Here is a 72,089-nt window from a genome sequence, read left to right as displayed (position 1 = left end):
AATGGTCAAGTAGAAGTAACCAATCGCATTATTTGCAAGATTTAAACTAAAATGGTTGCTTCTCACTGGAGATTTGGGATGAATGTATGTATGAGGCATTATGGGCCTATAGAACCACTTATAAAGTGACAATGCAAAATACACCCTTCAATTTAGTTTATGGAACTAATGCTATTTTTCCAATTGAACAAGAGTTGCCTACTCTATGAAACGCCCTCTCGTTATGATTAGGTGAGACTAAATCATTGAAGCAACGGATTTTACACTTGGTGAGGTTAGTTGAGGAAAGACTGTTAGCTTTATATAGCTTAAAAGCAATGTAGAAATGTTGTAAAGCTTGGCATGATCAGAATATCAAAATACGAGAGTTTAAAGAAGACGATTTAGTTTTATTATATGATTGTCATTATTACAAATTTCTTAGGAAGCTAAAAATTTATTTGTTAGGACCTTTTAAGGTTGTTAAAGTTTATGATAATGGTTCTCTTAATGTGCAGGATATTAAAGCTGAAAATGAGAATTTTTAGAGTTAATGGCCTCCGTCTTAGACATTTTGTGACTTAGTTTAGTTAGATATAGTTAGGTAAGTGATTAGAATGACCCCTTAACTAACCTATATTCGGGTTTCTTTTCTCTTTTGGGGTTTTTAATGGGATGCATGTATGGCTTTTCTGTGGATGGATGCACTTTGCCCTCATCTTGATGCTGATAGTTCTGATCCTATTCATGTTGGGCCTTATAGTATTCCGCATTTTCAAATGCATGATATGTTCTTATATGCGCCAAGAGGAGAGGCCTGTTGTGGTTCTTCTTTGTGATCATTTTTTGTTTGCAATACCATCCACCATTTGGTTGTAGACAGTGTTGTCAACAGTATCTTTTCGTGCATACTTAGCTTCTGTGTTGGCAATGTCACACATATTTTCGATGTTATGGTCCCACTGCCGTGCAGGATGCTATAGGCTACACTTATCAATGCCATGATTATGATACTGTATTCTCGCCTGAGCATGGTGTTGTTCAATCTAGGGAGGGTAGAGAGTAGCAAGAATTGTTATGATATCAAGTTGTTGTTTATTGTTTTACTCCATCATATCACGATGATCAAGTGAATTGTCCCTATTGGGATTATATCTGTTTGTATATGGATGCAACCGAGGGCTATTCTTCAGGATGTTTACCAATGGAACCTATGCCCTATTATGATGATGCAACTGCAGCTCCGCTTCAGGATGTGATGGAGGTTATTAGTGATACACTTGATAGCCGATCTATGACCTCTGATGTGTCTACGTTGGAGGCTATTTATGAGCATGGTTTAGTTGATAGGCTTGACTTAGATGGTGTGGATGATTTTGGATTAGGGTTATTGTTTGCAATAGAATATCTTAGGGAGTTTGAAGATTTTAGTTTAGATATTTTGTTTTCTTAGAGTCTTTTGAGTTTTTTACTTTATTCTACATATTTGAAAAAACATACAAAACAAATATTCCTTTGAAAGAAAGAAAGAAATTTTTTTTGGTTTATTGATACCTTTACATTTTAGGTTTTAGCGCACTTAGTTTAGTTAGTCTTCACATGGTTAGATAGTTAGTTGCACGCACGGTTGGGATACTCCTTCAGTGCTAGGAGCTCATTACAATGCAATTTGACTAGATGCCCAATTTTCAAAGGAGTTTCACTCTTTATTGATCTAACATATTAATGGGTTAGTGGTTAGTGGTTGAGTTCTATGCAGGTTTGATGATTGTGGCAATTTCCAAACCACTATGTGATTATCTTCGTAATTATCTCGGAGTTGCAATATCCATATACATAATAGGTTGTTTCATATCTAATCTATCTCTTTATATTTGTTTGAAATAAGGGAAAGTCCAAAATATAACTTGATTGAAATCATTTAGAGTTTTCCAAACGTAACTACCTACAGAAGAAACACAAATCTCAATTTTTCAAATTGCACAAATACACCGAAAGATATATATAACCAATTTAGTCTAAATGAGAGTCCACCCATATGGGATGGGGCTTTAGCACCAGGAGTGATTGACATGGGGTGATGTGTATGCACGACATAGTGAATTTCATTGTATGGAAGTCTGCTTGGGAATCCAATAGAGTTTTTCCCTATCTTTTTGTCGCTTTTCTAGGGATACGTGGGGGTAGCTAAATAACAAGGTTCTCTCCCTGAAATTTTGACTAGAAGTAACGTGAACAAGAGATGTTGAGTTGATGAGCATCTTTGCTTATCATTTGCCCAACCAGATTGACTAGTATTATGTGCTAAATTAGATTCCTCGTGTGAAGTTGTTGAGTTGAAATATTTGACCGTTCAATTAAGTGATGCATTCTTAGCCTTCTAGTTGATCCTTTTTTTTAAACACTTAAATTTCAATCCAAATAATAAAATTTTGGAAGAGTCTTTATTCCTCGAAATGCCATAAAGAAAAAAAAGGGGGGGGGGGAGGGGGGGAACCCCTGAGACTGCATGGTTAAAGGAAGAAAAAAAAACCACCAAAAGAAGATAACCATCGCCTCTGAGGTCTTGGTAGACTGTAGGGATTTCCTTGGCGGGTGCCCTGTGTCCGATGCCTTGCATCTCTTTGGGGTGGGACCTTTGGGGAAGGAGAATCAATGTATATACTCTTTTGGCATTGAAAGAAAGCCACTACTATTATAAAAAAACAAATAAACAAAACTCTCGACAATTGGAAGTTAGGGACCATTGATCGGTTGTTCTAGTAGAACATGGAGGGTTAGCAACTAAACCATAGGAGTCCTGTTTGGTGTCATAATATTAGCTTTCTTTGTTTGGGCTCTCTGTTAGGCTTTGACCTTATCTATGAGGCTATTTCGGAAGCAATATTCCTAGTAGGATAGTAATGTGGCATTTTCTTGCCTAGAGGGATTATTGTTGTTTAGTGGCTCTAGAAAGCTTCCTAATTGGTATATTCTATGCACTGGATGAAGCTATGTTATGCACTTAAGTGGGGAGAGTGAGTAAGGGAATGTTAGTATGCACAATTTTTTATATAGCTTAATTGAATTATTTATTTAATATGACACCAATAAATATTTTCCTATCTTTTCAGTGTCTACTAGTTTTCTATGTGCAGTTTTGCAGTTCTTGTAGCTATGCTTGTGAGGACGCTTCGCAATTAAGTGAGGGAGAGTATATTTTTTCTTTTGCGATTGCATAGCAGTGCTCATGGTAGCTGTGTTCGCGTTGCTAGATGTTCGTGATGTAGCTGTACTCATGAGGACACTTTGCAATTAAGTGGGAGAGAATGACAACACCTAGAAACAATGCCTACTATTGCAAAATTTTTAGAAATTTTGTATACAATTGGCACATTATTACCAAATTTTTACATTAATTTAATGCAAATGTGGTGCTCATTGTTGCTATTTTTAGAGGCCGTGTCTCTGCAATTTGGTCAAGAGATGTAGATACAAGGAAGTTCTTGTATGAGAGAAAGGTAGTGCTATAGATGAAATCTGGTAGATTTCCTTAGTGAATCAAAACCATGACCAATCAATGTGCTAGCAATCTTTGAAAGCTCTCCAAAGAAGTATGGAGCCACTTGAAGATGTGATGTTACTTGCACTCATGATATTTCTCTATTCACTGATTGGACTTCAGTTCTTTGGGACAGATCTTGAATATAGGTGTATAAGGCAAATAGATGGTCAAATTGTCCTACCATGTAATATACTATTTACATTTCTCAAATAGAGGACTTAAGTGCCCGAGCAATTTAGTATGCAAGGTTTTGTCATTAGAAGGGTGGAGCCTTGTCATGTATGTTATGGAGACTATTGAGTTCAAATATGTAGTGGCTTATTGTTGGATATTTCTTGGTAAATATTGTGGTTGCTGCAATTAGCGGAGTTTTCCTTCGAGTTTGTCATGATTATCATGCTCTTTTGAAGAAGAATAAAAACAAAAAGAAGTTCAATTTCTATAATGCAATTATCCTAGAGAGAAGTTGATTTGAAACTGCTCACAAATGGTATGGGGGGCAAAGGAAGAGTGGGATTTTTTGCAAAGCATGACATTAAAGCAGGGACCAAATTGACCTAAAAATTACAAAGAATGGTACTAGGGGACTGTGGATTGCCTTGCCAATTTGGGGGCTTACTACTATGTTATATGCGGAAATTGCGTGTTGGCAAAGCTACATTAATTGATGCAAGAACCATCATAATGGTTTTATTAAGGTTTAGAAGGGGGGATCGAAGGAACAATTTGGGTCTATATTGCATTGAGAACATTAACTCACATTTGTGGAAATTTTGTACAGTTTCTAAACCTTGACACTATGTGTCAAATTAGTCTCTTGAGCAAGGGTGGTGAAGGCATTGGGTATTGAGCACTGCATCCATCTAAAGATTAATTTTGTAGTGTGTAAAAAGGGTTTCCACCCAAATGTATATATCTATAAATAGCCTTCATGGCAAGTACACAAGGGAAGGGAAGGAAATGAATTAAAAGAAAATTTGGAAATTAGTTAGAGAAAAAGACGTTGTTGGAGGCCATTGGAGAAAGGAAGGGTCGTGAAGAAGAGGGGGTGCCATGAAAAAAGAGGACATCATCTTCATGAGGCCGTAATGGTGAAGAGGAAAAAAAAACAAGAAAATTAGAAGAGGGAGCATCATCCTGGAAGACTAAGGGAGAAAAAGAGAGAATACTACTATTCCACTAATTTAACTGCTGCAAGGAGCATAAATTATCCTTTATCTTGGAGCCTCACAAAGCTCACAACAACGGCAATCTATCTCCTCATTTATCCTCTTCAATTCGCCACCCTTTCCTAACCCTTCCATTATTAGATATGGCGATAGCATGTTGACTCAATTCTTGGCAATGACAGGATGTTACATAAGCAAGAGGGAGAAAAAAACAAAGATATGTCATCTTCAAGACAAATAGGAGAGAAGAAATTGGAAGAGGAGGGAGATTGGGAGATGGCGCCATCATCTCCTTGAACTCCATCTTCTTGGGCGCCATCCTATAGAGAGAGAGAGAGAGAGAGAGAGAGAGAGAGAAGAGTTTCATGGAGATTATCTACCACATTTTCTCACGGTTTCTCATTGATAATCTCTTATGGATATCAGCTTCATGTTTGATCTACTTTGGTCCTAGTTTTGATGTCCTATCATCACCATCATAGAGTGACGGGCCTATGGTTGATAGAGAGAGAGAGAGGAAGAGAAGATGATGAATGGCGCCATCATTGAAGAGGGGAAGAGACTTTTGAGCCATACCAAAACCAAAAATGAAAATGGACAAGGAAACAAGGAAATTGTAGTTGGAGAGGGCAAGAGGAGAGAATTCAAGCCAATGCCTCTACCATGAAGATTGCCATGCCTTCTCCTCCAATCTCAAATTTGGAGCTTCAATGTACCCCCTTCTTCTGAAGTGATAGGGTAGGAGAATTGTATGCTGCCTTTTCCAATCGCTCTAGTTTGCTCTTGACTCTATGGAAAGATGATGGAGATATTGAATTACTCTCCTCCCCCCTCTTAGTCATCAACATGAAACTATGGAGGCTAACCTCTTAAGTTTGAAATTAATTAAGATTAAGTCTTAAGAGAGTTATAAGTGGCTATTCCCATGGCAACAATGCAATTCGAAAATGAAAACTCAAGGAATCAAAAAATGATGAGCTCGCCATTTGGAACGATTGGATAGACTCCCCTTGGCTGGACTGCAAAGGACATGGCTCCCAAAGACGCAATTATGATTCTCGTACTTTATGTAAGTGCCTTAACTTGTTTAACAGAAAAAAATGATTCAACATAAATATTTCTTTGGTTTATAATTTTTATAAAATATCTTTGAATCCCATTTTCAACTTTGGATAGTTTTTAGAATTTATGTAAGTCGTATTTATATTTCAAAAATAAAAAATAATTAAAATCCTTTAAAATAGCTTAAAATGATATAGATAAATTTTTATAAAATATTTAGTTGAACAATTATGAGATATATTATTTTTTAATAAATTAAATATTTCTTAAAGTATTTTAAAAATTCTCTAGAAATTTTTAAAGATTCCTAATATGTCTTTGAAATAAAAAATATTTATTTTTATAAAAATTACACTTTTTAAAATAAAAACAAGTTTTTGATTCATTAAAATTTAGGATTTGCTATAGAAAACTTGAGAATATAGTTTTGGATGTTTTATGAAATTTTCTTAGGGTTAGAGAAAAATAAAATTAATTGGATGTTATTACTTTGAACATTATTAATATAAAATATGGTGTGTCTAACTTTATGCAAATTAAAAGTTTTGACAAAGTATTAATTTATACCATAACGGACAAGGGAAATGTTTTTCAAAGAAAATTAGAGTTTATGGGTTTGAGGAATGTTAGTTGATTTGATAATAAAAAGAATTAGATAGAATTATTGGGTTTATGCTCTAAAATGAATTCCTTAAGGAAGAAAAAATCCTAGGTTTAGTATTTTAGTGTCCAGTATATGCAAGTTTATTGAGTTCTCGATATTAGATTAGTTGGACTACTATGAACGGGTGTCATAAATATTGAGGAAGGCTAAGATAAATAATAGAATTTAGTTATCTATATCACCTATTCAGTGCAACAACTCCTAGAAGTTGGCTTAACAACCTGGTTAAAAGTAGCTTGGTCTTTGGCCAGTCAAGGTCGAGTGGCGCATCCCTATCATTTCCCATTCTCTTTGAGCCAAGTGCTACTTGGGTCTACTTTGGCTTTGGTATCCCTACGTAAAGTAGAATGTCTAGGGCCCGCAACGCTAGAATGCTATCAAGAGATCTTGACCACTAGGGACCCAAATTTTAGGTAAATCCTAATGGGTTCGGCCACGAGTGCTCCATTGCGAGGTGGACTCAAGAAACCATAGGCAACAAACCCCATAACATTCCATGAGAGTGCCAAGTAATGTTGCTTAGATTCGTCTCTCGATGGACCACTAAGAACATGCCGAGATAGCCGATAGGCAGGCATGTTACACCTTCTTGCAAAAGTGCATAACCCACTACTATAATGCTAGCATCAATGATAACTTTTATTTATTGAGAGAAGTCAGGAAGCTTTAATACTATCATAGTAGTGAGATATGCCTAAGGGTATAATCTTTGATGAATATATGATACCATCTTGTGATCCATAGCTTTCCTTAGATTTTATGGATAATGTGGAAGAGTGGCCAATTCTCGATGTCCTTGACCTTAACTAAATCAATCAAGATTCCTTTAGTCTATAGAATGAAGCCCAGATACTCAATATTTATTTTGAAGAATAGACATTTACTTCTCTCTACATAAAGGTTATTCTCCCTCAACATTTCAAGGAAAATTTGGAGGTGGTTCGGATGGTCTTCTTCTCCTTTGGAATAGGCCAAAGTGTAATCAAAGAATACAAGGATGAATTCATCAAGGTACGGTCTAAAAATGCCATTTACTAATATGTTCAAAATAGCTAGCATATTAGTCAAACCAGAGGACATAATTGTAAATTTAGCATGGCCATCTCTAGTATTAAAAGTAGTCTTTGAGATATCATCTTTTTTAATTTGGATTTATAATAAGATGATCTTAAATCAATTTTTGAAAATAAATATTCTCCTTGAGTTCTATCAAGCAACTCATCAATTTGGTAAATTTGTGGGATGGATAGTTAGTTTTTATGATTACTTGATCCAATATGTGATAATCAATGCAAAGTGTTAGGGTCTTATCTTTTTTCTTTTGAAAAAGCACAGGGGTACTCCTATCAAGAACCAATCTAAACACTATATTGTGGTGGTTTAAAACTTTTGAAATAGAGACATAGGATTGTAATATACTGTATTGGGTTTTTAATCAAACTTCAATACTTGATGTCATTAAGAGTCAACGAGTAGGAGAAGAGCTACTTATTGAGGGATTTGAAAACTAAAGGTTGAATGGCACACATTAGGGGAGTTTTGAGGTCTCGAATATGCCTTTTAGGATGTGGAGAGAGAGTGCTCTAGACCAATAAGAGCAAAGCCTCCGTAACGAAACTTCTATTTTAAAAAAATTAAAAAATTAGTTAACAAAAATATATAAATATAATAATATTAAACATTTCTATTTTTATTATCTATTTTTAGTCTCTCATATTCGTGATTATGACATCTTTTGCATTAATGGCATAGAGTCTCGGCTACTTTTATTTAATGATGTTTCTAGATTAATGATAATGACTGATGTAATCGAAATTCAAATTAGTGAAAAAGCATGGTGCTCAGTTTTTTCCCTCCTTTCTTTTATGCCTCTATTGTTTTTCCCTCCGTTATGGTAGCCTAGTCCTCTCTCTCTCTCTCTCTCTCTCTCTCTCTCTCTCTCTCTCTCAGCATGTCTCTCTCTCTTCTACCATGGATACAGAAATTCGACCTTCAACAAGGCGTCCAAGCTCCCAAATCACATCCACATCAGTGTTTAACTCATTCCAAACTGATGGAAGATGGATTCCTACTATCATTAGCAAAGGTAGTTGGATCACCATGCAACAAGCAAAACGTGGAAAAAGGCAAAGACACGAGAGCTCATTTATCTCTGCTTGGAAGGGCAGAATCCGAGATTTTAAGCTTGGAGCAAATAAGAATAGCATCAAAGAGGTACTAGTGCAACATGTGTTCATGCATAGAGAGCTGTGTTTGAAACCTGGATCTTCAAAGCTTCCAATGCATAGACCAAATTGTAAGAATTTGATTCTTAAAGTTTTTCCTTTATTAAACATGGTTTAGGTTTTTCCATTATAATATTTGTTTGTCTTGTAGATGTCTATCCCTCTAATCTTGAGGAATGGCAACTAGTGGAGTCTATTATTGATGTTATTGATGTTATACATGGTTCAATTGGAGAAGAAATGTATAGAGGCAGAAAGAAGACAGAGCTTGCGGAGAATGGAATATTCTTTATGACCATTCTTATGTTATTCCTATGTGGCGTTGCCAATGGGGATTGATAAACCTCCTTCCTTTGCCAGATTTTTCAAGCTTTGAATGGCCTTTGCCAAGTCCAGCTACTAGTGAGGGCTATAGATGTAAGATATTTTCTGAGATCCAAAAAGCACTAAAATCTAATATCTCAAGTAGGCTAAGCAAAGTTACTTTGTTTATGCCTATTAATATATTTATTGATTTCTTCTCTAATATGGAGATAAGAATAACAAAAACCATGCTTTCAGTGAAGAGACTAACATATGATCATATCATACAATTTGTTGATGAAGGATGGGATACAAGGACAGAAGGAAAAATTATATGTAAGATAGATCAAGACTCTATAGCGTGTAAATATATGATTGCTACTCAAAATTTTATCCTTATCTTTTACTATAGTCGATGGCATTTGGTTGATAGTAGTCTAGTTGCTTTAGACCAAAATCTTAATGATTTCAGCAAAGATCCTATAGTGGATCTTGATATTTGGTTCAACGAGGATATTATTGCAATCTTAAAGATCAGAAAATCATGTACGCTACATCAAGTGAGGATGGATTTACAAAATGAAGACATTGAACTACCATGCTCCTTTGTATTCCAACTTGACAAGAAATGAGTAAGTTTTCACATCATATTATATCTACTTAGATGTATATCAAGATCTCACTTCCTAACTAACAAACATTTGTAATTTATTTTTTGCAGATATCGAAAAGCAGAGAAAATAATATACACTGCAAGGACATTCAAGAAAATATATCTTTACTATCAATATAAAATATATGTACAAATTTTGTAGTAGATGTCTATCTGCCATCTCTATGAGATATATAAGGGCTGAAGGGAAAATTTCTATATATGAAGGCTTACAAGGTGATATGGCAAAGCTATTTCTTTTTTGGAGAACTAATTTCTAGGAGTCCTTTTGCCTTTCTCTGATGTCGTGGGTATAGAAGGTGTGGGTAAAGGTGTTGAAGTTGTGGCTTCACCTTCCGTGGTTATAGGCACTGCATCTTCTTCATGGTGCAAATCCCCACCAATATCTTTTGTTAGTTGTATACAATTGGCCATTATATACTTCAAGAGCTTTGCTCTGACATACCAAACATGCTTAGATGCATAGCAATCCTTTGAAAACTGTCACACATTTATAGAAAAAAGAGTTTTAGTTCATTATTGTTCTTACAATAGCCTATATTTTTATCATCAATGGACTATTTGCAATGAATATCTATCTTAAAATTTAGCATCTTTCATATTACCTTTACATGTTTATCATCATTAAGATAAACAAAGTTAACCATTCTTCTAGCATTTGCAATCAACCTCCAACCCCACAAGAATGGCTATCATCCTGATGAGGACACTGCAACCACCAACTCAAAGTAAAACTATAAAGAGGACGGATGGTAGTTCATAGAATAAACTTAGGTTTCAATTATTTTACATGAAAATATTGATGCCAAGGATTGGGTTGAATTGGATGAGCTATACAAGTCCACAATCATTTTATCACTCTTTAACTAGGTTCAGTACAAACAATCAAGCTACATATCAGCTTTAGATACATATTAAGAATCTTTATGATAAGCAAAGTTTCACATCTCAAATGTATTGGCTAAAATAGTTGATGGACCTTCGCATGAAGGAGGGGACTTCTATGTCTACACATTTAAATGAGTTTCACTCCATCATCAGCCGTCTCGCTTTGCAAGAGAATGATTTTAAGGATCCTAAATCCTATATGTGATCATTCCCTTACATCACATGCATTGACTATAAGAGGTCGATAAGATGGAGATGGCCGTAGTAGAGACTCTTAAAGGTCTCAGTCTAAGCCATGTTGATAGTCTCACAGTAAGTCCCATGAGGGATGTAAGTCTAGTCTTGTCATTATTATGGAAAAGTAGGTCATATTTGGCCACAATGCCATAAAATGCACAAAGACAAATGCAAGGAAAAGGGTAAAGAAAAAGTATAGGAGAAGAATCATGACCACATCATCGTACCTAGTAAGCCTAGCATCAAGATTGAGGAGATTAATGTGATGTAGCCTAATGTATCTGATAAACTTATATTGGTAACCTCTTACTTGGATGCTTTAGAGTTGATTGATGCTTTGTTTGGATATATTTAGTATTGGTTAGTAGATTCAGAGGCTTCCTTTCATGTGACTCCTCATAGAGAGTGGTTTCACTCCTATTGCAATATGACTAGATCTATTTGTTTGGGTAATGAGATTACCTTAGAGATAGTTGGTATTAGTGATGGTGTGGTTCAAGTAGAATGTTCACCTTCATGATGTGTGTCATGTATTGACTCTCATGAAGAGCCTTATCTATACTGACACCTTGGATAATATATGCTATTTTGTCTCTTTTGGTGATTCCTCATGGAAGATTACCTATGGAAATCTTATTTTTGCATGTCATGCTAAGTTTGGTATCCTCTGTCCCTTGCTTATATTTGGTCAATTGACTATGTTTTGGTTGTGGTTACAATTTCACATGTATCTCTTTGGCATCATTGCATTGGGTGCATGTTCTTTAAAGGAATGAAAATGCTTACCAATTTATATTATCTTCTATCCCTAGATTATAAGTGTTTTAAGTCTTGTGATCATTGTCTATATGCCAAAGAGATCCATGCTATGCATAAAAAGTCTGGCATGAAGCGTATGGATGAGACCCTGACTGTTGTCCAATTGTCCTATCAGTTTCACTAGGTGATGTAAAGTACTTTATCATCTTCATTTATGATTACTCATATAAGGTCTATGCTTACCTATTAAGTAGAAATGGGATGTCCTGTCTATCTTTCAACATTGGCTTTCTCTTGTTGAATTAGTCTAGGTATAGGTTGAAATGCTTAAGATTTAATAATGAAAGTGAGCATATCTTGAAAGCTTTTGAGCAGTTTTGTGATGAGCAGAGCATGAAGCATCAATTGAGTGCTCTCTATACCCCTTTCCAAAATGGCATTATCGAATGCATGAACATGATGATTCAAGAGGGATTCTGCATTATGCTTAGCCTAGCAAGCTTATTGCAACACTTTTGGGCTAAGGTAGCTACTACTTTCATACACTTGATTAATAAGTTTGCTTGCATTACTATTGATTGCTAGGTTTTAGGGGAGGTTTGGACTAGAAAACCTCCATTATATACTCATTTACATGTCATCAATTGTGAGTCATTTTTCCATGTTCCCAAAGGATAAGCATAATAAGCTGGATCCTAAACCCATGAAATGCATCTTTCTTAGTTATGGGAATGTAAGTGAGATGGGCTATCACCTATAGGATCTGTAGGCTTTCTGGCTTATCCAAAGCCATGATGTAGTTTTTTATGAGGAAAAGATACATAAGCATCCTGAGCATGTAGTTGAGGTATGCATGGTGATCTTTTAGGAGGATCATCCTGCTCTTGTATAGCTAGCTAGAGAGCTCTAATAGATGCTCCCATGGCCCAAGATTTACTTGTTATGTAGGATAAACCTATTTTGAGATGCTTTACCAAAGTAGATGTTATCTTGTGCTTTACGCCCTCCATGGATTATGTTATGATGACAAATGTAGGTGAGCCTCTTTCTTATGATGAGGCCATGCATAGGGATGATAGTCACTCGTGACAGAGGGCTATGCAATCATAGTTTGACTCTTTACAAACAAACCTTATGTGCGATTTGGTTTCTTTGCCTAGTGGCAAGAAGGCATCTCCATGCAAGTGGACATATAAGTTGAAAAGTATTCTTGGATGCCCTAAGCCTGCTTATAAGGTTAGATTCGTAGCTAAGGGTTTCAAGCAAAAAAATGATAAGACTTCAATGAATTCTTTTCTCCTATGGTCAAAATGATGATCCTACACTTAGTACTAGCACTAGTTTGTCAACTAGATCTAGATCTTTATCACATACATGTAAAGATGACTTTTCTACATGGAGACTTACATGATGAGATTTATATGTAGGAGCCTAAGGGATTTGAGAAAAAAGGTAGGAAACACCTATTGTGTGTTCATAAGCCTATTTGTTGTCCTCTACCTTCTCATATGAAGGTTAGTTAGGTTGATTGTTTGTAGTTAGATGAGCAAAGGGCCAAGATGGCCAAGATCCCTTATGCATCTTCATGGTGGGCAATTTGATATATGCTATGATAGCCACTCATCCTAACATAACATTTTTAGTAGAAGTCATGGCATGCTATATGGATACACCTAGAAAGCAGCATTGGGATGTCATCAAGAGTATCATGAAGTATGGGAAGGGTAGAGTAGATATATGCATATGTTATGGTAGCCAGGGTATAGGAGTCGTGGGATACATTGACTCTAATTATATAGGACATATAGATAATAAGAAGTCCACCTCTGTCTATGTCTTGACCGTTGCTAAAGGTGTTAGTTCTTGGATGACCATGGTGCAAAAATGCACATTCCTCTCTATTATCAAGGCCAAGTATGTTGCAACCACTAAGGCTTGCAAGGAGACTCTATGGTTAAGCCATCTGGTGACAAATCTTGGCATGGTTGATGTAATCTCTACAATGCATTCAAATTATATGAGAACTATTTAGTTGGCCAAGAATCCAATATCCCATGGCATATTTTTCTCATCCTATTGTACTTTATGTATTTTTGTACATGTCACTTTTTTCTCATTGTCTCCTCACTAACACACATTCACCTTTAAGTAGGAGGTTATTGGGGGTAAAGGCACTATTGCCTTGAAATCCATATATTAGTCATGCTAACAGTACTCGCACACATGTACACTACAAGTGGTGGGTGCCCATCACTATCACTTAATTCTTTATTCTTTCAGTGATATTTGAATAAGGGAAGATCGATCACACATTGTGACTATTGGATTTCTCACATCTTGTCTCTTGCTCCTTCCACCATAGCATGGGGAGTTCCCTATAGATGTTATATGGTATCACATGAGTGTAAGGGAGGGGTTTTTTTGGAAGGGGACACTTAAGCTTGTACATTAGAGGTAGACCCCTCTTAATTTTCTATATTGAACTTAAATTTAAGGAGGGGATAGAGGGAAAAAAGAAGGGGGGGATGCATTTGATCACCTCTCTCCATAGATTGGTTTCTCCATGGCATACAATAAACCTTGACAAGTAAGGTTAAAACTCTAAACCCTCACGTAGTAGGGTTATTGAATTAATCAAAGTGTGGGAGGGAGAGAGTTGGCACTCTCCCATGGTTTTGGTAGAGAGATTCAACTCCCCTTCTTCCAAAGAGAGCTTGGTGTCTGCTTGGTGTCATCACTTTAAGTATAAAGGGGTTCAATTCCCCTACTCTCTCTCCTCATGTGTAAGGGGACACTAGGACTCAAAAACATTACGACACATACTTTAATGGTATCCAAGTGTCACTACATAAATCACTTTGTGATATGACCATTTTGATACTTTTAATTGCTTAGATTAATTCTAACTTTTAAAAAGAAAGTTAGTATATGTTCTATGAAGACTTATAATTAAGAAAGGGGATACATAAAAATTCATACATGTATATATCTTAAAAGCTTAATTAGGGGGATATATTAGTCTTACAAGCTTCAAAAATAGGGGTTTTTTTAGAAGTCCTTAGACGCAGGTGACATGTCTTCTTTACTATGAGTGAAGCCCCCGTGCACTATAGCTCTTGCTTCTACTCATGGGCTTCCACTCATGGCTCACTCCTTTCAATTGGTATCAAATTTGAGATCAAGGAGCTCTTCCCCTTCAGTTTTCTTTAGCCCATGAATACCTACGGTAGTCATTGTAGGGTAGCGATGGATCTTTCATCTTGTGGTATACATTGAGCTTTACCTTTTCTACTTTACCATCACTTGAGGCTTGTTCTAGGGCTTCCTTGGGACCTATAAGAGCTCCCCTTTGGTAGACATATTGAACTCTATGAAGCCAAGAACTAGCTCAAAGAATATATATCTAAGTTGATTCATACCAATTGTAATTTTTGTATATATGTTTAAGGAATGTGAGGTTATGAGACGTAGCAAAAGCACCTACATCATGAAAAAGTGCATGGGAGAATTATGTAACAAGAATTCTAGACAAAACTTGGATGTCAAAATTCACTCATGGTCTTGACATGGTAGAGTATCAAGTCATGGCAAGAGACGTGTCTTTCAAGTAAAACTTTACTCTTTTGGTTGACTATTTTCTTACTTTGGGATGGATAAGCTAACTTTCCTTTCCAATTACAGGTACTTTATCACATGATAGAATTTATGCCTAGTGTTCAAGTATCATAGATGGAGGATGCTCAAGAGTGAATGGTTCTGCCTTGATCAAGATACACATGAAACTATAGTTATGGATGTTACTGTCATTTGTATAGAGGGTCGTGAGCCTCAAGTGTTGTAGATGGAGGATGATTGGCCCTTGAGTATAATACACTAGAAAATCACAATATCAATGGAGAACCCACATGTTATTTTATATTTTAAATTACCTCATAGGAAGATTTGAAGCCGAGTTGAGGATACTATTTCCAATGGATAGTGTGTGGTTCCATATATTTTAGAAATTATAGAGTCTTCTTAAAATTCCAACTCCACAAGTTGTAATATTTAACACATCAACTTTTCAAAATTTTAAACTAATGGAGTATTATCACTTTACAAAATCACATACTTGTAATATTTTTGTTATTTTTAAACTTATTTATATTTATGTAATTATATTTAAAACTATTTGAACATGTGTATGTATACATGTACTTTAAATTTTAAGATAAGATACATGCATCCAACTACACACCAGAGGCGAGAAATGCCTACTCTAACTTTGATTATTTTGAATACACATATGCATTTTGTAGATCGAAGTAAGATGCATACATCTAAGCATCCACTCGAGAATAGAGAGGAGGTGCCTCCCTTTCTATGTTAATTAATAGAGTACGTGTATATTCTTGCAATTTACAATGAAAATTTTGAACAAATATAACATTCTTTTATTGACATTTGATACACACACCCACACTTATGTGATGGGGGGAGAGGGGGACTTTTTCTAAATCATAGCTAATATTGTGTGTAATTTCCACATCAATATGTTTATATATGTATGTGAACTTTACAAATATGTTATGTAAAGACATAACTAAACAACATATGTGAACAATCCTTTAATGGTTTAAAATTTAGAATTTTTAAGGTGGAACTACTTTAGTTCTTATTTTATTGTTTCATTTCACACATTCTCTCTTCATCTCTTTATGTCCACTACATCCCTCCTCCTTGTTGCGATGGATGCTCATGTACATTTTGATGGATGGATCCATGAGACTCTTTGCTAGCCAACATGACAAGATCATTGAGGTCTTCTCAAAGAACAACACATATACTATTACTATTGGGTTTTCCCTTCAGACCTTGGAAGACTTTCTGGACTACCATTGCCATCCACACATACTCCATCAAGGAATTTAACATGACTTGGATGCCTTTGGGACAATCATGGTATTTCAAGTAGAAAAAAACCACCAAAAAGTAGTGAATAGATGTTTGGCCCACATGGATCCTTTGCATAGACTATGCACTATTCCCATGGGCAATAGACTGGGTATAGTACCTTTGGAGCTCTAGAGCATGATTGTGCATTGGCGATTTACTCGTATTGGATACACCCATAGAGAAGGAGTAATGAAGATACAACTCTAGAGGTTATTTCTATCACATACAAGGGAGAAGAGTTGATCGAAGAGCCAATAAATATTTAAGAGGAATGTTAGGTGGTGGCAAAGCAAGGGTTGGTTCTCACGGTGCCATTCTCTTCAGAAGATCCACAAGTTGACAAAACCCAATCTTGCCTTCTTAACATAATTGAAGTAGATGGCATGTAGTACTTACTTCTATTGAATGTACTATAGTACTTGGAAATGAAGAAAGAAGAGTTGTTTTTCATCCTACTTAAGAATTTGATGGAAGACCTCATCGATTATTATTATGTGGATGTGCATCCAATGTGATGGTAGAGGCTAGAAGATATGATGGCACAAGCTTAGATATAGTGAGTGCAATCATAGCAACATAAGAGCAAATTACCTTGACTGAAGACGATTAGCATGTGCCAAATGCTAGGTTTGAAGTACTACATCACGATCTATTCAAACCAATGCCCCAACTTTCTACCAAGGAGTTTTTGGATCCCTTTGCCTAGAGAGATTCTTCCCTTGACACATGAGAAAATAAAGACACAAGATGATCGATCTAGAAAAGGTGAGATTTTTAATTATCGTATATTTTTATGCAGCAAAACTTGAATGTAGAGTTCATTGGATCCCCAAAGTCCATCGGTGAAATCTTGGAAAAAAATGATGCATGCAGCTATCCTATCCAAAGTCTAACATCTAGCATCTAGTAGGAAAATGACCCTAGGTGCTAGATAAGGCAACTACATGCATCATTTTTTGCCAAGAGTTCACCGATGTACTCTAAGGTAGGAAAGTGGCCCTAGACACTAGACTTTAGATAAGATAGCTACATGCATTGTTTTTTGCCAAGATTTCACCGATGCACTCTACCATCAACTTTTGTTATATTTTTTAGAGTTGGGTTTAGGACCCAATTTAGACTTGTTCTTGAAGCGATGGAGCCCGTTTTTGGAGCCGAAAAGTGTCCGAGAAGCAGTAAAGAGCCAATTTTCATGAAAAATCAAATGGTGGTGGATGGCCAAGATCGACTTTTCCTAGATGCATTTCGACGTCAGGAATCCAATGCAAGTCTCGATTCGACGAGCAGAGGTCGTTTGACCCCCCATTTAATCCCCGTAAGGGTTGGCATTGTAAAGCACCTACTGGATCTGAGAGCCAAAAAGTGCATGATAGGGCCCAAGTTTATAGATTTCAACATCATGAAGCTAGCCGTCCAGTTGGATCGTGAATCGAAGTCCGTTTGCACCCCCAAACAGGCCGAAAACCCTTCCATAGTAGTGTGAAAGTGGTTTTTTTTAAAGTGGACATTTTATAAATGAAATGAAATGAAGCTCTAAATGAAGAAAACATGCAAAAACATGTCATGATGTAGGGAGGGGCGTTTTTTGATTGACGTCCCATTTTTTGGGGATGTATGTGCCTCTTGGATGCTCAATAGGGAGAGAAGGGAAGATCCCTAATCTATTTAGAGAGGGCAAGATTTTGATGGTAACCACATGCAATATGATGAAGGGAATGAAATTCTGATTTTTAGTATTTCTCTCTCCTCTCTCTCTCTCTCTCCTGCATAGAGGCACTTCATGTGGCAAGAATCAAGAAGAGAATCAGGAGATGGATGCTTATCCGGGAGGCACCGGATTGTTCCAAGAGGCTGAGGAGGCTGAAGGCTGAAGATCTGTGGTGAAATCCATGGTTGGTTGGTCAATACAGAGTCCCAATTAAATATTCAAAAAAATTCAAAGCACAAAAAAATGCGGTATGCTCTATTTTATGAAAGAATTTTGCTTGTTTTTTATCATTCATGGTCTAAATGGTGTGCACATGGGCTGAAATTTTATTTGAATGTTCCTTGCATTATGTTTGAGGGCTGCAATCATTGTTATGCAGAACCTGTATTGAGTTACATCAATTATAAATTTTCAAAACCCAAAAAAACACTAATTTTGATGAAAATTGATAGTTTCTTTGATTTTGAGCGAAAAACAATGAATGGGCATGGGATAAAAAAGGAAAAATGCTGAGTTTTAGTTTCAATAATCACTCATTTAAAAAAAACCAAGAAATACATATTTTTATTAAAAATAAATAGGAAAAATAAGAAAAAATAGAGAAAAATGGGTTTCTTGCATTCGAAAAAAATGAAAAAATAACATCTATGTATGTGAATGTATGACAAGGCTGAAGTATGAGGTTAAGCCTCAGTTTAGCATTGTCCTTTGTGTTAAAGTGTGTATTTATTGATTTTACATACAAAAAATGACATAAAAGAACCTCTACATCTATGCAACGTAGCAAAATTTGAACGGTGAGAGGGAGGATGATGTTATACAATAGTTTAAATGTTGAAATAGTAAAAATGTTGATTGTTCTCTTTATGCATAACATTTAGGATGCAGTTTATTTAAAAATAATGGATCTAACAGCACGAGGGTTAGCCTTGGTGGTAGGTTCCTACAACGCAGCATTGCGTATTAGCGGAAATTCATTAAAATGGCTCTTTTTGCACAACACATAGACTGATTTTAAACTATAATTGTTTGTGCACAATAAGGAATCCACCATTGCATGAATCATATATGCATGGCATCTATTCGTGGCATGCATAGCACTTGATTGAAGTATAAATGACCTACGCTAGAGAGAGTAAGGCACCCAAGCTGTAGGTCTAGATGGTGGGTCCAAGGGGACAAGTAAGTGAGGACTGGTACATTCCTGGAACGATATAATATTGATACCAAGAGTGGAGTCACTTTTGTATGTGTTATATGTGTTAGTGACACATCTTGGGGCTAATCTTCAAGGTGTAGGAGGGTTGCAGTGAGGCCGTGGCAATCAGTCGAGGGGTGCCTCCTATGTTGTTCTACGTGGTGAATTATACCAAAATGTGTAGGGTCTCCCTCTGAGGAGTCTGAGAAGGTTAAAAGTTGGACTAGAAAATACGATACAAACGCAAAGTGTACGTACGATGGCAGGGCAATGTATCCTATAGACGCTCATGACCGCGAGGCCGTGGGGTTGTCTTGTGCATGTTAGAGATCCAGCTTGTGCTATAGCCAGTGCCAGCCCATTTTAGGTCCCATCAGTTTTGATCATTTTAGATCAGTTACTAATCATGTTTTTTGATGTGATTGTGTCATTCAAGACGTAATGTATATGATATACATATGAGTTTGTATCGAGGTAAGGAGGATCTCAACATGCAAATTGATGGAAGGATTCAACTCTAAACGGATACATTGGTAGCTTGTTGCCAACTTCATGGTCTTCCACAAGAAGTGCTCACCACGAGAAGAGGAAACCCTAACCAAGTTTGGACCTTTTCTAGTGATACCTCAGACATCTAGCTTGGAGAAGGTGGTGCTACTGAAGCAATCAAGGCTTCTCTACCTCCATTGTCAAACACCATATTTCGAAGTAAGTAAACCAATTTAATGAGACTAATTCAAACGTTGGCTTTGGTTAGCCTTGTTTTACTTCCATTACTTAGATTTGGAGCTGTAGAATGCAACTTTTCCACCCATCGTAATCTTGTGGCCTATGAATTGTGATATTTCCTTCCTTTACTGATGGGTACTAAAAGAAAATTCCTAGCCTTCTCTTCTCCAAAGCAAGGCTTTTTGGGCAAGTTACTTGATGTTTGTGTAGCCCAATTTCTGATAGAGCACTTGCTTCACATTCCTACACATTGCAATTGCTTCTTTTTCTCGATGTATCCTATAAGCAAAGCAAATATACTCATATACAATGTTCTCCATGATTCTGAAAAAATTATGCAATGAATAAATATGAGCACGATCTAATGGAATGTTGAAGATGGGCTTCCAAGTGGAATCTTACTTATCGCCTCACATTAGTGAAACACTTGTCACCCTTTACTAGTTCTTCTTCTTGTCCTTTCCTTCCACCCCCTCTATTAAGCAATACAAGCATGGATGCTTTGCATTTGCACCATTGGAGATTCCACACATGTATTTTAAAGTTTCAAAGTCCCCAAAAAGATACCATTTCACCAAGTATTTATCATACCCTTCAACTAAGGGCATCTCACCATGTTCGTGTGTGCATAAATAACAACTCTAGCACCTCAAATGTTTCCTCAAGAATCTCAAATGCAACGATGCACCACACATGGCACTCTGAATGGGCACTAAAGTTCCTTGGGTTGTTATTGTCAAATTGTAAAGATTTATTCATCAAAGTTACACTAATTCTTTCGAGCTTTACACCTTTGCAATCTTACTTTCATCTAGTTTTGTGACAAAGTGCAATTTACCATTACATTCCTCAATCAACATATTGTAATACTAAGTGACTTTAAGATTTTCATCTATTGACAAGGAAAACTTCTTTGTTTCTTATGAAAATTGAAATTGAAGACCTTAATAACTTTCTTAGAAGAGCCAAGGTCTCTAGGCTACTGAAGCTTGACAAACATTAAGGCTTTGGCTACTATATTGGAATCTTAAATAACTAAATTATCTTAATTTATCACAATAGATTCTCAAGCTCTCCAACTTTCCAATGATGGCTTTAAAAGTTATTTCCAAAGTCATCGGATCTGAAGTTTTCAACCTAGGAGTGGAGAAGAAAATTTTGGTGGAGAAGGAAGAAGCAATAAGGGTTTTTGGCTATATACTTGGTTACATAGATCTAGAGTTGGATACTTTGGAGTTCTTAGCTCCTATTCACTTTCCCATTCCCAAATATCAATCGTGTTTGTGATTTTCTAGATTAGATCCTGATTGAATGAAATATTGGAATAGATAAGAATTGAGAAGCCATATACCTCCCCCAAGGATAGGTGCTGAATCCCCATACCAAGAGGGGATGTTTTTACCACGGGGGAAGCATGGACCGGCTCCGATGGCGAGAGGTCTCCCAGCACAGGGATCGTATTAAGTAGGAGGTGGAAAGGTGCCAGGGGGGCTCTGGCTAGTAAATCCTTTTTTGCACTTAGGAACTACTTGGTCCCCTGTATGGCCCGAGTTCTACTTGGGACACCTATGAACGCTAGCTATAGGTGGATTTGATCTTGGTGATGTATAGATACGCTGGATGAGGCAGCATGTGACATGTAGATGCATCGGATGAGGCAACACATGAAATTGTAATTTTTCTCCAGTATGGATGGGAAAACATACATTATGGAATATAATCAATAAACTTGTTTTATTCATATTGTATGTCTACGAGTAAATTACGTAAACGAACAACTGTGCATAAAAGGATATTCACGTAATGTGGTAGGTAATTAGATAACTAAGTACTTCCATAGAGGGAAGCGGGTGGATGGATTCCCGACAAATCCAATCCTATGGCAGGGTGGTCTCGGTAAGCCGAGAGGTTTTCCCAAAAACAAATGCTAGGAAGAAACTCTAGGAAGGGCTGATTCGCTAACTTACCTAGGGTTTGGTCTCAGAACCTGAACTATAAATTATCCTAGGGAAAAGGTATGGTGGATGTGCCAGAGCATTGCGAGGGATTTCATAAATCCTTAGTCCACTATTGAAAAAAAATCAGTGTACTTCTTGAACCAAGGGTAATGGTAGTTGCTCCTTTCGAACAAGAAACCTCTCAAAAGACACCTCCGGATGTGAGTTAGTTGTTGATAGGTGACTGTTAGATCAATTAGGGACCTTCAGGTTGGTCCTTCGTGGATAACGGCAGGACGCTTCCCTTGTGGGATAGACCTAGGATTAACCAACCGAAAAAAATCCGATCATTCTGGTTAGAGTACGGATGGCGACGACTGGAAGGTAAACTCTGGGGGGACTACTAAAACGTTACTCATCATGTAATCAAAGGCGAGTACATTACAAGTGGTATCAGAGCAAAAAGAAATATAAAAAAACTTGGTATTGTAGCATGAGACATGAGTTGTTTTTTTCATTAGCCAAGGCAAAAATGTCAAGGTTGAAGCAGAAATATGGATCGTGTCCATGGAAGATTATTTCATTGCGTTGGAATTACCCCAGCTAATCAAACAATGATTGGTAAGTTAAAGCTAATAGGAGGAGCCTGAATTTGATGGAAACAATGGTGTAAAGACCAAGGAATCTCCAAAGCATCTGTTAATTGGGACATATTAAAGGATGCATTGTGAGACCGGTATCTTCTGCCAGCATACCTCACACAAAAGATGAATGAATTCTTTGGTCTAAAGTAACTTGGAATGACACTAGAAGCCTATTACTCAAAGTTTGTAACACTTCTCAAGTATGCACTATCTATGGACATTGTGTAGCAAGTATCCAAGTTTTGACATGGATTAGATGATCCCCTGAACACACGACTTGAAGCAATGCATCCATTCGACCTCCAAGATGCATTGATAAGAGCAAGACCGACTGTACAGGAACTCCAGTCCAAACCAAGAAACGATAAGCCTTGGAATAATAAGTTCCAAAACAGAAATATAACTAGGGGCTATGCAAAAAGAGCCCAAGGTCAATTCCAATCTACTGATAGCAAAAAGGCTAAGATGTCCGCGATGGAGAACTTTACTGGTGGTAATAAAGACACTTTCACGTGCTATTATTGTAATGAATCTAGCCACATCCAAAGGCGATGCCCAAAACTCGGATAGAATGCATGCCAAAGCAAGTTCCGTAACAACCAGAGCCGAACAGCCATAGCTAGAGGAAGAGTTGCCAGCATAACCCTCAAGGAAGTAGAAGACAACGAAGGTCCCACCTTGGAAACCAACATAGAGAGAGCAAGAATTCATGCCTCTCTCAAGGAGAAGGGACCAAATCAACAATTCTCAGTGTTTCAAACACCATCAACCTATAGCGGTAAAGCCTTTAAAATTTTGATCGATTGTGGAAGCACACATTCACTCATATCACCAAGGTGTTCTAGAAAACTGGGCATAGACACAATGCATGCACCTGGGCTGATAGTTGAGTTAGCTAATGGAAAAGACGTTTCCTCAACACAACAAACAAGTAAGGTGGAGTTTAATCTGGGTGGCAATCACACCAACATGAAATTCAAAGTGATGAACCTAGGAACCTATAAGTGCCTGTTAGGAATGGACTAATTAATTCCTAATGACGCTCATATTCATTATGAAAAGGGCCAAGTCACTTTCTTGAATCTTATAGGACAACTAGTGACCACACAAGGTGAAGCAGGAAGACTGAAGATTCAATTAGCAAAAGCTTCTTGAATAGCTAAAGGTTGAAGAAAAGGCTCACCTGTATACCTAATCAAATTAAATAAAACTGAATAGGATAAAGAAGCCGAAGATGAACCGTTGTGGCTTAAGGAATATGCTAACATATTCCCTGAAGGATTAACTAAACTTCCACCACAAAGAGAAGTCGACCACGAAATCAAGCTAGTACCAAGAGCTGCACGAGTTGCAAAATGACCATATTGAATGTCCATTCCAGAAGCCATAGAATTAAAGGAACAACTCAAACAACTATTAGATTAGGGATACATTAGACCCATTAACTCACCCTGGGAAGCTCCTATGTTATTTCAAAAAAAGAAGGCTGGGACTCTTCGTCTTTGCATTGATTATGGAGGCCTAAATCAGGTAACAGTCAAAAATAAGTGTCTGATTCCAAGGATCGACGAACTACTTGATCGACTATGGTCAAGCAAGAAGATATTCCAAAAACTGCCTTTAGCACAAGGTACGGTCATTACGAGTTTATCGTAATGTCATCTGGATTAACCAACACCCCTGCTACCTTTAACAGATTAATGCAAGATATATTCAGACCTTATCTTGATGATTTTGTCCTTGTATGCTTTGACGACATCTTAATGTATTCCAAGGATGAAGAAAGTCACGAGTCACAACTGCAAACAGTTCTTGAGACAATGCAAACTCACAAGCTGTATGCTCAAGAAGCAAATCAAGTATTTAGGGTTTATAGTTTCAGCAGAGGGAATTTCAGTAGATTCGGCCAAGGTCAAGGATGTACAAGACTGGTCGCCTCCAACCAATATAAACAAAGTTTGTAGCTTTTTGGGTTTGGCAGGATGGTATCGGGTCTTTAACAAGAATTATGCCTTAATTGCTACACCACTCACTGACCTACTCAAGAAGTAGGTTGCCATTAAATGGGCCCAAGTTGAACAGTCTAGCTTTGACTGGCTCAAGCTAAGTTTAGTCACAACCCTGATCCTCAAACTATCCAATCTTAGTAAAGAATTCAAAGTGGTGACTAATACGAGCTCTCTTGCTTTGGGATGCGTACTCATGCAGGAAGGACATCCAGTAGCATATTCCTCCAGAAAAATTAAAGACTCATAAGAGAAATTATGCTACTCATGACTTGTAATTACTTGCAATTATCCACGCTCTTAAGTTATGGAGACATTATCTACTCGGGAAGAATTTCTCACTGGTAACCAAACATAAAAGTCTTAAATGGATCTTCACTCAACCAGATCTAAATATGAGACAATGTCAGTGGATCGAAGTCTTGCAAGAGTATGATTTTGAGATCAAGTATAGACTGGGCAAAGAGAATGTAATTGCAGATGCTTTAAACCGCAAATCATTCTCAATGCACTTATCTCAAAAGAACCTCTTAGAGCTCAAACACTAACTACAATGATATCAATGCCTAGCAATCCTATCATTGAGCTAGCCAAGGAGAAGGCAAATAATGATCCCAAATATCAACAAATGCTAAAGAAAATTCAAAATAAAGAACAAGACTCTAAGCTTAAGACAAAGTATCTTAACTTCTCCATTGACAAAGGGCTTGCCTATTTCAGGACAAGATTATGTATTCCTTTAAGTCAAGATCTTAAGAAAAAGATATTGTGGGAAGCTCATGATTCCCCATTTTCATGACATCTTGGCTATGCCAAAACTCTTAATGTAGTTAGGAAAAGCTATCATTGGGAAAATCTCGAAAGTGACGTACTTAAATACATAATCGAATGCTTGAGTTGCCAATGAATAAAAGCGGAACGAGTTAAGCTGCCAGGAAAGCTACGACCACTTGATATTCCTCAGATGAAATGGGAATTCACTAGTATGGATTTTGTAGTTGGATTACCCTCAGTTCAAGGTGGATACAACTTGATCAAGGTAATTGTGGACATGTTGACTAAGGTTACCCACCTTATTTCGTTCAAAACCAGCTACAAAGCCTCAGATATTGCCATGTTATTTGTCAAAGAAATATTTAGACTTTATGGACTACCAAAGAGAATTATCAGTGATCATGATTCTCTATTCATTTCACATTTTTGGAAGGGATTATTTGAAGCTCTCGGTACACAACTTTGTTTTAGTACAGCTTATCACCCTCAAACTGATGGTGGACAGATAGAGCATGTAAACTAGGTCATTGAAGACATACTTAGGGCATATTGTTGCAAAGAACCTAGACGATGGATACAATATCTACCTTTGGTGGAATTTGCTTACAATGCATCCTATCATCAGAGCATCCAAATGACCCCATTTCAATCTCTATATGGGCAAGAATGCCTAACCCCACTAAACTTTTCTGACCCTACCTTGAAGGTTGAATCTTCTAAAAAAATGCTTGAAGAAATGGATGAATAAGCCAAAACCATCAAGCAAGACATACAAGCTGCCAAGGATCGACAGAAAGCCTATACTGACCTAGGGAGAAAAGAGCGAATCTTCCAAGAAGAGGACAAGGTTTTTATCCATGTACGCCCAAAGAGGAGTTCCTTATCCTTGGGAAAATTCAAGAAGCTAAGCCCAAGATACTGTGGACCTTACAAAGTCATAAAGGCTCTTGGACCTAATGCTTATAAGATGCAACTTCCTCAAACCTTAAAGTTCATGATGTATTCCATGTCAGTCTCTTGAAGCCCTATGTACCTAACCCTGATCATATTCTTGATTTTATCAACAAGTTGTAATGCCGAGCCAAGGTTTACTTGAACTTAAACCTGATAAAATCTTGGATGTAAGAGAAAGAATCCTTAGGAATAGGACCCTTAGAGAATATCTCATCCACTGGAAGGATTATCCTAAAGACGATGCTACTTGGGTCGATGAGGTAACCCTTATGAAAGAATACCCCCAATTCCTTTCAAGATTAGGACATCTTGATTTCTCTAAGGAGGGGAAGAATGTAATGCTTCCATTACTTAGTTTATTTTAAGGTGCATATACGTGGTATTTCACGTCCACACATGGGGAAAAAAAAATGTAGAATCTCTACAGGATTTACAAGAAGCAGGACTGGTTTACTAAAATAGTTTGAAATCTCTAGTATCATGTTTATATGGCTTAAATTCCACTTTAGATGGATTCAAATATATGCAGTGACTTATTTTGAAGGGAATAAGTCGTTCAACACAAAAGATAGATAAAAATAACACAATTTACAAACATCATTATTTTCTTCTATTTTTGATAGATTTTTGCAATTCTTCTCCCGCTGACTTGGCGACCAGATGCGTTCTGATTGTTTTAAGTACCCGAACTCTATATTTGGAGTTCATACGATGAAGTTATGATCCAAATAAGTTGCAAGGCAGAAAAAACGAAATCTTTGACATCAATGATGTCATCAAAAACATCAAAAAGCACGTGCCCTCTCTTTATCCACTCCCCTTGCAAAAACTATAAATTGAGGGCTTGGGGATGACCACAGAGAGCAAAAGAGAAATCTTAACGAGGACAAGACGTTGATCGAGAAGGTGACTCTGTCCGGGATATGCTGAAGGTCTCTCATCCTATTCTACTCTGATATGAGAAGAGAAGACACTGAATAACTCTATTCTATTCTATCATACCTCTACTCTCATCTCTATTCTATCATGGCCCCGAAGAAAAAAAGAGTTTAGAAGCAAAAATCACAAATAACCCTAATAACGTGGAAGCAACAATGGGAGTTGTGAGCGCGAGAGTCACTCACGAGCGCGGATGACAACCCTTTACCAACCACAATACCACCGTTTTTTCTAAAAAAATTCTATCCAAATAAGATAAGTCTATTGAGAAATACTGACTTAAGGCCTAGAAACTTGGTTACAAGAACTGGGAAGTTGGAGATCCCAAAATCTAGATGTCCCTAGTTAAATTCTAAGGAAAAGATTTCATTATGTGAAACTCAAGTGTCGATTGCTACTAGAATTAAGCATCACTTGAAAGTTGCATGATTGATTGAAGTCGTAACTCCTTGTAGACATCAATCTTGTTTTCGATCTTCTAGATTAGATCCTGGTTGAATTAAATATTGGAACAAATAAGAATTGAGGAGCCCTATACCTCCCCCAAGGATAGGTGTTAAATCCCCATACCAACAAGTGGGGATGTTTTTACTGCCGCGGAAGCATGGACCGACTCCGATGGCGAGAGGTCTCCCAGTAGGGATCATATTAAGTAGGAAGTGGAAAGGTGCCAGGGGGGCTCTGGCTAGTAAATCCTTTTTTACACCTAGGAACTACTTGGTCCTCTGTATGGCCCGAGTTCTACTTGGGACACCTATGAACGCTAGCTTTAGGTGGATTTGATCTTGGTGATGTGTAGATATGCTAGATGAGGCAGCACATGAAATTATAATTTTTCTCATGTATGGGCGGGAGAACACACATTATGAAATATAATCAATGAACTTGTTTTCTTCTAATTGTATGTTCGTGAGTAAATTACGTAAACGAACAACTCTGCATAAAAGAATATTAATTAATGAATTTGTTTTTATATGTTTCATGTAATGTGGTAGGTAATTAGATAACTAAAAACTTCCATAGAGGGAAGCAGGTGGATGGATTCTCGATGAATCCAGTCCTATGGCAAGGTGGTCTCAGTTAGCCAAGAGGTTTCCCCAAAAACAAACGCTAGGAAGAAACTCTTGGAAGGGCCAATTCACTGACTTACCTAGGGTTTGGTCTCAGAACCTAAACTATAAATTATCTTTGGGAAAAGGTACGATGGCTATGCTAGAGCATTGCGAGGGATTTCATAAATCCCTAGTCCGCTACTAAAAAAAAGTGTTATACTCTATGAACCAAGGGTAATGGCAGTTGCTCCTTCCAGACAAGAAGCCTCTCGAAGGAGACCTTCGAATGTGAGTTGGTTTTTGATAGGTGAGTGTTAGATCAATTAGGAACCTTCAGATCGGTCCTCCATGGGTAATGACAGGACGCTTCCCTTGCGGGGTAGACCTAGGGTTAACCAGCCGGTCAAAATCGGATCATTCTGGTTAGAGTACGGATGGCGACGGCGGTTGGAAGGTAAACTATGGGGACTACTAAAACGTTACTCGTCATGTAATCAAAGGTGGGTACATTACAAAGGAGGCTTTCTTTTGGGATGCTCTTGCAAATAGTAGCTTCAACCAGTTAAAGGGACTCCTTACCTCTATTCCTATCTTAGTATGCCCGGACTTCTCCAAAGAATTTACCATACAGTGTGATGCTAGTGGCCATGGCATTGGGGTTGTTTTGTTACAAGAGCATGGAGTGATTGCCTTTGAGAGCCGTAAGCTTACAGATAAAGAAATCGCCATGAATGTTTATGACCAGGAAATGTTGGTTATCTTGCATGCAATTAAGAAATGGCACCATTACTTATATGGCAACCGATTCAGAGTTCAAAGGGATCACATGGTTTTTAAGTATTTCCTTACTCAGTCCAATCTTACTCCTAAGCAGCTTTGGTGGGTAGCTACACTACAGAATTATGATTTTGACATCACTCATATGAGGGGCAAAGACAATATAGTGGCTGATTAGCTTTCTCATATGTGGGCTTGCAAAGTTTCAGCTATGACTAAATTGTATAATGATTGGATGAAGAATTCAACCATATTTTTCAAAAATTACAGCAAGGTCTTATGGAAGAAAACTCGCATTATCAATTCAAAAATGGCCTTATTTGGTTGAAATGCAATATTATCATTCCTTCTACCTCTTCTTTTGCACAGAAAATTATGGAGGAACTACATTCTTTGCCTTTAGCTGGACATCTAGGAGTTTTCAAGACCTATGACAGGATCAGTAAAAGCTTCTATTGGAAAGGACTGTGGAAAGATGTCAAGGACTTTGTCATGAAGTGTATGCCTTGTCAACAGAATAAGGACATCACCCATAAGCCAGGAAGTTTGTTACAACCACTACCTATTCCTATAGGTAAATGGACTCACATTACTATGGATTTCATCACTAGCTTTCCTAGTACAAGAAGGGATGGAATAGTGTATATGTTGTGATAGATAGACTCACTAAGGCAGCACATTTTATCCCAGTCAAGATCCGGTTTACTACCTCTCAAGTGGCCAGTCAGTTTATGGAGCAAATTTTTAGACTACATGGATTATCACATGTGATTGTTCATGATAGAGACTCAAATTTTATGAGTAACTTTTGGCAGGTGATATTTACATCTATGGGCACTAAATTGGCTAAATCTATGGCCTACCATCCACAAACTGATGGACAGACAGAAAGAGTTAATAAATGGTTGGAGACTTATCTTCGCCATTTCTGCTATGATGTCCAAACTTCATGGGATTCTTGGTTAAACTTGGCTGAGTTTGCTTACAACAACTCTATCCACGCTAGTATTGGAGTTTTTCCCTTCGAGGCTTTGTATGGCTACAAGGTGCTTATTGAGAGTGGAAAAAGACTGAATTTTTTATTGATTTTTGTTGTTTTTGAGGTCTGAATGGTTGATTTTTGATGGATTTAGAGTAATGTATGGTTGTTAATGGAAGTGTTTGAGAGTATTTTGGATGATATTGATTATGTTTTGGAAGTTCATGATGATTTTTAGTAGAAATATGAAGCTCTGTGATGTTTTGATAGATTCTGTTGAGGTTCTGATTGGTTTTGATACCTTCTGTATAGCTTCTGTTTTGTTCTGATTTTCTTCTGTATGAAGCATGGATTGATGATTGATGAAGGTTGAAATCTTTTAAAAGCTTATTGAATAGTTTTTGATAGTTTGGAATGTTTTTAGTATGAGTTATGAGGATTTGCTGTTCTCTGATGACCTTCTGTAACCCTCTGTAAATCTTCTGTAGAGCCTCTGTCTCTGTTCTCTCTGCTCTGTTTCTGTTCTATTATGTTCTGTAGATCTTTTGTAAGTGTTCTGTGGAATGTATGTGTGACTTTGGAAAAGTTTTTTTAACTTTTTGAAAGGATGAATCTAAGTTCAAAAGAGCTAAAACAAATGGAAGAAGCAGCCTGCTGAAGACTGAAGAGAAGATTGGAGTGACAGAGACAGGAGCGTGATATGAAGGGTTACTGTAGTAGCTGTGGTGCCTCTTCAACACAAACATACCTTTTGGGAGGTGTATCCATGACCTAATAAGGATTCTTGAATGTCGTTATTGAGTATTGTAGTGAGGAGATGATGTATTATTGATAGAGAGAGAGAGAGAGAGAGAGAGCCAAAGATAGCAAATTCTATCAAAACGATGTATCTTTTCATGAGAGATCAAGAGAGAAAACTATGAAGACATTGAAGATGAATGCTATGTGATTTATTTCCATTCAAAAATGGTGTATTATTTTATCTTATTTGTTCTATTGATGGATTATGCGAAGATGTTGAAGATTATGGTTGATTCTATCAAATCCGTGGGAGATATCTACTATGATGCTGCGTGAAGATTTGTTGTTTCCTTTGTTTTGGTCATCAAAAGAATGAAATACAAGCTTTTTGATATTACAAGATAGATTTTCTTGTAGTAGAATCCCCTTTTCCTTGGTGTCTCTCTTGGGGCTCCATGTTTTTGGTGTGCAGCTAGGGAAACTTGCCATCAAAGCATTAGAAGAGGCTGAAAATGAAGGAAATGGCATTGCCAAGAAGAGAAGAATTCAATGGATATTTGTAAAGTTCTTTCCTCCATTGAAGAGTTGGAGATTATTATTATCAAAGACACTTTCCACAAGAAGTTTATCCCACATTGGCGGAAATATATTACCATCATGATGCAAGCTCTATGCGATGGACTATTTCCTCTTCCTATTGAAGCAATAGAAACTTGCATCTTGGTGGCAAATTGTTTGGGAACAAACTAAAGAGCAGAAGCAGAGAGAATGACTATCCATGGAAGATTTGGTATTCATTGAGAAGTTTCCAGACATCATCAAGTGGGAGATCCTGAAGAAGCTTCAGGAGTCGTGGTCAGTGGAGGTTCACAGAAACAACAAGGAAAAGAGTTGGAATTTGTTCGTGGATGCTCAACAACAAGATATGTGGGATGCTTGGTCTTCTAAAAAAATATTCTGTTCGTCCAATTTGCAACCCACTGGAAGTTGGTAGACAGAGTGTTTTTCACAACATACACTATTGAAACCATCAGAAGATGGCATTATTATAATGATGGCACAACAATGATCCTAAGAAGAATGAGTTTTGATACTTTCAGAATGGAATATCTCCCCCTCTGTAGTGGTTTGAAAGCCGAATTTAGAGACATTGAAAAGAAGGAAGTAGAGGAGTTATTGGCCAGAGAATCCCCCAGAGACTGAAGCCCTCTCTGGTTCTATTCTGTTGATGAGTACTGAACAATTGGTTGCAATCAAGCCCCTGATGAATGACACAATCAAGAGGCAAGCATTAGAACGAGTCCAGAGGTACGTGAGAAGAGAGAAGACAAGAATCAAGGTTGAGAACGAGCTTGCAGCAGAAGCCTCCTTTGATGCCCTAAAAGAACTCTTTACAGAAGTCCCCATGGCGACTCAAGGTCCCCTTCCTAGTCAGATTCGTCTTGGAAATATTGATGGCAGGCCAGCAAATGTAGTCCCATTGCCAATTTTTAAGGGAGAGTACAATGAAGACCCTGATCTTTATGTAGCGGAATTTATGGTAGCATGTGTGGCTAACAATGCCAGAACCCCTGAGCATTGGTTAGATATATTCCCCGCCACTTTCAAGGGCGCGGCGTTTCAGTGGTATGAGAGACAAGCAACATGAACTTTTGGCACATGGGACGACCTGAAGTTGGCCTTCCTCACTAAAGTCAAGCGTGAAGGTTTTGAAGAGCGCATGAGAGAGGAGTTCATAAACCTAAGTCAGTCCTCTGGAGAAAGAGTAGAAGCTTATGTCTCTCGAATGGAATCCATCCTAAAGAGATGGACTAACCATCATTTGGAAGAAGGTATCCAAAAAGGAGTGTTTCTTAGAGGCCTACAACCAGAAGTTTGCAAGTTCGTGAAATTGAGAAGACCAGTCAATCTGCAAGCTGCAATGGAAGGTGCAAGATTGTATGACGAAGTTGAAGCAATGTTATTAATGACTCCAAGAAGAGTCGTCTTACCTCCTCCCATGCCAGGAATGGTATACCCACCAAATGCAGTCCCAGGGATAGTTCCCTACCCATATCCCCAGATGCAAACAATACCATAATATAGTACACCTAATCCACTGTGGTCACCACAGACGACAGTGTCCCAAATGATGATTCAACCACAACAGTGGCCTCAAACAGTTCCTCCAATGGCGACTCAACAACAGTGGAACCCTACCAACTAGAATCAACAATCCCAAGTCTCAATAGGAGCTCTGAATGAGAACCAGAACAGAGGACCCTCTAGATCAACCCAACCAGTGTATGCAGTAATTACAGAAGCTTCCCAAAACCCTACTACAAGTACTTCAGGAGGTGAAAATATGAAGGGCTACTTATCCAACTCAGTTGCAAGTATCAAGAAAGAGCTTATGGATGTGATTATAGAGCAGCTACAAACGTTGAAGGTGCATACCATCAATATATCCACTCCTGCGGGAGCTGGGAGAGATGTGATGTGTTCTAATACATGGTGCGGAAAATGTCATCAAGCAGGACATTTAGCCACTGAATGTACCCGAAAATCAATCAGTCCTGGAGCCTTTTGTTTCTACTGTTTGAGAAAGAACCATACAGAGGATATTTGCTCTCTGAAAGAGATGCATAAAAGAAGACAAAAAGATGAAAATGCAAGATTCAACTTGCTAGAATCCGAAATGACAACACAAGATATTGGACCAAAGCCTAAGGAGTTTGGCCTCCCTCTCAAAGTTACAGAGGACAACAGTCAGAGATCAGAGATGGAATGTTATAGGTGTGGAGAAAATGGTCATATCTCCTCGAATTGTCCAAACCCTAGACGATCTATGGATTACAAGCCCTTATGCAGCCAATGTAAAGGAGAAGGCCACACTGCAAAGGATTGTCCAAGTCCAGCCCCTGTCAAGGCCAATGCCACTGATAGCCAACAGAAAGCACAAGAGCCTTGCCTCCAATTTGGTAGAGTTGGAAGTTGCCACTATCACATGTGCCAAGAAGAAGGAACCAATTGCCCAAGAAGAGAACAACTTCCTTGTTAAGATTGTGAAGTTCAACCTACCAACAGAGGGACAAAGCAGTACAGGATAGAACAGTGTAGTACAGAGCACTGCAGTGCCATAGAGAGTCACAGAGACAGTCCCAAAAACAGGACCAGAGGAGATAGACGATGCAGAACCACCTCCAAAAATAGAGGAATTGCCGATGATGCCATTGCTAGAAGAAAAAGGAAAGATGAAAATGGGTGTAGCCCTATTCGTGAGCGGGCTGGAGAAGCCCGTGGATCCTATCAAAGAGTATGACTTGGTCAAAGACCTAGACACCTTTAAACTAGACCTAACATTTCGACAATTGTGGTGTTGTCTCCTAGCTGCCAAAAAAATTTCAAAAGCATCTTGACAAGAAGACGTGGACTAAGGATTGCTCCTTCAACAGCGATCAAGACCAATAAGGCCCCGGAGCCTGTAAAGGAAGTAGATGTAGCTAACGCATTCCTAGATCCTAGAATCCCAGAGATTAGTGTATGGATCGAAGGATGCTTTATTTCAGATGCATTGATTGATGGAGGCTCATCAATAAACATAATGACGGATGTGAAAATGAATGACTTAGGGTTGCGAGGAATTAAACCTACACAGTGGCTTATCAGATTGGCAGACCAAAGCAGAATTAAACCATTGGGCATCCTCCCATACGTTAAAACAACCCTTGCAGGAAGAGACTATTGGCTAACATATGTGGTGGTCAAATCAAATTCTTATGGGATCCAATACCCTCTGCTATTGGAAAGATGTTGGCTTTTTGAAGCAAGAGCCAGGACGGACTGGTTCAAAGGAACCCTAACCCTAGGCAGAGGACCCAACAAAGTGGTGTTGAAATTGTACTCCTCCAACAAAGTAACAGATGGTACATCAGAAGACGAAGAGGCTGTTAAGCAGATGTTTCCCAAGAAAACAAAGGCACAGTCGCTAACAATGGGCACTGTAAGCCAACTACCAAGGAAAGCAAAGTCCTTGTCCATGGGAGAATACCTCTTGCCTCAACTCGAGTTGACTTCTGGAATTACCTCTGATAGCGAAATAGAAGCATGGATATACCATTATCCCTATTACATGGAAGAAGCAGAGACAGTAGCAGAGACAGAGCTAGAGACAGAAGCAGAAGCAGAAATATACACAGAGGAGGCAAAAGATCTGTTCTTCTCCTACAGAGCCTCTATAGAAGCAGAGACATAGCCTCCAGAGGAAGAGGATGAAAATGATAAGGAAGAAAACGAATCAGGTTATGAAAGTGCAGATGAAGAAGATTCTCTGATAGCGGATGATCTTGTTGATGGCCCTACAGAGACCTCAAAGGCCGAAGATCTCAGGGTGTTAGATGGAATGACCATGGTTCCATTTGGGTTGACCAATGGACCACAAAGTATGTATAATCTACATAAGCAATGGATCAAAGGCATAAAAATTAAGTTCACCAGTGGCTCCTATTGCCGTGACCATTCATTCTGGAGAAAAGATGATGATGATGCCCCTTGTTAACAAAAGCCAGAGCTATCAAAGCCATGGCTTCTAGAAGGTCCATGCTATGTGACATTCCTAGACGCATCCTTTGAAGATGAATCCCTAAGTCCAGAAGAAATCACCACTCACACAGAAGAAAGCAAAGCTCTGATACCCTTCTAGCAATCTCAACAGACAAATGAGTCATCTGTTCAGAAGGAGGACACTGGTTCTAGTTGAACATCAGATGAGGACACTACTTCCTTGAAAGAGTCATACCTCTATCCAGAAGCAATCCGTGGGACATTTATTCACGAAGTGGAAGGTGAAAGGCAAGTGACATTCCTGGATACTAGCGGTACTAGTCGTCACCTGAAAGTGGGTCTCAATCTTCCAGAAGAAGAACTAGTGGTCATGCGAGATCTATTAAAGGAGAACTTAGATGTGTTTGCTTGATAATACAAACACCTAAAGGGGATTGATCCCACAGTATGCCAACATCACATTGACCTAGAGCCTAATGCTAAGCCTGTAAGGCAGAGACAAAGGCGTATGAATCCTAATTATTCTGCTCTGGTGAAGGCGGAATTATTGAAACTATTTGAAACCGAGTTCATTTATCCCGTGGCTAATAGTGAATGGGTTTCGCCCATTGTGGCAGTACCCAAGAAAAACGTGAAACTTCAAATATGTGTGGACTTTCGAAATCTCAATTCGAAGATGAAGAAGGATCATTTCCCTATCCCTTTTACAGACCAACTATTGGACATAGTGGCAGGCCATGAGCTCTATTCCCTCTTGGATGGATTTAGCGGATATAACCAAGTCCAAATTGCAAAAGAGGACCAATCCAAAACAACCTTCACCACAGAATGGGGGACCTATGCCTATAGAGTGATGCCATTTGGGCTCTGTAATGCTCCTGCCACCTTCCAACAAGTAATGATGGATACCTTACAGAATCATCTTCATGATTTCATTGAGGTGTATCTTGATGACTTTTGTGTCTATAGTTTGATCAGTGAGCACTGGGGACACCTAGATCAATGTTTTGACAAATGTTGAGAGTATGGGATTTCTCTCAACCCCGACAAATGTGTCTTTGGCGTCTCATCAGGAGTTCTTTTGGGCCATATTATCTCTACACAAGAGATTGCAACAAACCCAGGGAAGATTGAGAAGATTTCCGCCTTGACAATACCAACAAACCTCAAGCAATTGAGAGGATTTCTTGGCCATGTGGGCTACTATAGAAGATTTACTGCACATTTTGCAACCAAGGCAGCCCCTCTGCACAAGCTTCTAAGAAAAGATGCAGATTTTCTTTGGATTGATGACTATGAAGGAGCCTTTAATACCCTAAAACAATTCCTTATCAAAGCACCTATCTTACAGCCTCCTGATTGGACGAAGGAGTTTCATCTGCACATAGATGCATCAGTTGAAGGGCTAGGTGCTGTCCTATGTCAAAAGGGCCCCTCTAAATTAGATCAACGAATATATTATGCAAGTCGAAAGGTCACTGATAGGAAATGGAACTACATAGTGATAGAGCTTGAGTGCTTAGCAATGGTGTTTGTACTGGAGAAGTTTCGACACTATCTATTGTCAACGCATTTCAAGCTCTATGTGGATCATGATGCCTTATTTTTCCTAATGGACAAAGCAGATGTTAAAGGATGACTCATGAGATGGTTGCTCCTATTCCAGGAGTTTGATTTTGAAGTGGTCACTAAGCCTAGCCGTTCCCATGTCCTAGCCGATCATCTATCACGGATCTCTCAAACTGCAAGAGAGGAACATGATGATCCCTAGTTGAAATAGTTACTCCTTGGTATGCAGACATAGCCAACCTCCTGGCAACTCAACAGTATCCTCCTGGCATCTCAAGGCATGAGAAGAAGAAGCTTCTGTTATAATCATCCCCCTACACTTTGCTAGGTGGTGCACTATACAAGAGAGGCAAAGATGAAGTATTGTGAAGATGTGTTGCAGGAGATGAAATCGGCATAGTATTGAAAGCATGCCATGACAAACCATGTGGTGGACACTTTGCAGGAGAAGCGATAGCCAAGAAGGCTCTGTTAGCAAGATACTGGTGGCCGACCCTCCACAAGGATGCATATGACTACTGTAAGAGATGTGATACTTGTCGACGAATGGGGAAACCCACCAAAACAAGTGCCATGCCACTGCAACCTATTCTCCCCCTAAAGCCATTCAAGAAGTGGGAGATTGATTTTGTGGGTCCCATTGATCCACCCACCAGACAGAAGAAGAACAGATACATCTTAGGATGTACAGATTATATCACAAAGTGGTGTGAAGCTAAAGCCCTGAAGCGAGACAATAGTAATAGCATAGCCTTATTCATTGTACGAGAATATTATCACCCGTTTTGGTAGTCCCCTCGAGTTGGTAAGTGACACATGTACTCATTTCCTTAAAAAAATCATGGAGGAGTTGACGAAGTTGTATAAGATCCGCCATCGCAAGTCCACTCCTTACTACCCCAGAGCTAACAGCCAAGTTGAAGTCACCAATCACATCATTTGCTCGATCCTGAAAAGAACGATTGCCGCACATTGTCATGACTAGGATGATCGACTTACAGAGGCCCTTTGGGCATACAGAACCTCCCATAAGGCTGCTACAGGACAGACCCCTTTCCAACTAGTGTATGGTACAAAAGCCATCTTCCCTGTTGAATTGGAATTGCCCTCTTTGCGAGTGGCAGTTAAAGAATGCTTGGGAGATGATGAGTCACTGCAATGCTGCCTCTTGCACTTGGAATGCTTGGATGAGATACGGCGGATGGCCCTATAGTGTATGGAAACCACTCAGGCGCGACGCAAGGCCTATCATGACAGTTTCATCAAGCATAAGGAGTTCCAAGAAGGTGATCTTGTCCTGGCCTATGATTCGAGATATGGCAGGTTTCCTAGCAAGCTTCAACAATGGTGGATGGGCCCATACAAGGTACTTGCTGTCAATCCTAATGGCTTTGTTCAAGTGCAAGCTGTCGATGCTTCTGAGGACCCCTTTTTTATAAATGTCTATCGCCTGAAGAAGTACTTCTCTCCCTGGGGATCTTGAAAATCACAATCGACATACCCTCTCCCTTTTGGGCATCACACTATCATTTTCTTCATGCTTCTGATAGCCCTAATGATTCTCCTCATGAGGCGGTCTCGTTCTGCTAGCCCCTCACAAATACATCTCAACCTGACCTTGTTCTCTTCTCGTCTGATCAACGGTGGTGAGGTTGGTCCTGATACATGGTATTTCTACCATTCTCTTTATTAACCAAAAAAATAAAAAAGAAGAAAAGAAAACCAAAAAAAAAAACAAATAAATTGTTATGGGAGAAAAGGAAGAAATTCCCTGTCATAACAAGCCTTGTTCCAAGAAAAGGTGGAAACATCCTTGGGCGAGAAGCTAATTGGGGAAAAGGTGGTAACACCCTGCAGTTCAGGATAGTTGATTCCCCAGCAACACCTTTCCAGCAAGTAATTTGAAGCCACCTCCCTTGGTGCACTATCTCTGCAATATTAGTCTGTCTACCCTTCTAACATACGACCTTTCTTACAAATCATTGAAGTATCAGACTTGTTGGCTGCCTCCCTGGGTACGCCTCATCTTCAATATCCTGATGACAACAATAGTCGATACGATCTTCATCACCAACCCCTCGAGTGATGTGAGATTTCATCCTAACAGGATGGGGACGTGTGTATGGGATGCCCTCTGTATCTATCAGAGTGTGAGACAGAGGATGGGGTGAGTGACCAGTCTTTTCCTTCAAATGAAATGAGAGGTGAGATGTGTGAATGGAGTGTTGCACACACAGGATGGGCCTTTCAATGCACAATGCATGATTTGTTCCTGTGCACTGCACCATAAGGCTCCCTGGCCTTTCTTCTTGCATTATATGCCAGCATAGGGCGGGATGCACAGTTGCACCATCAAATGAGCACAAGGTATACAACCTCTGCACAAGTGACAGCAAGGATTACATCAATGGGTTTCAGGAATGGGCTACTCTCTGCATCTTTCAACAGAGCGTGAGACAGAGGGTGGGCTGAGTGTAACGGATGTTTCTTCAATCAAGTATTGAGAGATGAGGATTGAGGGACGTTACAACCATTGGTATCAGGTACGTTTCTGTTTCCCTATGCACCCATGGGATGGGTCTCTACCATCAGCATAGGACACGTCACTCTGTTCTGTACACGGTGCTGCAAGGCTCCCTGGCCTTCCTGCTTGCACCTATGCCAGACGGGTTGGACGCACTAATGCACCATGAATTGTGCACCCTGGCATACTCCCTCTGCACCATCCCCTTGTTGATTCCTAAACCGGGTGTGAGATTTGGGTTTCCATCAATATTACCTCAAGTGATGTAAGTTATGGAGCGAGTGATTGTTCTTTCATTCCTCTTAAGTGCCCGTGAGTTGAGTGACTATCTTTCATCAATGACACCTCCCCCAACGGACTTCATCAACCAGCTACCTCCCTGGGTGCTACTGTATGGTCCTTGCCATGCTGGCTAAATGCTAGAGTGAGTCATGGTAATTCCTATAGCCGACTCCAACCCTTCTGTAGCAGTGATGGTTCCTTCGACCATACGTAAAATGGACCAAGTCTTTCTAACCCTATTCTTATGATCGCCAGTGTACATTATGTTTTAAGTGTGGGGATGCTAGAGTTCAGTCGGTTGACGAGTCCTAGGTTATGTTGCTACATCTAACCCTGCCTAGTAAGGTCTTAAGTGTGGGGACGCGTCCCTACGCATCTGTTCTGTATATCATCATGGAAATACATCTATCCACCTCCAAATGCAGAAATTCATTTTTTATGCTCTGATGGGGTCCCTTCTCCACTCATCTGTTCTATTTCACCTTGTCCTCGGGGTTGTTCCTTGTCCATTTGCCTTCATCCTTTGTTTTTCCATTTTTCCATGTAAACGCATCCTAGGTTCATTGAGACTCACATCTAACCTTATAGCCTTGTTTGTCCCTTCGAACTGGCTGTTATTTTTTTTATACACCCTTGTTCCGACGACTTACGGTTCATCCGTTATCCCATTTTGAACAGTTTTATATTTTTCCATGTGAATGTATCCTACATTCATTGGAATTGATATCTGATGTCATAACCCAGTTTGCCCTTCGATTGACACACTTTTCCTTTTTACATCCCCTTGTTCCGGCTTACTATTTTTGAGTTATTAAAATTTTAAGCAATTTCCACTAATTTGATATATTTCCATGTGAACACATCCTTCTCACTTCAAAACAGTAACCTAACATACCATCCCTATCCTACGCCTTCCCTTGGACATATTTCCTTTTTACACCCCATCCTTTCGCTGTACGGGTTGTCCGTTATTAATTTTTGTGAGTTTTAGTGTCTTTTTTGTGCGTTGTTTTGCCCTTTTTCCATGTGAACCTGCCCTTTTCTATTCAGAATTCCATTCTGATTGGATACCCTTGTTCGGCCACCCTTCTTGCACAATTCTCCTTTTTTCTCTGCCCTGTTTCACCCTTTGGATTTTTTGTTATTAATTTTCATTGGTGTTTTTTAGCTCCATTTTCTTATTTTTTCCATGTGAACACCTCCTAACCCCATCCAAACTGCGATTTGATGTGGGAACCCTAAAGATTATATGTGTTTGGATATTTTTCCTTTTTATTGTCCTTCATTCCGGTGCACGGATCATTCCATATAAATTTCCGAATCCCTTTTTGGGTACGTTTTTTGGGTTTTTTCCATGTGAACAGATCTTATCTTCATCAAAACTATGTTCTAACATGATAGGCCTGTCCGGCATACCTTTTTGCACATCTTTCCTTTTTTCTGCCTTTCGTTCCGGTGCACGGTTTGGGTTTTATAAATTTTCTGGCTCATTTGCGCCTGTCATGCCTGCGTCACGCGTGACCACCCATTTTTTCTATTTTTAATCATGATGACGCGTCCGTCACGTCCTCCCGCACCCGTGCTACCATCCTACCCCCGTTGCTTCCCGCCACTACAAATTTTTTTGCCCTCGCCCCGCGCTTATGCGCAGGACGAGGGGGTGGGTTTCTTTTACTTATGTCTTTAATTTTATTTATTTATTTATTTTTTAATAAATTAATTCAATTTTCTTTCAAAGCCCCCCCGACGGTTTCCCAACCTTCCCCTCTCTCCTCTCTCTCTCTCTCCTTTTCTTACTCCCTCTCTTCTTTTTCTTCTCTCTCTCCCGACCCCTCCCTCTCTCTCTCCTCTCTCTCTGCTTCTTCTTCTTTCCCTTCTTCTTCTTCTTCTCTCTCCTCCCCTCTTCCTTCTTCTCTTCCCTTCCTCCTCTCCTTCTCTTCTTATTCTCCCTCCCTTCCACTTCTTCTTCTCTCTCCTCCCCTCCTCCTTCTCTTCCCTTCCTCCTCTCCTTCCCTTCTTCTTCTCCCTCCCTTCCACTTCTCCTCCTCTTCTTCCTCCTCCTCTCCTTCCTCCTCCTCCTTCTCTCCCCTCCTCCTCCTTCTTTTCCGTTCCTTCTCTCCTTCCTCCCTCTGCTCCTGCACCTGCTGCCCCTGCCGTTCGCCGCCGCTGCCGTTGCCCCTGCTATTGCCGCCCTTGCCATTGCCGCCGCCACTGTTGCCTGTGCCGTTGCCGCCCATCCTCCTCCACCTCTTCCTCCTCTTCCACCTCCTCCCTCATGTCCTCTCCTCCCCCTCCACCACCCTTCCCACATGCCTGCTATTCCCCCCCCCCCCCCCCCCCCCCCTCCCCTTTTTTTTTTCCATCCCCCCACTTTGACCCTTCCCCTTCTTTTCATTTACCTCCCCCCCCTTCCCCCCCCACCTAAGCCCCTGTATCCCCTCCCTCCCTCTGTCTTTGCCCCTCCGCCCTTGTTCGCCCCCTTCGCGCGCTGCGGTCACCCTTTTGGTGTCGTTGGATATTCATGTGCGTTCACGCGTGAGGACGCGCATCCGCCTTGTTTGGGCAGTTGGGTCTTGCAGCCATTTGTATGCAATCACTGTCATCAGCAGCCGTTCATATGCAGTTATGGGTACTTCAAATCCCAAAATCTCTAAAAACACATTAAAAAAATCAAATATTCATTAAAATTTAATTAAAATCCAAAAGAGTACAGAAAAATTCCCAAAAAATCTCCAATATTTCTGCAAATAATTGAAATATTTTTCAAACTAGAAGTCTAAGAAAAAAAATTGCAAAAAATTAAAAAGTCTTTTTAAAAACATTAAAAATTTAGCCAAAAGTCATTAATATTTGATAAAAATATCGATATAATTTCAAAAAATTCTACAAACTTCATTGTCCCTTTTTTCAATCATTTCTCAATTGAAAATGCTTTCCTAATTTGCAAAGTATTATTTAAAGATAAAACCCTAAATTTTTTTGCCCAAATTCATGCAAAATTCATTTTCAATCTCAACAATGAACTAAAAAATGTGAATTAAATCTGATTACCTTTTTGACACTTGATGCTTATGATTGGTTGTTGAAATTTCATGTTCACCTCCTTTTGAAAAAAAGCCAAAACATATTATTTAAAAAAAAAGAAAAAAAATCATAACCATAAATCCCAATCAATTCAACATCCCAACATATCCATCTTTTTTTTTGGTCATACGTATCATTTGTTTTATTATTTGTAGTCAATATGTTAGTTGTTTTTTTTTTTGTTTTTTTGTACGACATGACAAGTAGTTTTAGTCGACCTTTTGTGCATTGTGTGGAATATTTGTGAATTGCGCCTTTTTTTTTTTTTTTGAGGACGTGGTATCAGACTTTGCAAATAGCCCCACTCATTGTCAAGTTTTTTCTATTTTTTCCTCTCTCACGTTGTACCGTAACACACATGTAATTGTAATAAAATCAACCGACTGTTGCATCCACCAAATAAACAGAATGCACTTCATTACTTTTTAATTTAAAAGAAACCCGACTGTTAATTGTAAAAGGAACCCTGCTGTTGCACGAGCACATGGCACAATAACCCACATAATTTTCTAAAATAAATCCACAGTGCACGTGCATACGCGCTACAGACACAATTTATTTGTAATTAAAATAAACCCCCATCGTCACGCATGCATGCGCTTTGCGCCACATATCACGTAAGTTGTAACAATAAATTGCATTTTTAGAGACACCTAGTCAGTCAAGTCAATCTAAGTAGGGGTTGGGATTACGGAATCGACGCACTATGCATTAATGGTTAATTAATAATGAACTGCAATCTAATTTGTACATGGTTAAAATGAATTCGATAGTGTTCACCCATCCATATTCACTACACCATAGATTTACACAATGTGTTTATGGGGGTTTGGATTTGTTAAGTCCAAGATGTCGATCTTATTCATCTCTCTTTATTATGTTGGTCCAAGTTCTGGATTCTGTTTGAGTCTGGTCATTGTTTGGGGTACAGTGTGTTTGAGTTTTTATTTTTGATTGCTTGATTCCACGAGGTCTTGGGTGCCTGCTTGTTGCATAGCATGAAGCTTTCGGTCGCACGAGTACGTAGGTCATGTCAAAATTTTTCCGTAGGATGTGGATTGTTTGGGGAAGTCTAGTTCAGTCTAGTCTGGCTGTCTTTCCTTTGTTTTGATATTCTTCTAAGTGACGATTTGTCTCAGTTTTACATAAAAAATTTCATCTTTTTCATTGGTTGTGTGTGTGGGTTTTTTGTTGTAGTCTAAATGGCATCTACCTCTATTTCTCCTATTGTCATCCAACATGTGCCATTTCCGGGGCATGGAGGCGGATTGCATTCGCCATGCTGGTCTTCGTCCTTTTGTGGCTTTGAAGTTTTCTCCAGTGGACAACACGATTTGCTACTTCTTCTTGGAATCCTACAAGAACCAGTTTGGCTTGGTTTATAACCGATGCTTTTGCTTATCCATAGCCAATATTAGTGATGGGTTGTGTTTGTCTCTTTCAGTGTCTTTCGTCCCTAGTGGAAATATATGATTGACAGCTGAGGAGATCCTTTCTCTCCTATAGAAAGAAACCTCTACTCCTTTGGTCTCTAGCAAAGTTATCACCAGTTCTGGGGTTTCTATGACTCACATCTCCTCCCCGGTCTGGAAACAACTTTGCCAGTTTCTTCAAGACAGGTTCATGTCAGGGAAGCTTGCCTTCAGAGAGTTCGAAAAGGTCAGGGCAACAATGTCTCCTACGGTGTTTTTCTTTAGAAGATTATCTCCCTTGCACCTCCTCCTGGTGGTGTCCCAGTTCCTCATCCTGCTCCTCTTTCAAAGCAGCCTCCACCTTCTATTCTAACTCCTCCTCCATTACAGCCCAATTCTGATTCAGAGGATGAGCCCCCTGCCAGATGCTCTCGCAATAAAAGAATACGTACTAAAGGGCCCCTTAGTCCTGTTTCTATTTCAGTTTCTGATTCTCCTACACAGGACTCAATTCCTCTTGTTTCTACCAGTTCCCTTCCTTCATTCTTATCATGTCCTAATCTATTTGTAGCACAAAGGGATGAGCAATTTGATAAACAGATCCCTGCTTCCTTACAAACAATGTTAGCTAGACCTTTGCTTCCTCAGCTAGTTTTTGGTATCCAGGCTACATTTTGGAGACTTCACTAACGACTTGTCTTCAGCCCATTTACACAGGGGTGTATACTTCCTTGCAGGACAAAGTGGATTCCCTGACTAGTCAATTGAGTAAGGCTTTGGAGGATCTAGCATTTGAGAAAGCTGCCCTAATGGATATTCACAAACAAATGACTGAAGCTACTATCCTGATGGATTCCCAGAAGGCCACCATTCAGAAGTTAGAAGCTCAAGTAGTTACCTTGGAAGCAGAGAATGCATCTTTGACTAAAGAGAAGAATTTTGCCCTTGAGGAGATGATTGACTTAGCCAGTAGGTTGGGTTACTTGTGAGGGTTAGCTACATTCTTCTCAGGAAACTATTGAGTCACAGAGAAGAAGATGATTGCAGAGCTTACTTAGAAGATTGTTACTCTTTTTGTTCCTCCACCTCCTGTGGTTTCTTCTGTAGTATCTTCCAACGAGAAGCTTGACTAGTTATAGCAAAAGGCAAAGTTGTGTAATGGTTTTTCTGCTAAGGTAGAATGCCTTCAACAACATATGAATTGTGTGCAAGATGATTTTACTAGTTATGCTGAGCTGGTGTCACCCCCACCGTCTTTCTGGATCAAGTATAATCAATAGTGTTTTTCCTTGTATATCTCTTTGAGCAATGTGGATTTAGAACCTCCAGAGGATGGGTGGCAGAATTTGTGGTTTGCAGATTTACTGAAGTTTGTGTTTGACAGATTTGTTGATGAGGTAATTTTGCATGAAGTACAATTGCTATCCTTCATGTATCTTACGGGGCATTTGCAGATTCCTGATGAGGAGGATTTGAATTTGTATGTGGGAGATGTGATCTTACAAGTAGTGATGCATGTGCACTCAGTTGAGCTCTTGCTAGCAGATAGTTTGAAGCATTATCATGAGCAGACATTTTGGTGTAGAGAACATGCTTGCCATCTACCTTTGGAAGATGTTGCTTTGGAACCTCCTCGTCTTAGGGGTGTATTCCACAAATATGATATCCAACCTTTGCAAACTCAAATGTTGCATCATAGTGCTGATCATCCATTATTTACTGATTCTTTTTTCCAAGATCTTGCTTATTGTTTCTCTTTTTATCCATTAGATCCCAGTGATCTTTCGTCTTATTTTCTTATGTCCTATTGTTTTCCGTTATATATTTTCCTCCTCACTTCCAACCCTGACACTATTCCTCTCCTGTCTTTTACTCCTTCTAATTCCCCTCATATTCCTGTTTTTACTTTTTATCCTTTCAATTCCAATCTGATATTATCACCTACCCCTTCTGAACCTCCTCCTGTAGTTCCTCATGTTCCTTCTGTTTTCTCAATAGATTCCCTTCATAAGTTTTTGCTGAATTTTCCATCTCTTCCATCTTCCTTATCTCTTCATTTCCCTTCTTTTTATGATCTATCCTATCCTCCTTTACAATGCTCTCCTCTTATTCCATTCCCCTCTCCTTTCAATTATATTAACCTTCCTCCTCAATTAGTGCTAGATACACCAGGGTATGATAGTGATATACTTCGTCGAAGACAATGGACACTGCATGATTCTGTGATAGGACCAGTGTTTAACTAGCCTTTCATTCCAGGGTCCATGGATACCTCTGCAGCATGTTCGAACTCTTATCTTCATTTGGCTCGGGTGCATGCTCATTCTGAGGATACCTCTGTACATCTTGCAGCTCATTTTTACTGGTACTTTGCTTTTATGGATCAGGAGTCTAATCTCAACACTCACAAGTGTATCCCCTATTTGATCATCAATCCGAATGTGGATGTGACTGCTGCTCAGATGGATATTCTGTATTACTTCACACAAGCTTTCCCTACCAGGTTTCTTATTTGTTGGAAAGGATATGCTGTATACAATTCCTCCAGAACGTGCCTTTGCATTTTGTAGATGAGATTAAAACTCTAGAGCATCTCAAGTCTTGCATGCAATTTAAGAAGAAGTGTCTACATCTTGCTTAGCAGTGGAGTTCTTTTTGGATGTATCAGTTCTTTTTCTTTAATGGAAATCTTTTTCTATGCTCTCCATTTTTTGGGGGCATGTGCCATTCAGATTACATGGTGTTGTGTCTATATGAGTTGTATATGTGGTATGTATATATTGTTTATCTTTGTTGGATGGAGCTGAAGTTGAAGATGGATTGATGAAGAAGATGTTGGAGTACAAGCTAGCAGAAGATGATGCCGATTCAAAGAAAACTCTTATATTGTAGTATTTTCTAGATATACAGGTGATAAGTTGGGATTGTGGTGGAGTGATTGTTGAAGATACTAAAGAATATCAAATTGAGCTCTTTTCTAATTTACTTCTTCTTTTCCTTAGGTCACGAGGACGCTTCCTTTCTAAGTGTGGGGATATGTTGAGAGTGGAAAAAGACTAAATTTTTAATTGATTTTTGTTGTTTTTGAGGTATCAATGGTTGATTTTTGATGGATTTAGAGTGATGTATGGTTGTTAATGGAAGTTTTTGAGAGTGTTTTGGATAATATTAATTATGTTTTGGAAGTTCATGATGATTTTTAGTAGAAATATGAAGCTCTATGATGTTCTGGTAGATCCTGTTGAGGTTCTGATTGGTTCTGATACATTATGTATAGCTTCTGTTTTGTTCTAATTTTCTTCTGTATGAAGCATGGATTAATGATTGATGAAGGTTGAAATCTTTTGAAAGCTTATTGAATAGTTTTTGATAGTTTGGAATGTTTTACTATGAGTTATGAGGATTTTCTATTCTCTGATGACCTTCTGTAACCCTCTATAAATCTTTTGTAGAGCCTCTGTCTCTGTTTTGTCTCTGCTCTATTTTTGTTCTGTTTTGTCTTGTAGATATTCTGTAAGTGTTCTGTGAAATGTATGTGTGACTTTGGGAAACTTTTTAACTTTTAGAAAGGATAAATCTAAGTTTAAAAGAGCTAAAACAAATGGAAGAAGCAGCTGTTGAAGATTGAAGAGAAGACTGGAGTGACAGAGACAAGAGCGAGATATGAAGGGTTACTGTAGTGGCTCTAGTGCCTCCTTGACACAGACATACCTTTTGGGAGGTGTATCCATGACCTAAGAATAATTCTTGAAAGTCATTACTCATAGTGAGGAGATGATGCACTATTGATAGAGAGAGAGAGAGAGAGAGAGCTAGAGATAGCCAATTCTGTCAAAACGGTGTATCTTTTTATGAGAGATCAAGAGAGAAAACTATGAAGACATTGAAGATGAATAATATGTGATTTATTTCCATTCAAAAATGGTGTATTATTTTATGTTCTTTGTTCTATTGATGGATTCTGTGAAGATGTTGAAGATTATGGTTGATTCTATCAAATCCTTGGGAGATATCTACTATGATACTGCGTGAAGATTTGTTGTTTTCTTTGTTTTGGTCATCAAAAGAATGAAATACAAGCTTGTTGATGTTACAAGATAGATTTTCTGGCAGTAGAATCCCCTTTTCCTTGGTGTCTCTCTTGGGGTTCCAGTGCCCTTACCCACAGTCATCTTTAATGAAAGGATCAACCCTCATGGGAAGGAAGAATTGGAAAGAATGCAAACCCTTCTTCGGCAATGTAAGATGAATCTTCAAAAAGATCAAAACCAAATGAAGATGTATGCTGATGAAAAGAGGCGGCCTTTAGAGTTCCAAGAAGAAGAGCTGGTCTTACTTAACATGCCCAAGTCTAGGTACTTTACGTTAAAAGATGGATCTAGTAATAAGCTTGCTCATAGATTTTATGGCCCCTACCGGATCCTAAAGCACATTGGAGACTTGGCATACATATTAGAGCTTCATTCTTCCACAAAGATTCACAGTGTCTTTCATGTTAGTTAGCTCAAGACTTTTTATGGTGATCCAGTGGATATAATTGATGAGCTACCACCTATTGATGAAGAAGGTCTTATTCAGTACATCCCAAAGACTGTTATAGGTCGGCGTGAGAAGAAGCTTCGATCTCGTTCTATCATGGAATATTTAATCAAATGGAGAGGTTTACCACCCGAGGAAGCTTCTTGGAGGCCTGATTCTATATTGGATGAGTTTCCTTTCTTAAGGGATACATTAGTGGGCTGAAGCCGATTGATTATGAAGCTAGTTTTGGTGCAAACAGGATCAGGACAGCATGCTGTTTCAGAACAGTTTTTATCGTACCTAATTTTTGGAATTAAGATATCTACATGGGCTTAAATTAATCTTCAAGAGCTATGTTTTGATATATGGCACGACTCATTTGGATACTTCTACTAGAAGTTATGGTAGATTTGGTCTAGCAGGGTCTTTTTACACATCAAGCTGTCTACTTCATTTTGAGATTATCTGTTGAAGATTTTACGGCTCCATATACTTTTGAAGTATTCCAGATCATGTATATAGATGAGGCCTACTCTTGTTCTTCAATTTTAGTCCATATGTTGGTCATTTTTCATTCATTTTTCCATTTGTAAAGCTGTAAAAACAGAAAAATACTCTATTCTATCTATCCTTTTCTAGTCTTTCAAGTTTGTTTTTTAGGGCAAAATTTTTTGGGAAGGGATGGATTGTAAGAAGCTACGAATAAGGATTTAGTGTAAAAATAATATTGATGTTATGCCATGTCACACTGACATTCGCATAAAAGGAGAGGACATGTAATTTTTCATATCTTTTGACACATTAATACAATTACTATCCTTCTCTCCCATCTTGCTCACAGCTTCTATGGCTTCTTTCTCTTTCCTGTCTTTCTCACTCCAATTCTAGTATTTCTCTCTCCTTGTCACTCTCTGTCTCTCTCTTCTTGTAGTATTTCTCTCTCTTCTACAGTCTTCTCTCTCCTCTTTCTCTCTCTCTAGTTCTCTCTCTAACAAGGGACCACCTCAAATGGCTTGATCGGCTTTTTCTTAGATAGGGAAAGCTCTCATGGGGGACAAGGGAGGTTCTCTCTCTCTCTCTCTCTCTCTCTCTCTCTCTCTCTCTCTCTCTCTTTGTGTCTATCAGCATGCCAAGGCCTATTTCCTTACGATGGGGGGAAAGAAGGAAGTGATGAATCACAGCCCTGGGGGGGAAGGTGGAGAGAATGTGGAGTGGTGGTGGTGGTGCATGGTGGCAGGAGTCTCTAGCCGCCCAGGTGGCCCACGGGGAGGGGGGGGGGATGGTAGGCCATGGCCTCCCCTCATCATCATCATTATCACCATCTTCTCCTTCATCAACGTCATCTCCCTCTTATTCCTCGTCATCATCCACTCCTTCTTGCTCTCCCTGCCACCTGTTCGGTGATGACAGGGAGGGAAGGTGATTTAAAAAATTTCAATTAACTTTAATTGTTTTTAGGGGGGTTCCTATTCAAAGGGGGAGAATATTACATCCTGCCCCCCTTTGAGAACTCGAGATATCCTCATCTCGAAAGAAACTAGGGATTCATTTTGGAACTTGTAGGATAGGATCCATCACATATTTATTGTGACACTTCCTTTTCCACCAAACTCGGGTGCCTTAATCAGCTTAAGAAAGAATCTTTTCTCTTGCATGTCAGCATTCATGGGTGCAGAAGATGCTTGACAATCAAGTCGGACCACTTAAATTATTCTGTTTAGGATATATCTATGAACTATACATTAAGTAATCACATATCATTATGAAGTTTTGCTCTGATACCAACTATAACGTGCTTGCCTATTAGCTGTCCAGGCACATTTTTAGCGCTCCATTGAGAGACGAATCTAAGCGTCACTTCCCCCACTCTCATGGAATGTTACGAGGTTTGTCGCCTAGGGTTTCTCGAGTCCACCTCACAACAGAATGTGTGCGGCCATGAACCCACTAGGATCAACCTGAAATTTGGGTTCCTAGTGATCAAGGTCTCCTGACAGCATTCTAGCATCAGATCTTGGATATCCTACTCTACGTAGAGATACCCAAGCTGAAGCAGCTGCACTTGGTTCAAAGAGAATGGCAAATGAGAGGGATGCGCTGCTCAACCTCTCTACTTGTAGGGTATAGTCCCATTTCGGTCCCCTAAAAAACATGAATCGTGGTTCTAACCTAACAATTTCTAGGGGCCGGAAACCTTGTGAGAAGCCTCCCAGTTCTCTGCGACCACCCTATCGTAGGACAAACCTATCAGGAGTTCGGCCCACCCACTTCTCTCAATAGGCATTCTTTAGTTATTTAATTAGGTCCTACAACAATTATGTGTGACATTTAAAGTCTGCTTCCTTAATTTAGCCTTTTAAAGAATAGGGTTCATTCACGTAATTTATAGCACCGTCATGAAAACAAAGCAAGTAGTCCTTTTGATAAACAAATTTCTTAACTTATCTTCAAGTTAATCTTGTTCTCTTGCCCATACAGGAGAAATCATATGTCCCTTTTGCCCTTTGGCTTTTCACCACTCGACCTTTGGCCTATGAATGAAGTAGTGCTCTTTTTAGGTTGATCTGCGATGCAATCATGGAGGTGATCCACCCGTGCAAAGAACCTTTCCTTTATTAATTCATTTAAGAATCAAGCACAGTCAAGGCAGCCAACCCTAATATCATCTTCCAAGAAAACATTCCTTTATTCTCATGGCAATTTGTCATCACAAACCCCCGCCATGAATTTACCATCAATCACAAGCACTTAGAATAATCATCCAAATGATAATCCAACAATTAGTTGAATGTAAAAACATTTAGGATGTTGTTTGATCAACCAACAAGACCAATTGTATTTTTCCAAACAATGCAAGAATAGATGCAACAACATTGTCATCCGCATATTCGCTCTGCCCCTTGGAATCTAAGAGTGATAATATGCAAAATTTTACTTAACACTCCCTTCTAAGGCGTATTATGAGGTCTCCTACAACTGTGTGGCCAGAGGTGGGGTGTTGCTCGTAGTTCCATCAGCTCTTGTCACACATGCACTTGAGTTTGTTGCAACTCCCACAATGCTAGAGCTACGTCTTCTTTGGGCCATGACAATATATGCTTCTTCAACAGACCACCTCAAATGGCTTGATTGGCTTTTTCTTAGATAGGGCAAGCCCTCGTGGGGCACAATGGAGATCTCTCTCTCTCTCTCTCTCTCTCTCTCTCTCTCTCTCTCTCTCTCTCTCTCTCTTTCTCTCTCTCTCTTTGTGCCCATCAACATGCCAAAGCCTCTTTCCTTGCGATGGGGGGAAAGAAGGAAGTGATGAATTGCAGCTCTAGGGGGGGGGGGTGAGAAGGTGGGGAGGAAGTGGAGTAGTGGTGGTGGTGCATGGTGGCAAGGAGTCTCTAGCCACCTAGGTGACCCAGGGGGGGACTGGTCATTATTCCCAAAGGGGAGTAGGCCACATGGCCTCCCCTTTTTATCATCATCGTCACCATCTTCCCCTTCATTGAGGTAATCTCCCTCTTCTTCCTCATCATCATTCACTCCTTCTTCCTCCCCTACCACCTGTTTAGCGAGCGACAGGGGGGAAGGTGATTTAAAAAATTTCAATTAACTTTAATTGTTTTTAGGGGGTTCCTATGCGCAAAGCTGTAAAAAGATTGATTGAAGTACTACAAAAAAGCCTAGAATGCCTTTTGATTTATTTACACAAATGATAAGACATATTTTCTTCAATATCCTTATAATGTATATTTTTCTCCCTCCTCTTTGATATTTACAAAAAGATTACCATAGACATTTAACATTCAAGAACTTGAATCAAATATACAACTGTTACATATAACATGATGTACAAAGTTATACATTTTTTATTAAGTTGGAATGTAAATAAACATGGTAATTCGATATCATCATTATGTAAATCCATCCTCACTTGATGTAGTGTATACGATGATTTAACCTTTATTATCATAATAATGTCCTCATTGAGCCAAGAATCAAGATCCACTATAGGATCTTTGCTAAAATCCTCAAGATTCTGATCCAAAGCAACTACACTACCATTAGTATAATGTCATCTATTATAATAAAAGCTAAGGATGAGATTTTGAGTAGTAAGCATGTATTTGCAAGAGATTCTTGATATATCTTACAAGTTATCTTACCTTTTATCTTGGTATTCCACTCCTCACGAACAAATCATAAGACATGATCTTATGCTAGCCTCTTGACTAACAACATGACCCTTGATCTTCTTATCTTAGTATTGAAAAATAAATCAAAAACTATATTAACATGCATGAACAAAGTAAATTTGGTTAGTCTACTTGAGATATTAACTTTTAATATCCTATGTATCTCAAAAAATATTTTACATCTCTCACTACAAGGATACAGAGACATAGTGACGGTGCTTTTCGACGTAAATAGTGATGATACTCAAGCAAAAAAATGCGGGCTGAAACCCGAGCGCATCATTTTGCACGAACGAATGAAAGAGAGGGAAAGGGAGAGCCAACTCCATCTTGCATTCGAGAGGGAGAGGGAGAGAAAGAGAGAAAGAGGGAGAAGGAAAGCTTCTCGTGACGGCTGCCGCCATTTTGCGAAGAAGAGGAGGAAGTGTACGGAGGGCGAAGAGGAGCTGCTGAATCCATCCTCGGGCCTTTGCGGTGAGTGCATTGTTTCCTCTTGCTTTGTTTTTGTTTTTTCTCTGTTTCTTTTACTTGTTTTTGTTAAAAATCATTTGTATTGAGAGAGAAAGAGAGGAAATGAGAGAGGAAGAGGAAGAGAGAAAAGGAAATAAGGAACGAGAGAGAGAGTGAGAAAACATTAAACATAATTGGGAAAGAGAGAAAGAGAGGGAGAGGGAGGAAGGGAGGGAGAGAGGGAGGGAGGGAGAGGTTGTTGTTATTATTATTGTTATTTTATTTCTTCTTTTATTTTTTTCTTATTTGTTGTTGTAGTGGTAGTGGTAATGGTAGCAGTAGCGGTAGTTATTGTTGTTTAATTTTTTATTTTCTTGTTTGTTGTTGTTTTGGTAGTCGTAGTAGTAGTAGTAGTGGTAGTGGTAGTGATAGTAGTAGTAGTTGTTGTTTAATTTCTTCTTTTCCTATTTATTATTGTTATGGTAGTCGTAGTTGTGGTCATTTTCTTATTTTTTGTAGTAGTAGTAGTAGTAGTAGTAGTAGCAGCTTTTTCTTCTTTTCTTGTTTGTTGTAGTAATAGTAGTAGTAGTTGTTGTTGTTGCTGTAATTTTTTTTTCTTCTTTTCTTGTTTATTGTGGTGGTGGTGGTGGTGGTGGTAGTGGTAGTGGTAGTGGTAGTGGTAGTGGTAGTGGTAGTGGTAGTGGTAGTGGTAGTGGTAGTGGTAGTGGTAGTGAGAGAGAGATGTTTTGTTAAAGGAAATGAGAGAGGGAGAGGAAGAGAAAAAGAAAGAATGAACGAGAGAGAGGGAATAAACATACAACATAATAAAGAAATAGAAAAAGAGAGAGAGATGGAAGGAGAGAAGAGAATGAATGGATAAAAAACAAAGAGAGAGTGGTGGTGAGGTCCAGTGCAATACCACGAGATGGGAAACCCTTTGACATACGTTAAATTGTGGGTGGGTGGAGACTTTACATACAATAATTTTGTTAATTTACAAGAGAAGAAATCCATTTTCAAACAATTTAAGAAAGAAAAAAAGAATGATAACAAAAACAAATTGTTTGTCATAACATAGACCAAATGGAAAATGATGAAGGTTGTGATGTTCAAGATCGCGAGGCGTATCTTAATCAGCATGTCCCATGTCCTTTCTCTCAATGTAAGCTGGCAATTAGATGAAAATGTTGAATGTCTATAGAACACGTACGATGCTTCGGCGAGTTTCAATCTGAGATCATTGATCAGGAGATCTCAGATTTTGAGCAAACGGTAAAAAAAGTGTATATCAATCATGCATTGTATTTGCAAGCTAATTGAATACCATATACAAAAACATTGGGTGTGGCTGGCAAATTTTCTATTCAAGGAGGTGACGTCTGGTCCCAAGGAGGAGTGCACCCTTTGCAGCTAGTTAGAAGAGTTCGAGAGCGTGTGATGGATGGAGTGCCTGAGCCAATCCACCACTTGGAAGGTACTACCTAATCTATACCGTCAATACCAGAGGAGACATGTAGCCTTCCAGACTTACCTACAATCTTGGAGCTTGAGATAAAGGCAATGATCGATGCATTGATGCCCATGGATATCAAGACTTCTAATCCACTTAGAGAGGAAGAAGCATCCATACCATTATATGCTTACACTCCTAAGTGTGCAAGCAAAATAAAGGTGGAGTGATGCGAGTGTGACCGAGTTGTTCAGGTACCTTGTACGTTCGCTTCATTGATTTCTTTTCGGCACTATCATAAAAAACATTTGTGCTTTTTCAAGGTGTTTTATGATTTTTTTTCAGGTTATTGAAGTATCATATATTATCACTTGCAAATACCATGCCTGAGTCTCGTGATTATGCATGACATGTTTTACGAAAGCTAGGCATAGACTACAAAAACATCCATGCATGTATCAATGATTGTATACTATTTCGAGGAGAATACGAGACTATGGAGAAATGTCCAAAGTGTGGTGCTCACAGGTATCGACAGGACTTGCAAGGGCAAACCATCCCTCAAAAAGTTCTTAGAAACTTTTTGCTTATCCCCCGTATAGACCACATGTTTTGTATGTCCAACATGATGAGATTGACAACGTGGCATGCACAGAATAGGTCCACAGATGGAGTTCAACGAATATCAGCGGATTCACGCGCATGAAGTTACATTGACTCTACCTTCCCAGGCTTTGCTCGAGAGCCAAGGAATCTTCAGCTCAGTCTTGCTATGGATGGTGTGAACCCATTTGGTCTGTGTTCAACTTCTTACAGTGTGTGGCCTATAGTCCTTGTCAACTACAATATCCCTCCATGGCTTTCTACGAAGAAAGGACATCTCATCCTTAGCTTGCTCTTCTCGGCTGCTACAAAGTAAAAAATATGGACGTGTATCTTCGTCCATTAGTTGATGAGCTTAAGATTTTGTGGGAAGAGGGGGTCATCGTGCAAGATACGAGCAAGAACAATGGTCGACGGTCTGTCAATATTCGAGCCATTCTCATGTGGACCATGCATGACTTTCTAGGATTTGGAGAGTGCTTAGGTAAGTAGGCTTCCATTCTCGTTGGTAATATCTATCATAGCTCGTTCAAGTTTGTATTCACTGGATAGAGGTGTTGGGACAGGTGTGGTTACCTCAGATTATCATGCATGTCCATTGTATGGGCCACAGTTAGACTCTCGAAGGTCACGAACCGTGAAGAAGATGGTATATCAAGGACACACTGCTTTCTTGCCAGAGAGTCATGAACTTAGGGAAGGTTTTCTTGGATGACCTCCAACACGTATGAATGCCCAAAGCTCGTATGAGCTAAAAATGGTCTATACGGAGTCACATCCAAATGAAATGCAACGGTTCTCAGTTTTCTACGAGTTTCCATATTGGACCCACTTGCAGATCAATCACTTGTTGGATCCTATGCATATTTTCAAGAATGTGGGTAACTTGCTATGGGACCACATCATAGGAAAGAGAGATACTATAGGGGCATGAATGGATTTGAAGGAGGTAGGAAAGATGGAGGCGCTTTGGCCGCACTCGAGTGCTGATGGTCGCTTGCAGCTACCTCACGCTCCTTAGGTTTTCTCCACTAAAGAAGAGTGCATTGTGAAGCAAATAGTCAAGTCTATCCGCACTCTGATGGGTATGATGCGTTCTCTTAGATCCACATTTTCTAAAGACAACCAATTATTAGGGATAAAATCCCATGACTAGCATAAGATATTTCAGGTTTCTACTACTAATGGATTGTAAGTGTCCTGTGTATTTTGCTATTTAGAGTGTAGTCGTTCATAATGCTTTCTCGTTTGTGGTTGTTTGTGCTACTGATCGCAATCGCAGGATGCCTTACTCCAGAAATACGTGGGGCAATTTATAGGTTGTCAACTTTAGTGCAATGGATCCCACAGAAGGAGATTAAGACGTCCCTTATTGAATCTGCAAGGCGGAGAGCAATGGAGACAGTCTATCTCTTTGAGAAATACCTACCTACCAACATGCTCACATTACAAATCCACCTTTTTCTACATCTTGTAGATGAAGTGAAAATTGCTGGACATGTCCATACGCGATGGATGTTCTTCTTGGAGCGCTTTATGAAAACCCTAAAAGGCTTTGTGCGACAACGAGCTCAGCCAAAAGGTAGCATGGCTGAAGGTTGGTTGGTGTTTGAGGCGTTAGTGCATATTTCACAATGGCTACCAATGGTGGATTCAGATAACAGTATGCTATGGTAGCTGAAGGACGATGATAGATTGACCAGAGATGTGGTGGTTGAAAATGGGGTAGAAAAAATAATGGATGTTGCAATGGAGGAGAAAGTGAATCACTTTTGTATGTTGCACCATGCCTCTATGGAGACATGGCTCGTTAGTACCAGCAAGCTAGGAAAGATCGAGAGGAAGTGCAGAGTTGTGTCAGGAGATTGATATGGGACCATAGGATACTTCATACTTGGAGCATCCACCTACTCAATTCGTTGACGAATCGCTTATAAGAGTACATAAGATATGCATTTTAAGTAAGATCATTTTTTAAAGATTTATATTACCATGCTTTGTATGATTTATATTGATTATGCTAACATCAATTTTTTTCTGTGTAGGTGACCTTTGTGGATATTTAGATTATCACGATGAGTCGAGGGATGAGTGACGAGGAGCTACAGGAGACCTTCATACGTATGTCTCCATATCAGATGATGAGATTTAGAGATATGGCAGACCAGGAGCTGTCTTGGACACCATCAGGCCATTCTATTAGCTCTACTTTGGCACGTTCTAATGCTTCAGTTTCTAGTCGACGAGGTCGATGCTCCAGACTTGGGCCAATCGGAGGGAGTGGTTTAGGGGGATACTGCGGAGACCTGGATGCAGTGAGCTCATGGTCGGCTTGGGATGCAGGTGCTACTCCTCGCTCTCGTGGTAGTTCGAGAGAGAGTGGCTTAGGTGGCTGCTGTGGAGATACTGACACATCGTCTTCTCTTGTCATTCTACTCGAGTTGTGTCACCCGTAGGATTTTTCACACTTGTGGGGACGTCTACTCCAATCACTCCAACTTTTTCTTAGCCATCACCCCTATGGGTGCTACTCTGAGAGATACTACCCCGTAGGTACACCAAATGTACATGGGTCTCTTGGATATGCCCAAGAGCGTGGTCGCATGTGGGAGAGGACCCATCTGAGGCAAACCCCAAAGGGGTATGCCTACCTTATAGATGATAGGACAGGAGCCATCATCATGAATGATGAGGGGAGGAGGGTGATGGCTCGTATGAGAGAGTTGTGCCAACAAGTTTTTTGGCACATCGTCTTGGATCATTGGAAGAACATACAGGAGGGGAGCAAGGACTACATAGTAGCATCCTTGCATAAGGAGTTTTTAGTACCAGCCGCAGTAGATTGGTTTTCCATGGGCTGGATGATGGAGTGCATGCGTGCATACATGTCACACAGACGATCGGATGTACGCAAGGCACTCAAGAGTGGGGCTTCAAAGCCTGAGTGGCTAGACACGGACTACTGGCATCGACTCAGGGAGGAGACTACAGATTCTCCGGGACATTGGAGACAATAGCGCGAGGCGACGAGGGCACTACTAGAGGCCGGAGTGGTCCATCATCTTGGGAGTGGCGGTTTGGTCTAGAGGCCGGAGTGGTCCATCATCTTGGGAGTGGCGGTTTGGTGGTTTAAATTTAGATTCAATTGTCATTATCATAAAATTCTAGATATGTCATTAATATAATGTGGTTGAGACCCTATATCATTAATATAAAGGATATTATAATCACAATTATAGTATGACGAAAATAGATATTTATGATAAAAAATCATAATAATATTATATTTATATCTATTTATAAAATTATTTTTTGATTTTTAAAAATGAAACTTTTGTTATTGAGGTTTTGCTCCTATTCATCTAGACCACTCTCTCTAGACTACATCCTAAAAGACATTTTTTGATACTTCAAGAGTCCCCTAATGGATATAGTGCCAAGTCCATCATCTTTCCATGTAATATCTTGGAGCAAAATAAAGGCCTTCCAACATGTTCAAGAAATTTTTGTGCCAAGAGTGACATATAAATGCAAGGTAAATCGGTATACTGTGTGAAAGACAAGGTAGATGGAACGCAAAGAAAATGGTTTTATATTTGGGTAGCTCTCTCATGATATCTAAGGCTAAGGAGAGGCTAAGTACTCAGTAGGAAGATTGGGAAACCCTCCACCTATTGTGATATCAAGAAGCACAAGATTGACGAGCGAGTACAACATGATTGGGTCAGATGACCTAAGTAATCCTACTATAAACCCACTAGACTTGGGTCATAGCCTCACCCTCATGATACTCTTCAAGACTTGGAGGACCAAGGTAAAAAGTATACAGTTGAACAATGTTGAGCCGTTCAACCCAATGGATCCTCTAGAGCTCATACTTGAGATTGTTTGATACGATTAGCACTCATACTATAATTGATAGAAGACATGTACCAATCCATGCAATGCATCCACTAGCCAACATAAAGGAACTAATAGCAAGGTGGAACAAAGATCTACTCCATTAACTGGAAAATGTGCTCTGCAAGGATATCTACAATGCAACCCTACTAGTATACCAAGGGGAACATCAAACAAAATTACTCTTACATAAGATATCAAACAATGTAAGAGAGTGTCTTTACCAATCACTAGAATTTTATTTATTAAATACTAAGTCACTTTTAGTTAATGACAATTAAATGATCTTTAGAACTTTTATAACCTTATTGACATTATTTCCTTAACATTCTTACAAGGTTTTATGTCATTATACTAAGCCTCATTTTTTGTTAAATCCTTGGAATTTTACTTTTCTTATAGAGTATTAGTTGGTCTAAATTTATATTCTAGTGATATATTAGTAGTGGTTTTTCTAGGCTCAACTATATACACACTCGGAGAACTCTTATTTATATCAATGGCTAAAAGGGGGTAATCAATTAGACTTGATATCTTTACATTGGGGAGGAAATGTAATAAAGAAAAATAAGCGTATTAGCTAATATTTAGCCTCAGGTCGCTAAGTTCCAAAACTTTGCATGATGCAATTCAATTGGGTGAAATATATTCTTAGAAATACAAGAGAGACTTGAATTTCAACAAAGAAGTTTGGGGAATAATTCCTCCAATCAACCTACAAGGTATGGACAAGCTTTCAACCAACCAAGAGAGGGTTTCAAGCAAGAAAACAAGGGTTTCAACAAGCATAACATTAATTACAACAAAGTATCAAAATTTTCTACTATTTATGCTTCTAAACATAAGGGGAGTTATGCTCCAAAACAATGGAAAATTTTCAAAAATATGGCCAAGGAAAAAAGAAAAATTTCAATAGCTGAAAGTGCTCCAACATTAGGGCCAAAAACACTTCAAAAAATACACTTCTAAGAAAATGATTAAGTTGCTAACTAGTTATGATTTTGGAAGAATAAAATCACCAAATTTGGTTGCTAAGATGTGGTTAATGAGAGAATATTTAATTCATTGAAGGGGTCAGCCATTAATTGCCCCTCATCTTTTAATTTATGTCAGGGTCACTTTTTCAACTGTTTTTGTCTTGAAACTTGGAAGGATTTGTATTTTTGAGATATGTCCACGAAAATTATGTTCATCTGCTCCCACGTCTTTTTTTCACACACCAACCACTCTTTCGCATTCTCTTCTTTGTGCTCACTTTCTTATCATTATGAGATTCATTCATGGTTGATCTGTTAAAATGTTTAGCAATACCTCTATAAGTAATACAGATGCGAGCACATGCAAGTACAAACTTACCATCCAACTAGATCCAATTTATTCATCTTGGAGAACTAATGGATGAGATGGAGGCTAATAGACTATAAACTTAAGGAAAGAAACTATAATAGAGTAAAAATGCCTTCATACCTTAAACAATATTTAGCCTATTAGGTTAAGTATAAAAGGTTAAGTTGTAACTAGCCATGCCATTTTACAACATTTCATATTTGAGGTATCCACCTCCCACCAATTCTCTTCTCATATTTGAGGTATCCACCTCCCACCAGTTCTCTTCTCATATCTCCTTGCCATGGCCATATCTCTTTATGCAACCTACAAGGGATGATTCTTGATGCCATGGGCCACCTATTGACTATCATATTGCTCAATCTTCAGCAAAATATTGATCACATGGAGCAAGAGGACCACTTGGACAGTTTGCACCATTTTTCTAGCCCTTCTCTTTGTGAGACGAATCAATAACCTTCTCCACCATTGAAGCTTCTCCCTCATTTGGCTGATCAATGGCACCCCTCGCATGAAGAAACTTTCTTCACAACCCTAGGTATAGTTGAAAATGGACAGTATGAATATTTGAGCAATCTCTTGAAGTTTTGAGTAAATCTTGGTGCCTTTTAGCTTCAAGAGGTGAAAGTCAAGCATCTACAATCGACATTGGGCATACATTGGAGCTTCCAAGCAAGATTGAACCATTTTTGTCATATCAAATTGGAGCAAAATACAACAGCCATCAATCTTTATCAACTTTTACTTTCTTGATGCTTCAATTCATGGGGCTTTTGTTGGCTACAACCTCAAGATGGTTTAATTGAAGCTATTCCATTAAGATTGGGCTTACATTGAAGCATTCCTTTAAGATTGAAGGCATTTTCAGCCTATTAAACATGGAAATGTCTAAAAATTCTTGGAATCCTTGATTCTATCAAGATTTTTCATTCTTCAAAGCTCAAAGGATCTTCTCCAACAAACCATTGTAGAATTCTATCAAAGCATTGGATTCTCTTGATGTATTGGAGCAATCTTATTGATTAGGAGAGAGCCAAAAATAACATGGTAGCAATCATCTTGGACAAAGCTTTCTGAAGCCAACCTTATGATCTTCAACCTTGGTCCATGGATGGTGGTTTATGCTGAATATTGGTTGGTTGGATTCATCTACTACTCTTCATCAACATTATTGAGGTAATTCTATTGCTTTCAATTCAATCTCTGTTTTCATCCAATTGTTGAACCAATCCTATTGTTGATAAAGAGAGATTGAGTGTAATAGATTCTCTTAATCCCCATTGAAGGGTATGTAGAATTCAACCTAGGAATCATTGTGATTGCTTGATGAATTCTCTTCTTGCCCATTCAAATGTTGATTCCAAGTTGATTGCATAAATGCTACTCACTAACTACTTAACTTGGATTTTTTTGGATGATTGAATATTGATGCTATAGGACTGAAATAATGATGAGAATGGTAAGTGGGAATATTGTAAAAGCAGTGAGTGGCTGCAAAACAGTAATGCCTTATCCATAGCCTTTTCAATTTAGTCATTTCCCAATACCCACTTGCATTTCATTGAAGAATTTAAAGGCTTTTTCAGTCAATTCATAGCATCCTTGTTTGATTAGCCATTAGAATGTACTTACCACGTTGATTCCCATGAAGAAAAATTAGATGCTAGGTGAGTCAGGAAGACAATAGAGAGGTGACTGTTATGGCCTATCAAGACCACAACAGAAGATGCATGAAACATCAAACTACCTGAAACAGCTAGGTTATTGCAGAAAACTTCGTAATATGATTTACAACCATTCCACACATTCATTCTTCAGGAACACTATGCAAACATGACCTACATATTACATTCATCAGCGTAGTACTGCCCTTAAAACTATCACACAGTTCTTTATCATCAAGACCACTCCTGATCAAATAACTTGAAATAGATAGCATAAATATTCAGGAAATGGGTACACAGTGATAGAACCAGACATAAGTGACCAACATCTAGGGCTGTCTTGAAGCACATCACATTCCTGATCACATAGGATCTCAAAAGGTACAATTTCTTGAATGTTAGGAAAACTCCTGAATGTCAAGTAAAAACTTCATATGACATTTTGAGTCACTTTATATATGTTGGTTTTGCATGTATACTAGTACTAGGGTATCATAGCCTAGGGAATGATTGGGATAGTCAAGACTCAAATCCACAAGCATGCAGCTATGTAACTGAAAGCATAGAAACTAAATATGATAATGAATAACTTAGAGAATACAGTTATGCCTTTCCAGAGGACTTGCACCCCTTGACAAGCCACACTAAGTAGCAATGAGGAGAGCCCCTCTAGGATCTCGGGGGGTTCACTATATATATTCTCTATATAATGTGCATTCATGGCCTATTTATAAATATCCTAACCTGTGAATTTTTCTTGAATAAAACATAAACCTTTTCTATTCAATCTGTAAGTAACCCCTTTATATGATACCCTTTTGTATGTAAAAAATGTATAAAAATGTGTTTTAAAAACCCCTTATTTTGAACTCACGTTATATATACATATATTTATGAGTCACCCCCCCTTGATTCTAGGATACTCAAAGCCCTCTGATGCAGTTGCATAATTGATTCTAAGAGTCAACAAAGTGCTATACAATATATCATAATCAAAAAAGAAGAAATACATCAAAGGAAACTAATGAAAAGAACTAGGTGTGTAAAGAATGATGTCTCTGCAAACAAGTAGACAATCGACACATCGAGCCATCAACAACATGATCCTTAGCAACTACATGACCCATAGCATTAATTTCTCCATGCACCTCATGAATAACTTCCTACAACATAGCATCCTGTCCATCATTGTAAAATTCTTTTGCTATAATAAAGATGCCACATAATCATCACTCTTCCTCTTCTCTTCCAATGCATTCTCCAACTTGGCAGTAAGATCCATATTCATAGCCTACAAATTAGATACTTGCTGAACCAATGCATTCTTTTCATGAATCAGTGCATCATACTCAGCTGATACAAAAGCATCCTTAAGCATGTGATATGGTCTAGAAACCATATTCTCAAATTGCCCAACCATAACTTGCCAAGTATTTTTAACATCAGTAATCAAAGCATGCTGAATCTCATGAAATTTAGACTTGAGTACTATAGAAGCATCAACCTCCACTTCCAAATTCTGCAATATCTACTCTTCAATATTTTTAAGAGGCTTAAACCTCTCCATCAGCATCTTATGTTCAACCTGCAACCCAACATGCATATCCACAAAATTTTGCATTTCTTGCATACATTTATCTTTCAATTCATGAGTCCATCTTTCAAACAATGTTGTTGACATCCTCAGCTTATTCAATAACTGATCCAAATCTACAACTTTTGCAAGGTACTCAGTTTGCAGTGAATCATATTAAACTTGCTTCACCTGCAAGTATTTTGGACAACTCATCACACTTCTTCTGAAACTTTACCTATTTAAGTTCAAGTGCTATTTGAACATTATTCTTTTCAATCTGCTCAAAATATAGCATCACTTTCTTCATCATATTCTATGCATTTGACAAACTATTGAATTCAGCACCATCAACTCGAGAGTGAGCTGAAACAATTGGAACATCTATCTTATCAACATCCACATGCTCACCAACAATCATCAATTCTACAGAAACCTAAATATTTGCAGAAATATCATGCTGCTTAACGAAAGATCCATGCACACTTCTTAGCCATATTTTTCCAATTTTCTATTTCTTTTTGAATGCTCCTAGCCCTCAGTTTTAACAGTACCTGCATTTTTTTGGTTCCCATGAGTAACCACATCAACCAAAGACACATCTTGATGATTTTTTAAACTGATTCCAATGTAACCTTGCGAGTATATTCTTTGTCATAGCCAACCTGCACAAAATCCCTATAAATAGCTTTTTTGCGGTCATCACCTGCAAAAAGGCTATCATTGTCATCATCCTTTTTGATAGCATCAAAACTTGCATTCTGACCATCAACCTGCACTGCATCACCCATTGTATAGACAATGGTTTCAAACCATACGAAATCTCCAAAGCAACATCAAGTTACTATGACTAAGCATATTCATAGAGTGTAGCTAAATAGCACCCCATTTGAGATTTCTGAAAAACCTTTTTAGGCCTTGATATCTTAATATCAGCCATTAGTCGATCCAACATCAATCCTGCCCAATTCAGTATGCCAATGTTCTCTGCATAGTAAATAACTCCATAATTTTCCCTAGCTATACTGTCGGTTTTAATAAACATCATGAAGTGTTCCATGAACCAATGCAGCTCAACTTCCTCACAGCATCAATTCTTTTCAAAACATAGACATTTCTAGGACCAGCAGGTTCCCCAAATGCATAGTACATCTGCTCTTCACTGCACCTCCACAATGTCAGATTATCATTCATGGGGAGTGCAAACACCTGGACAACAACGGTTGTGGTTAACTCTATACGGCCTACAATCATACCCTGCATTTGTCTCAGCACATCCAACTGTGATAACGCATAACCATTCGCTACCCATCGAGACCATGGTAGACATGCAAACGCATATAGGCCAATGCTTTGCAGCCAACCACTATGAACCTCATCCTCAAGATCAAGCACTAATGTAGAGTCAATAAAGGGAGTACTCACAGTGCTGGGACTCGACATTTGTGACCCCTACTTCGGTGTTAATTCGTCATCCTTATGTCACACAAGTCGATCATCATCAGACACGTCATACTCCTCCTCTTCTTCCAACCGAGCATGCTTTGGTAATGCTATCTTCCTTGTTGCAGAGCTTTGACACATGTGCATCATGGGGGCAACAACAGGGCACAGAAACACGATGAGGGAGAAGGAAAAAAAATCAGCAAAAGACCTTGTGTCCTTTTTCATTTCAAAAGGGAAGTTTAAGTCATCTTTGAGCGACCCTTCATTTGTGCCAATTGTCATGTCAGAAGTATGCAATAGTGACCCTTCACACATGACACCCTCAAATGCTGAATCCTTTGCCCCCACAAGAAAAATTAAATTAACTAGTGAATAATAAGGTTGCACTAGCCTTTTCAACCTAAAACCATTAATTGCATGTTTCAAGATATTGCCCTACAAAATTTTCAGTAGAAATGTACCTTGTCCAAGATCCTCATGAATGATAAATGGTTCAACATACCGAAGCTTTAGTTTACTTCGGAATTTTCCCAGTCGGGAATTGTAAATAACAACCCAATCCCCTTTTTCAAAAATTTTCTTTTTAATGTGTCTATTCACCCAAGCGTGTCTCTTTTGCTGTGTGATTCCCGACACATAGGTAGCTAACACCATGTCTTCCTCCAACTTCAAGAGCTGTTCCATCTGATGCTACACTAATTGTTCAGGATCCAATTTATGTTCAAAAACAACTCTTAAACTTGGGACCACAAACTCCATAGGGACCACGGCTTCTAATCCATACACCAACCTGAAAGATGTAAGTCCAGTTGTCACCTTGTATGTAGTCCTAAAAGCCCACAATGCAAAATCAAACTTTACATCCCAATCCTTCCTATTATCCTCAACAATTTTCTTTAGGATACGGAGTAAGATTTTGTTGGAACTCTCAGCTTGCCCACTAGCTTGAGGAGGTATGGAGTTGACTTCTTATGAATAATTATGTGCCTGACAGTCAAGTCCCGAAAATCTGATTCAAAAAATGCTTACCGCTATCACTAACCAACTCATTGGGGCATCCAAACTTGGTCATGATGTTAGTATACAAAAAATTGGCCGCACTAACAACTTTATTATCCTTCATGGCTTGAGCTTCCACCCATTTTGTGGCAGAATTGGTGCAAACCAAAATATGCCGATTACCTGTCCTTTTGGCAACTAGCTTAATGGGTTCAACAAAATCTATTCCCATTTCTGAAATGGTTCAAGTGGTAATACAAGATTATCTTACATTCTATCCCTATCAAGAGGTTGACCCTCCCTCAGGCATTGCAAACACTCCTTAGAATATTGATGAGCATCCTTCAGCACAATAGGCCACCATAGACCTGCCTACAGAATTTTCCTGCGTGTAATTTCTCCAAAAAAAAGACCTCCTAATAGTCCAGAATGAGCTTCATGATGAAGAACTGCTAGTTTCTCAAATTCAAGAACACACCTTCGTAAAAAATTATCAACCCCTCTTCTATACAAAAGATTCACAATAACCTGAAATGACCGAATCTTCAATGCTAAGTCTTTTCCTTTAATCTGTTGTAAAGTGTGCAGGCATCACTCCATCCTGTAAAAATTGCAACATCTAATCATAATAGGAGTCAGAATCTATTACCTGAACTTCAAAAAGTTCAACATCAAGAAGCTGATTAGGAACCCCTACCTCCATATTATCACTATCCAATCAACTGAGGTAATCGGCTATAGCATGCTCTTTCCCAGGAGTATGAATAACTTTGAAAACAAATTAATGTCTGAATTTTTGAACTGAATACACCATATCGAGTGCTTCTCTTTCAGTTACTAAATAATTATTTTCAGCAACACTCAATCTTCAACTTGCATAACAAATACATCTACACCATCCAAGTACTTTGTCTTGCATTAACACAACTCCCACAGCAAGATCAAAAGCATCAACAAAAATATGGAAAGGCAAATCCCATGCCAGAGGTTGCAATATAGAAGCTACAACAATAATTTTCTTGAGGACATTGAAAGCTTTATCATGATCTCCCCTTCGGACAAACTACATCCCCTTTTTAGTTAAAGTAGTAAGAGGATCATAAATATGGGATAGATACCTTAAGTACCTACTATGCCACTTCACTTGTCCAACAAACCTCATAACTTCTTGCACATTGGTTGGAGCTTTGGCTTTCTGTACACCTCCAATCTTTCTTGGATCGATGTGCATACCTTCCTTAGATAGAATATGGCCTAAGAGCACACCTCTCTTTGCTGCAAACACCGACTTGAAAGGATTTAAGGACATACAAATTTTTTGCATCTATCAAAGCATAACCTAAGGTGTTGAGTAATGCTCTTTGATGGTGCCAAAAACATAGAAATCATCAATAAACACCCTCATAAAGGTTGTTAGATACCGCTCAAATGTCTTATGGTTTTTAACCCAAAGTTCATGACCATACTAACATATGCTCCCCACTCAGTGATGAAAGTTGTCTTATCCATATCTTTCGGATGCATCCTTATTTTATTCTAGCCTGAAAGACCATCCAAAAAACTATACATTTCATGGTTAGTCACATCATCAAGAAGGGAATCAACAAAAGGGATAGGAAAAGAATCCGTAATAGTGGTTGCATTCAATTTTCTATAATCCACACAAACCCTGATCTTTCCAATCTTTTTAGGCACCACCACTATCGGGGATAACCAAGTGACCTCATTTATAGGTTTGATGAATCCAACCCTCAAGATCTTGTCAATTTCTTCCTTGACTTAATTCGGATTCATCCTATACCTATTTTGAATAATTGGCTTGGCATCAAATCCCTTCATATGTGTGTAATCCCAAGCCAAGATATCCTTCAATTATTTGCACAACTAGATGAGGTTTTGCTTGAAATCTTCTTCCACAGAGATACTGACCTTAATGGATTGAACCTCCCCTTCAAGATTCAAGTTGACTTCGTGAACCTCATCTTCAACAACCCTTGCAGATGCTCTCATGGTATGCTCATAACTCAACTCAATGTGAATAATTGCTTTTTGACCCTCGACGTCCAATACTTCAGGGCCATTCCTACAGTTATCCACATTAGTAAGATGGTTTCCAAGTGTTTCTTGCTGAAAATCTTCAGGCCAACTGCTACCACAGCCCTGAACCATTTTCTAGGTCTCATTTTTTGACCTCTCCCAGGCTTCTCCTAACCTTCCGGAAAACCTTCAAGTTGCTGTCATGACTGGTTTCTTCCTGCAATTTGAGCAGTCTGGTGGTCCAAGACTTCATGTCTGGTAGGTATTGAAGAATCCTGATACTTTTGAATAATATTATCCACATCAATTTCAAACACTGGAACTATAGAAGGATTTTCTTGAAGAAACATTTCCTCCTCATCATCTTCCACTTCATCTGCCAAATTAATAGTCTGAGCTACCATAGGTCGAGAAGAACTCTTCAGGATTACCTTATTAACTATTGATAATCTAATCTCTTTCAATCCCCTTAGTATACATACATAATCATTTTCTCAATCCTGCTTCAATTTAGCTAACTTAAACCACGATCTATCCAAAAGCATCTTATAGAAATCTCCAATCTCTAACATTCATAACACAACAAAACTTACCCTGACAACTACTTTAATTTCTTGATTCTTGAGAATTCCCAAGAGTTGTAACCTCCTCTGATCTACCATCCTAACCTAAAACGGACTTGGTAGCAACTCATCTTGCTTGGTTGCTATATATGTATGTATGTTTAGGAAGTATATTAACTTTGGAACCCCCATCCAACATGACATCATCATGCTTCCTTCTTGCATATTCAACTTGAACAATGGGCACTTGATAATCCACAACTTCTTGTTGGGTTGGTATAACTACTTGATAGTCAGGAACTACCTGATCTTGAACTGATGCACTTTCAAGAACCTCTTGCTGCATTTCCTTGATCTTTAGGATCCAGGATACTGATCTTGCTCATCATGATACCAGGTTCTTGAATCTGCTTGATCTCATCAGGCTCTTCAAATCTAACTTTCCTTGAAAGTTTTTGAAACCTTTTGACCCGGGCTTTCTCTTGATCCTGCCAATCAAGCTTCAAGCTTGCTTGTCTTCTGGTAACCGCTAATATCATAGCTTCATTAGGACAATCATCTACTTTAATACAATTAGAACAATCACATTCCACATGCATACTTGCAGCATTTGAGTTACGTGACACCCCCTCTCACCATTCTTGAACCTCTTCTTGCTAACTGTTCCTACAATTAGCAGCTCTCGTGACATCCGAAAATTGCCTTTTCTTATCTTAATCCGGTAAATCTATGAGGATTGCTGCTACTGAGGCAGGTGGATGTTGTAGATGAGATGCTCCTGCAGGTCTTTTGTTGTTTGCAGGTCCTTGCTACTGGCATTTTTCTCTCAATACTATGCCTTTCCCAAAGTTCACAGTTTGGTCCAACAAAGTGTCCTTGACCTCCACAATAGTGGCATGCTCCAGTGTGAGTAGTTTGCTGCTGTGTTCTTAAATTTCCCCAAGGATTTCTTGCCTGAATTCTTCTAGATCCCCTAAATTATCTTTGAGGCATTATGTGAGTAATAACCTGATTTACTGCAACTGGTTGCAAAGGTCTCTGCCTAGGCTGCCCCATTGGCATTTGCTGTACCATCCTAACATTAGGATTGTAACAACATGTCCTAGTTTCATGGCCATTTCTTTGGCATATCTCACAATACTTTTCCTTCCTCTTAGTGTCTGAAAGACCTAAATCTTTTAGCTTTTCCTTAATCTTCTTATCTAGTTTACTCTCCTTTGCTTTTCTTTTACTTCGGTCCTTTGTTTTCTTCTTTTTAGACTTGGTTGATCTAGATTTTTTCTTCTTCTTCCTATGTTTCTTCCTGCTAGACTCTTCATCATTGGAGTCACTGGAATCATTTTCTAAATCTGAACTGTTCTCACTATCATCATCATAGTATCACTTTCAGATCTTGAATCTAAACCTATATCAAAATTTGATCCTGAAGAATCATCATCTTTATGTGTTTTTGAACAAAAAGTACCTTGCCTTCTCTCAACTCTCATAGCAGCCCTAATCATAGTATCCAATGTACCATTTTGTCCCAATTCTACATTAGCAATTGGGTTCGTAATTCTACTCCTCAAGCCCTTAATGAAAGTAATTTTCATCTCCACTGATGGTGCGTCAACATTATTCAACCTGTTCAATAGGTTCCTAAACTTTTGAGCATAATCTTCTACCAACATACTCTTTTGCTTAATCCTCTTGATCTTCCTCAGAATATCCCCTGAGGTTTTATCTTTCAGGAACTTGATCAAAAATGCATTTTTAAACTCATCATATGTATTAAAGGCTACCATACCATAACTGGAAAACTAGTCCATGGCTTTTCCCTATAGAGTGGCTGCAAACTATTGTTCTTTGGCCTAACCTTCATACAATTAATTAAATCCACTTGCTGTCCACCTTGTCTCAAACTGAGCCACATGGCAGTCTGGATCTTTCTTCTTCTTGCTTGAAAATTTAGATGCTCTCACCTTTGGGTTGAATAATTGATTTTGATTCATATTGTTTTGCTTCTTGGGCTTCCTCTGTGGTGGTGGTAAAGGGTTAAAACTCAAGGATTTATTTATTGGAACCCTTGCATTCCTTAGCAGGAATATCCTTCCTAACATCGCATGTTGTAATCTTTCAAGTGCATGCCTTGGTGGGGTACCCTGATATTCAGTCATTCTCTGACAAACTTGGTATGCTGGAAGGATTTGGAGGTGTTGGGGGAGACTCTGTAGAGGTGGTAAGAGAATGGTATATTGTTGAGGTACCCTCAGAGAAACCCACCCCTAAGGAATTTTGTCCAACATTTGTGAACTCTTCTTCATCTAGCCTACCTAATTGCACTACTTCATCCATAGCATTAGGCATGGCAACTTTTTGTTGCTGGCTTGACAACACCTCCGTTAATTCTCGAGATCTACTCCTCGTGAGAATAGGATTGTATAAATAAGGATAATTGTCTGACATAAATACTGCCCATGCAAGGCAGCTTGTACATCTCCAATGCCATTAGCATCCTGAATTCCTGCAGCCCAATTTTGTAATTATTCTTTCCAAGCCTGATACCTAAATCATGAGAGTTATTCCCATGAAACTAGCAGGATCATCAAAGTGTTATGGCCTATCAAGTCCACAACAGAAGATGCAGGAAACATCAAATTGCCTGAAACAACTAGATCACTACAAAGAACTTCCTAAATTGATTTACAGCCATTCCACACATTCATTCTTCAAGAACACTATGCAAACATTACCTATATATTACATTCATTGGCGTAGAACTACTGCCATGAAAACTATCACATAGTTCTTTATCATTAAGACCACTCTTGATCAAATAACTTGAAATAGATAGCATAAATATTCAGGAAAGGGGTACACAGTGATAGAACAAGACATAAGCGACCAACATCTGGCTTTGTCCTGAAGCACATCACATTCATGATCATGCAAGATCTCAAAAGGTACAATTTCTTGAACATTAGGAAAAATCTTGAATGTTAGGTAGAAACTTCATATGACATTTTGAGCCACTTTACATATGCTGGTTCTGCATGTATACTAGTACTAAGGTATAAAAGTACTAAT

Source organism: Lygodium microphyllum, chromosome 9 (assembly GCF_053477565.2).
Source record: "Lygodium microphyllum isolate KBCC chromosome 9, Lygodium_microphyllum_v1.1.10, whole genome shotgun sequence".
NCBI lineage: Eukaryota > Viridiplantae > Streptophyta > Polypodiopsida > Schizaeales > Lygodiaceae > Lygodium > Lygodium microphyllum.
The sequence above is the reverse complement of the archived record's forward strand: the minus strand, read 5'-3'. Positions refer to the sequence as shown.